Source organism: Saimiri boliviensis, chromosome 4 (genome assembly GCF_048565385.1).
Source record: "Saimiri boliviensis isolate mSaiBol1 chromosome 4, mSaiBol1.pri, whole genome shotgun sequence".
Lineage (NCBI taxonomy): Eukaryota > Metazoa > Chordata > Mammalia > Primates > Cebidae > Saimiri > Saimiri boliviensis.
This window is the reverse complement of record NC_133452.1, coordinates 131,766-203,142: the sequence shown is the minus strand read 5'-3', so window position 1 is coordinate 203,142 and position 71,377 is coordinate 131,766. Positions and strand designations below refer to the sequence as shown.

At 45.8% G+C, this 71,377-nt stretch overlaps 2 protein-coding genes and 1 pseudogene across 2 annotated transcripts; all 3 read left to right on the top strand.

Annotated features, from left to right (window-relative positions):
* Positions 1–14,277: 14,277 nt before the first annotated feature.
* LOC141584114 (tubulin beta chain-like) lies at positions 14,278–16,118 on the top strand. Its single transcript, XM_074397058.1, has 4 exons — positions 14,278–14,367; positions 14,447–14,557; positions 14,914–15,054; positions 15,300–16,118. Exons 1-4 carry the CDS (start codon positions 14,278–14,280, stop codon positions 16,116–16,118), a joined length of 1,161 nt encoding a protein of 386 aa, XP_074253159.1.
* A 15,363-nt stretch (positions 16,119–31,481) lies between these two features.
* On the top strand, positions 31,482–34,146 carry LOC141584113 (cobalamin trafficking protein CblD pseudogene; annotated as a pseudogene).
* A 13,380-nt stretch (positions 34,147–47,526) lies between these two features.
* On the top strand, positions 47,527–49,016 carry LOC141584111 (phospholipid phosphatase 2-like). The gene is made up of 2 exons (XM_074397057.1): positions 47,527–48,075; positions 48,628–49,016. Exons 1-2 carry the CDS (start codon positions 47,773–47,775, stop codon positions 48,907–48,909), a joined length of 585 nt encoding a protein of 194 aa, XP_074253158.1. The 5' UTR covers positions 47,527–47,772; the 3' UTR covers positions 48,910–49,016.
* Positions 49,017–71,377: the final 22,361 nt, after the last annotated feature.

Genomic DNA, 71,377 nt, shown 5'->3' with positions numbered 1-71,377 from the left:
GGTTTTTTAAATACAAGAGAACATATTTTTATTTTAACAGTTAGAAAACTCAGTATGTTTTGTGTAAGAGAGAGAGATTTAAAAAACTTAAAAATAAATATTAAAAAAACCAAAGCTCAGTAAGAAATTCTATTCTCAATTGTAATGGTAATCCTGGGACCCTAATGCAACTATACATTTTAAATCCATTTTTATTGGTTTCCATTTAAATGCCTATTTAAATTTTTTTAGTTAAAATATAAATCAAAAATATAATGGCTTATCAACAAAAGTTCTCATACTGATCCATATGGGTTATTTCTAGCGTAATGAAAGCCAATACATCACTTGCATTTTTAAGAAAGGTTGCTGAGGAGGAAGATATAATGTCAGCAATATTCATAAACTATCCAACTATAACCAGAAATAACCTAAAAAGGCTTCTAGGCATTCTTATGGGCAGATGATTATTTGTGGTATAAAGAAAGAGTTTTAAACTAAATTCTAAAGTTCAACACCATAATTAAGGGATGTGTATAATCTATAGACTATATATGATAAACAAGTACCCACTGACTTAAAAGCCTTGAAATCTTTATCAAAATCTACTACAACATAAGAGTTGTAAACTCAAATACTTACAAGGACAAAGAAAGGTTATCTGAAGTAAGGAAAGTCCTAATGTGGGCACACCAGCAAACTGGAGAATATATGCCTTCCATAAAGGAGCAACCTCTGCACAGCAGGCCAAACAGTGATAGAAACTCAGGGGACACCATACTTGATTTTTTAGGACAATCTGAAGTCCAGATTTCTGCATAAGTCTTCTAAATTTTCCACGCTGACTCAATTTATAGAGGCAAACAAATCTGTGCGGCACATTTAAAATATAGCCCTTCTGTTTTTATATTTGCTATGAATGTGTGGTTCATAGCAACTAAATGGTTGTATATAATCCAAGTATTTGCATGTAAAATATATTCTTTCTACAATATCATATGTTTTACCAAAAAAATCAGGCCCTAATATATAATAAAAATTGCTAAAAAGACTCATAATACTCACTTCAAGAGTTTTTCTGACAATTATTAATTTACAGTCTATTTGTATACAATTTTTCCAGATTGTAGCCAAATAGATAATTAGTTTATAAGATTGCCAAAACTAAATTAATTTTTAAAATTCCTATCTGTATTCTTATCAACTTCAAGGATTTCAGTGTTTAAAGCTGACATCCTGGTTATGCTAAAGCTCTATAAACTTAACAGGCATACTGAGATAGTTCATAATACAACTTCAACTAAAAAACAACATTTAAAATTGGCTACTATTTTAATTGAGAAAGCCCAGTTGTAATTAACGTTTGTTGACATATAATCACCTGTATGGTGTCAAAGGGACATGAAATCATTAAAGGGTTAGCCTCTACCCAGTGAAAGATTACTCATAAGCAAATTTGTAAAGATTCTCTGAATGACAGTGAATGATTAATGGTGGGAAGAAAAAGGTGACATTCTGTAAGCTGAGAGATATTGCCAAGAATATTCCCTTTCACTTCCGAGTCACAGATGTAGGGAAAGACAGGTAAGTCAGGCTAATCTTACTGAAAAGGAGAACTTTGAAGAAAGTAGCACCTAGCAAATGCCAACTCTTCTAGAGATTTCTTACATTTTTGAGATACAGAAATTTACATATTGCACTTATCTATACTGGGGTGCTTCATCAGGAGTGTATCCAAACCTTGAGGTGATTTTTTTTCTGTTATTGTTAGAGACAAGAGTCTCACTATGTTGCTCAAACTGGACGCAAACTCTTAGGCTCAAGCTGGTACTAAAGAAACATGCCACGGTGCCCAGCTTCAAGAAAACATTTTTAAACATACACTTTCAGGCCTTATTAGATCTATTATATCAAAAATTTCAGGGGAAAGCCTACAATTTTACATTTTTTTAAAACAAAATTAGCTCGGGTCATTATAATGCACAATTCTGAGAATTAGTGCAGCAGGCAGTCACTTCAGTCTCACCCTTCACCCACATGGCTAATTCCCTTTATCAGTTATAGATGTTGCCAAAAAGAGAAAAGAGTAAGAGATAGAGTTATTTATTAAATCTCCATTTAATTTTTATGGGTATGAGTAGAATAGAAACAATAAACTTAAAATCTCACTTGATTTTGCTATTAATAAGCTCCTTATCTCCCACCTTCCCATCAAGACATTCTAGATTTTAGAGGAGAGTTTAGACTCTTATCTAAGTGGCTGTTTCTGCCTGAATAAGTAGTAAGTCAGTTAATAATTTGTTTCACCTTCTGCTGAAGTGTTTCTCACTCTGTCATCACATATTCACTGCCAATATGGTTTCCTCAGAGTCCTCCTAAAATTAATCTCTAGGCAAGTTTAAACTCACTCTCTTTTTCAAACCAAAATTTATTAGCCCCAAAGCTAAAGAGCACCTTGTTTCAACACATAAACTAGTAGAACAACAAACTTTAAAAAAAACCTCTTCTTGGCATTTTCTCTTATTACCTAATTTCCAAGTGACCTGCATATTTCTGATGGCTTTTCTTTTCCCTTCCCGTTTTTCTCTCTTAAGCCTTGCCACTGAGAGATGATACATCAGTTTTTGTAGAAAATGCTCAGCAGCAGCAAATTTTCCATTCATTGTAAGTTGCTTTAGTTTTGTTGAGTTTTAAGATAAAGCCTATTTTCAGGGCACATTTTCTTTCCTGTGTTGTTTTACATTAATTAGGAAAAAAATAACCCTGCATTAAAAAAAATTGAAAAGGTTTTACCTTTAAGAAATTCACAATATTTTCCAAAGAGTATTTTTAAAAGTTGTGCCCCGTAATGCTTCTAAGTATCAATATTTAAAATACAATTTTAGACAATTTTTAAAGTGCATTTTAGGTTTTGGGGTACATGTGAAGAACATGCAAGATTGTTGCATAGGTACACACGTGGCAGTGTGATTTGCTGCCTTCCTCCCCATCACCTGTATCTGGCACTTCTCCCCACACTACCTCTCCCCAACTCCCCGCCCCCCACTGTCCCTCCCCTATTTCCCCTGACAGACCCCAGTGTGTGATGCTCCCCTCCCTGTGTCCATGTGTTCTCATTGTTCAACACCTGCCTATGAGTGAGAACATGTGGTGTTTGATTTTCTGCTCTTGTGTCAGTTTGCTGAGAATGATGGTTTCCAGGTTCATCCATGTCCCTACAAAGGACACAATCTCATCATTTTTGATGGTTAATTATTAATTTACTTGCATTCGGGGAATGTTTGAGCTTCTGAATATAAAAAATTGACCCTTATCTATGTTAAGGTTAAAACAAATATTTTGAAAAGAAAGTTGATTGATCTATACCTTGTCCAGTGCTTCAATATTTGCATCATAAGAAAGCAGTTTTTCTGCCAGTAATGTACTCTCATTATACACAGCATAATCAACAAAATGATGGCACAAATCTCTTCCTGGCAATGTGCAGCTTTTCCCTATTAGATCAAGAAATAGAGTGTAAATTCTAACAATTCAAAATACACATTCCACAGGTTTCACTAACTAGTTATATTTAAATGAAATAAATTTATTTTAATTCTGCATATATAAATCAAACCCATGTCATGCTGAAAGAGTTGGCTGGTATATACTTGTATCAAAGGCATGCTGATTTGTTTGTTACAAATATCAACCGGGCATTTTCTGTTCACCAGGAGGGTGACTGGTTCCACATAGCCACTGGCACAGGTCAAATGTAGAGCAGCAGTTCTACGAGAGTAATAGGACTTTTTAGGAAATTGTAGCGCAATATCTCAAAACATAGAGTCATTCACATGATTGCAAACATTGAATAGCATATTTTTCCTCTTTCTTCAAAACAAATACTTCATTTTTCTTGAAGAAAGTACAGTATTTACTAGTGCTTATTGCTCACTACTGTAATGAAAACAGCAGCCTATTTGAATAGAAAGAGCTTGGTCTTTGGATTCAGTTCAAGTAGGGCTTGAGTTGTACTTTAAACTCTGTCATTTACCAGCTATTGCCTTTTTGTGTCTCAACTTCCTCATTAATAAAGACAACAATAATAGCTACCTCATAAGACATCATGATGCTTAAATGAGAAACTATGTAGTATTTAGAATAGTTGCTACAGCAACAACTCAAAAATCATTAGATTTTTGTTTTTTTGAGAGAAGGTCCCACTCTTTTGCCCAGGCTGGAGTGCAATGGTGTAATCATACCACACTGTAGCCTGGAGCTCCCGGGCCCAAGCTATCCTCCATCCCCAGCCTCCTGAGTAGCTGAGACTACAGATGTGCACCAGCATGTCCAGCTACTAATTTAAAATTTTATGTAGAGTAAGAATCTCACTTTGTTGCTCAGGCTGGTCTCAAACTCCTGGCATTAAGCTATCCTCCAACCGCAGACTCCCAGAGTTCTGAGATTACAGGTGTGAGCCACTGCACTCAGCCAGATGTTATAATTCTTACTTTTACTACTACTTAACAATGACATTTTCATTAAGTAAAATATTACAATTATACCTACTTTATAGGATGACATAAATAGGTGACATTTTAACACCTCCAATATTGGAATGCCACCTGTAATTCTTGATTTACTACAATAATAATTGGTAGCATTTAAAAAATTATTTTATTGATATATAAAATAATGGGGCATCACACAATCCATGAGACCTTATGTTAAGTAGAATATGGTATACTCAGCAGGTCTAGGGCAGTTCTAGGCATATAAGTGGCACTTAAATACATTTTAGTTCTTAAAGGCACTATGGGGAAAGAGCATTGAAATAGCAATAACACATTTTTAAACAATTTAATTATTTGATTTTCAAACAATTTGAAGTCAAAGGAATCTCCTGATTCAAATGAATAGGTATGACTCACATTTACAGAATATATGCAAATCAGACTTTTCATTAATTAATATTAGTATTTTAAAATGATAAACGTTTGAAAGGGCAGTTAAAGGTTATCTTCTATTTTCTAACTTCAGAAATTCATTTGTTTGAAAGGTGGGAGATAAAGTTTAAATGAGAATACGTCCTAATATCCCCATTTCAAATCTCTCAGTTTGTGCAGGCAGCACAGATAAACATGAAGTTTTTAAGGATGGAAGGGTCCTGAGAGATAGTAGAATATGTCTGCTACGTAATAGGTACTCAGGTTACATTTGATGAATACATGGAGTGAAAAAATGGATAAATACAGATGGGGAGTTCAATATTTTTAAATAAAATACATTTAATATAAATGTATTTTCTATAAAGCAGCATTTTGCAATAATGATTACTTACATTTGTTATTGTTATTTTAAAAGAATACAAGTAAAATGAAATGATTAATCTATCATTGTTTACCATATATGGCATAAATCCATATATATAAAAACATATGTACATAATTATATACATAAAATGTGGAAACACAGATAAAACATTCCCTTTTTATTTCTGAAGAGGAAAAAAGTTCAAATATGATGATACATAATAATGATAAAAAATATAAAGTGAGAAATTATTTTTATCTGTACAAGATTCATATTCCTCTCTCCCCAAGGATTATTCCATTAATAATAAACTCTTACTGAAAGTGTTATACATGCTCACTGTAGTGATCACAGAAAAGAAAAAGGAAAAAAAAAACTTTACTTAAAATACAAAGGCCCAAATATTACAAATTTTATATTTTATACACTTTTTTGCTAACACAAGACCATGGTATGTTGTGTGTATGTATAATCAAACTGATTCTTTTCTCCTTGCTGGCTATAACAAAATACATCTTCGCACATTAACATACTTCTATATCTATTGTCACATTCAGTGGTGACATATTATTCCATCCTATGGATGCAACAGAAATTTATTTATGTATGTGGGTTCTTTTTAAAATAAGTGCTGCAAAAAACAAAGTGCATGTATCTCTACTTCCTAAGGGTGTTGTAGTATAATTCAATACTGAGTACTAGCTCGGCCATAGAGACCCCCATCCAGGTGGTGCTGAAGGAATTGAGAAGCAGACACCCAGGTAGAACAACAAAGTGAGCTATCCAAGGGACCACCAGCCTTCCGAGCTGACAGCCTCAGGGGGCTGACAGCATTCCAGGCTGTGGGCCTCAGGCAGACCCTGACCCATGCAATTATTCTCTCTGAACAGGTGATGATTATTAACAGATGTCCAGTATTTTCTCATAACACAAAAATATACCAAGTAGGCAGCTGGTGTCCACTTACCACTGATCATAGACAAACTGAAAGTATTCTCCACAAGGAAGCCATGGGGCAGGGTCAGATGTCCCACACTTAAAGAATTGTTTTAACCAGTGTATGATATTTATATATTGTCCTGCCACTTTTGAATGTCCCAAGTCATTTACTACTCGGAGTGGAGGAGGCAGCTAGGTTTTCCTTGCCATCTTTCTCCCTAGCAAAAAATATATTTTATCATACACTCAGCATTTCACAATATTCATACACTTAGGATTTCTCAACAACTTAAAATTTCTCAACAATGGAATTGATGGGTAAAGGGTATACACATTTTTCTAATGTAGTACTTGCCACCAATTATCTATTTGAAAAGTAATAGGTAACTTAAACTTTAAGCAGCAGTACAAAACATCCTCACACATATTGAACAGAAAACAGTCATTCCTCTTTTAATTTAAATTATTATACCAGGGACACAAAGGATTTTTTCTGTGTACATAAGTAACTTATAGATCTGAAAAAAAGTACTTTGTCCACTTTTAGAGTTTTGATTTGAAAAAATTCCCTGTAAAATGAAGATAAACTTTTTATCTAATGTGTATATATGTTTTATCTAATTTGTATATATAACTAATATATATAATATCTGTAATATATGTTATACATATCAGTACTATATACATATTACATGATATATAACGAATTCCTTGCAAAATGAAAACACACTTTTCATCTTAATATATATAATATGGTAAATACTTTTCAAGTATGTTCTATTTTTTTTTCCTGATACACAGGCAGTTTTAATTTTTAGTTTGCTAAATCAACCTTCAGAATGCCTGCCTGTGAGGTAATTCTTAGGAAGGCCTTTGTCAACATAAAATATACCTGTAAAATAAGCATTTGTGTTTCTTCTGGCACTTTTGCAATGCGCATATGTAAAAATTTCAATCTGCATTCCATCAGGAACTCGTGTTTGTGACATAAAATTTTATGGGTTTTCTTCAGAAAGCAGACATGTTTTCATCAATAATTAATCCTTTCCATTCATAACTGTTAACATGATCAATTCTTATATATAGCTTATATAATTTCAGTGTTTCTGAATTTCCCGTACTATTCCATGCATTTATCTGTCTTTCCAGCTGTTAGTAAACAATTAATTGAAGAAATTAATAGCACATTTTAATATCTAGAGAGGCAAGTGTTCTTTCACTCCATTATGAAAAATTTTTAAATGTCATCAGAATACTAAAAGACAGCAGGTGTCATGCAACAATGTTAAAACCTTGATATTTTCATTCTGTTTATGTAAAATTGACAAACACAGAAAGAGCTCACATTTTGAGAAAAATGTTCTTCCCATTGAGGAACACAGAACCCACTCCCACTTCCAAGTTTCCCTCTGAGAACCTTCAGTAAAGAACCGATCTACGCAGGCGGGTATCGATGTCAAACGGGCAGTTTTACCTGAGAACTCTTGGCTTACTGAAAATGACTCCCGGTATTTTTGATGGGGGAATGAGTTCTCTCATTAGGCACCTCCTATAATGTATAAAACACCGTGTTTTAAACGTGAAGGTTAAGAACAACAACAAAACACTGCATATGCGTAACTTAGCGAGTTAAATCGTTCGGGAATTAGGAGGGATAGAGAGCAGCTGAGGCCGGGCGCGGTGGCTCACGCCTGTAAACCAAGCACGTTGAAGGCCAAGGCGGGCGGATCACCTGAGGTCGGGAGTTCAAGACCAGCCTGACCAACATGGCGAAACCCCGTCTTTAAAAATAAAAATAAAAATAAAAATATTAAAATATGTATATATATAATAAAAATAAAAAAAAGAAAAAGCAGCTGAGGCTCCTTTTGACTCCGCTGCTTCGAGGGTGCTCGGTGCCCTCCAAGGGCGGGTCCCAAGGGCTGCAGAGAAGCCGGGCCTCGGGACCCCCCGACCCCGGGCTGAGCCCCGCTACCTGTGCGGCTTGGCCGGGCGTCCAGGTCTCAGCTCCTGCGCGCTGGGCGGCTCCACCTCTGCAGCCGCCCTGTGGATCTTCCGCGGTTCCGCGTCCCGAATTCGGAGCGCGGAAGCCGTGTAGACCAGTCTGTGGAGCCCAGGACCGCCTGGCCCCTGCGGCTACGAGGCGGAGGAACTTCTTCATGGTGGTGACTTCTCAGCTCTCCAACCACTCGCTCCTGAGCAGTGGCTGTTCTTCTCACCTTTTTTTCTTTCCTTTCTTTTTTTTTGAGACGGAGTTTCGCTCTCATTACCCAGGCTGCAGTGCAATGGCGCGATCTCGGCTCACCGCAACCTCCGCCTCCTGGGTTCCGGCAATTCTCCTGCCTCAGCCTCCTGAGTAGCTGGGATTACAGGCACGCGCCACCATGCCCAGCTAATTTTTAGTATTTTTAGTAGAGATGGGGTTTCACCTTGTTGACCAGGATGGTCTCGATCTCTTGACCTCGTGATCCACCCGCCTCGGCCTCCCAAAGTGCTGGCATTACAGGCGTGAGCCACCGCGCCCGGTCCCCTGTCACCTTTTCACCGCCCCCCACCCCAGTCCCAAATCCCCAATACAACCCCAATCCGCAAATCTGCTTTCTAGCCCAGAATCCGCGATCCAGCCGGGTCCACCACAGCCTTCAGCAGCGAGCTGGCAGACCTCTCAGACCTAGCGAGCCCGGCGAAGCCGTTAGGCGCGCGCCTGCCCCGCGGTGGGCCCCCGGCCTGAAGTCACTCCCATGCCCGCGCAGGAAGGTTGGGCCGCAGCTCTGGGCAGGCGCCCCTGGGCTCCGGGTCCTCCTGGGCTCGCCGGGCAGCCCCAGGACCATAGGCGCAGGATCGCAGGCGCGCAGCCCACCGGGCCCCTCTGTTACCCATGCCGGATGCGCAGTTTGCAAGTGCAGCTCTGGCACCAGCGCGGGATGTCGGAGCTTCCCTGGGATGGCATCAGGGTCGCGCAGTGCACAGCTCATCTGGCCTGAGGGTGCGCTCCTCTTGGAAACCTCTCTGGATCCTGGACCCCTGCGCTGGGGACTCTGCATCCACACCGACGAGATGCAGTGGCTGCTTGAGGGCGACTGTCTGACTTTGTCGCCTGGGCGACCGGCCCCAGGATCCCTGCTGCTGGGGGCGCGGGCCTGGTCTGGGGCGTCCAGCCACTTGCTGCCCGTGCCACGCCTACGCTGCAGAGGCGGTTCGGGCGCCGGCGCGGGCTGGCGGACCTGGCACCTGATGTCCTCAGGGTCAAGTGCATTACCCGCCACCTGAGGGGTCTGCTCTGCCTTGGCCTCCTCCAAGAGCTTAGGGTTCACTGGGTAGCAGTTTAGGAATGCCTAAATGGAAGGAAATATTCTTTCTCTGCCTTTGAGAAATAAGTGGTGTATATATATTCTTTTTATATATATAATGATATATATAATACAATTCATAATATATGATATATAATATAATTTATAATATATAATAAATATATATAATATATAACATATATATTATAAAGAATATAATAATTCTTTATAATATATATATATAATGCCTAAATAGAAGGAAATATTCTTTCTCTGTCTTTGAGAAATAAGTGGTGTATTCATAAAGCAGATAAAATGTTACTTTTGTTCCTGACCCGTGGGAGGGGGGAGAAGAAGTTAAGGATAGCTGTCACATTTACCACCTGATGTGTTGTCTCAAGTAAATCCTGAGGTTTGGGCCACACAGGCTCTGGGAAACACACTAAAGACAACCCCGATTCAAATCCAACTTCAGCCTCATGCTCCTCACCCTCACAAAAGACAATACACTTTAAGGCAGGGAGAATGAGAGGAAATTCAACCCCTTATTGCCAAATTCTTGCCATATGACTTATTAAGACCATGAGAATCTCCTTACAATGCTCCCATGTTACCAGATCAAAAGCCTACAGATTTGTCAGAAACCTTATAGCATTAATAAATGCAGTTCTTGTCTCCCTACACCCCATTGTCCCCAATTCTTACTCAAGTCTCGGTGAATGCAAGCTGGTTTACATTCTTAGATATGAAAGACACATTTTTCTGCATCTCAATGCATCCAGATTCACCATATGTTTGCTTTTTAATGGACTGATCCAGATACTCATTTAGCCTCCAAACTAACCTGGACAGTCCTCTCTGAAGAGTTATGGATTAGCCTCAATTATTTCAAAATGTTCTAGCTAAAGACTTAAGAAATTCACAATTGCAAAGGGGCACAATTATTTAGTATGTAAATGACTTACTCATTGCTAGTCTGACTAAAAAAGACTCAGATAATAATACTGTTAAATTGATACATTTCCTGGGAAATGGCAGCTATAGGGTGTCACCATACAAGGCTCAGATTATGACTCAAGGACTCAAATATTTGGAATCTGTCTTAACCTCTGGAACTGATCGACATCCCTTGAAGGAAAAAAAGTTTTTTTAGTCATCCAAGAGTCCTAGTCCAACAAATGGCTGTGGGCCTTTTTAGGGGACAGTTGAGTACTGCAGCTTATGGGTGCCCAGATTTGGACATGTAGCCAAGCCTTTATATAAAACACTAAAAGGAAAATATTAGAGCTCCTTCAGTGTAATTAGAACTGCAAGCTAACCTTCAATACTTTCAAAGAGAAATTAGGCTCTGCTGCAGCCTTGGGTATCTACAAGTTGGATGAACCATTTTTTCTTTTTTTTTTTTTTTTTGAGACGGAGTTTCGCTCTTGTTACCCAGGCTGGAGTGCAATGGCGCGATCTCGGCTCACCGCAACCTCCGCCTCCTGGGCTCAGGCAATTCTCCTGCCTCAGCCTCCTAAGTAGCTGGGATTACAGGCATGCACCACCACGCCCAGCTAGTTTTTTGTATTTTTAGTAGAGACGGGGTTTCACCATGTTGACCAGGATGGTCTCGATCTTTTGACCTCGTGATCCACCCGCCTCGGCCTCCCAAAGTGCTGGGATTACAGGCTTGAGCCACCGCGCCCGGCCAAATGTGGCCAAAAAGCAAGGAATAGGCCTTGGGTAATCTTGTCCCAAAACTGGGAAACATTCCAAGGCCAGTAGCTTACTTTTCTGAGCAGATAGACCAGGTGGGCTCAGGGTGTCCTAGATTTCTTAGTGCTGTTGCTGCTACAACTTTTCTAGTAGGCAAGGCTAATAAACATTAGGAAAGCGCCTAAAGGTTTTTTGACCCCACACCAAGGGAAGGTGGTCCTAGAAGCTAAAGGGCACCAGTGGATTATAGGAGAACATTTATTAAAGTATCAAACCTTATTGCCAGACACTCCAGAGATAACTCTTGAAGTCTGACAAACTATAAACCCAGCTCCTTATCTGCTAGAGCACACAGGTGCTGCCAGCCTTCCCAGCATACAGGTTGTTATTCATCTGTTCTCATGCTGCTAGTAAAGACATATATGAGGCTGGGTAATTTATAAATAAAAGAGGTTTAATTGACTCACAGTTCCACATGGCTGGTGGGGCCTCACAATCATGGCATAAGGCAAATGAGGAGCAAAGTTACATCTCTTACATGGTAGCAGGCAAAAGAGCTTGTGTAGGAAAACTACGCTTTATAAAGGGGAGTGATCCCAGCACTTTCGGAGGCCAAGGCAGCAGGTGGATCACCTGAAGTCAGGAGTTTGAGACCAGCCTGGCCAATATGGTGAAACCATGTCTGTACTAAAAATACAAAAATTAGCCATGCATGGTGGTGGGTACCTGTAATCCCAGCTACTCAAGAGGCGGAGACAGAAAAATCCCTTGAACCCAAGAGACAGATGCTGCAGTGAGCTGACATCATGCCACTGCACTCCAGCCTGGGCAACAGAGCAAGACTATGTCTCAAAAAAATAAAATGAAATAAAAATAAAATAAAATCATCAGATCTCATGAGGCTTATTCACTGTCACAAGAATAGCATGGGAAAGACCCGCCCCACTCCCCGATTCAATTACCTCCAGCTGGATCCTTCCCAAGACACATGGGAATTATGAGAGCTATAATTGATAAGATTTGACTGGAGACAGAGCCAAACCATGTCACAGGTTATGAAACAAATTTATTCTAGCGGGCCAGAATGAGCTCCTTGACCATCCCAAGGAAGAGTGGTTAACAGATGCAAGTTGTTTTATGCATCAGGATAACAGGAGGGCTAGATATGCTCTGATTAGTCAGCACAAGTTAATCAAGTCACATGCCTTGCCAACCTCTATCTCAGCTCAAAAAGCTGTTAATTGAACTTATCAGAGTCCTGCAGTTGGGGAAGGATTTAAAAGTTAACATTTACACTGATTCTAAGTATGACTTTTTAGTACTTCATGCTTACGCTGCAATTTGGAATGGGTAGGGACTCCTGACCACAAAGGGCTTTTCCATACAACATCACTCAGATTTTGAGCTTGTTAGAATGCTGCTTGGCTGCCAAAGAAAAGTGACTATAATTCACTGCAGAGGACATCAAAAGAGAGATTGACCATGTAAAAGAAAATGCCCTTGCAAATACAGTAGTCAAGGTCACTGCACTGAAGCTGATGGGCATGCCGGTCAGCATACCTAGAGCTGGGCCAGAAGGCTCTGAAGAATGGGCCAGGGATTGCAGTTTAGTCCAGAACCCTCTGGCTGGCTGACTCATGGTAATACATTACCAATTCCCAATACTAATCGTAGGAAAATAGTTAAGCACTTACACGATTGTTTTCACCCTAGAAGGGATTTTTTGTTTCAGTTAATGTCTCATTGGTTTGTGGTGATAAATCTTTTCAAGACACTAAAACAGGTGAACCTGCCCTGAGCTCTGTGCCTAAAAAAACCCAAACAGCCAGCAATTTTCTCCTCCTCTAGTTTAACCTGTCCAACATTGAGAAACCTCTCCAGGTGAGGACTGAAAACTGATTTACTTGGGTGCCTTTAAATATCTGCTAATGCTTACTGATACCTTCACTGGTTAGATCAAGACATTCCCCATGCTATCTGAAATGTGTTTACCAGAAGATATAATTCCTCAGTTTGGATCATCTAAAAGCGTGCAAAGTGACAATGGTCCATCTTTCACAGCAGACATATCCCAACACCTATTCTCAGCTTTAGGAATCAAATATCACCTTCACTCTGTGTGGAGACTGCAGTCCTCTTGAAACGTGAAAGAACTAATAAAACTCTAAAGAAGACTCTAGCGAAATCAAGAGGCCTATCTCTAACACCCGTAGCTTACTATGGGTTTCAGCTGCTCCAAAGGAAACTTATAATTAGGTCCTGTTGAGTTAGTGTACAGAAAGCCTTTTCTAACCACAGCTCTCCTAAGAGATGAAAGGACTCATCAATTACAAAAGTATGTCATCAATATAGGACACGTGCAAACAAACTCTGTGACTATGGAAGCATAAGACTTCCCCTCCCACATGGGAGGAAAATTCAGTTTCAGCTCAGCTAGGGATTTAGTCTCACTAAAGACATGGGAGGAAGTTCTTCAGCTGCCCAGCTCTCCCCAGCGTGGAAAGGACCACAGCAAGGCCACCTGATAACTCCAATAGCCATTAACCTCCAAGGGAGTCACAGGTGGGCACACCTGTGTAAAAGTAAAGCTGTTTCTTATTCTGGGAGCCCAATCCAAGGCTGGGGGAGGTGGGCACGGGGCTATTTAAGCATCGGCAGATGGCGGGCTGAGTCATTGTGTGGTTGGCCTTCCGTCTCGCGTTTCTGTTGCTGGCCTGGTCCTGCCTTGGCTATGCGGGAGATCGTGCTCACCCAAATCGGACAGTGTGGGAACCAGATCGGTGCAAAGGTTGGCGGCTGGGGCTCTGAGGGCCCAGCTTGTGCCTGCAGGGTGGCCGGTGATGTTGGCAGTGGAGGGTGTGGTACCTCTGCATGGCCAGCCCTGGGCTCCCTGCCTCGGACGCAGTAGAGCTGGGTGGCTGGTGAGGCTGCCAGGGTGAACACCAAGGGACCCAGCGGCCTGAGGGTGGGGGTGGAAGTGGGAGATGGACTGGGGCAACTCCAGCTCCCTGAGCTCCATGACTCAGCCCTGGCCTGTCTGGCCTCTTGCATCTCTTGCAGTTCTGGGAGGTGATCTCTGATGAACATGGCATCGACCCTGCTGGCACCTACCACGGGGACAGTGACCTGCAGCAAGAACGCATCAATGTGTACTACAACGAGGCCAGCGGTGAGAGCCCAGTCTTTCCCCGACCGCCCTCCTGGGAATGCCAGCCCTCTCCTCACCGATGCCCTCCCGTTCCCTTCAGGTGGCAGGTACGTGGCCCGCGCTGTGCTTGTGGATCTGGAGCCGGGCACCATGGACTCTGTGCGCTCAGGGCCCTTCGGGCAGATCTTCAGGCCAGACAACTTCATCTTTGGTGAGCTGTGGATGAGGACTGGGGTGCGGCTCCTTAGCCAGGGCGGCTCAAAGTCAGCGAGTGCCCCAAGGTCATCTCTGTGGGAACTGGAACCGGGGCCCTTTAACACCCTCCCATCCTCTGAATTACTCAATCTCTCTCTCCTAAATGGGCTATGGGGGAGGAAGGCCCAGCTGTCTCCTCAAGGTGAGGAGCTGCTGATGTGATCTCCCTGCAGGGAGCTGAGCTGGGGCGGTGACTACGGCCTTCGCTGGGAACGGGCAGGAGCCACCTGCAGCGAGTCTCTTGTTTGGCTCCTGATCTAGGTGCTAACAGGCAGCTGTCTCAGGTCTGGCTCCTGATCTAGGTTCTAACAGGCAAGGCTGCTGTCCTGTAACTTTAGGGGAGAGGGTTTAACTTGCTCCACCTGCAGGGTGAATGGTGCCTTTTGCATTGTGGTGGTGACCACCGATGACCATACACCTGGCCATCGAGTGACTGACTGTACTACCTTACAGGTCAGTGTGGGGCCGGGAACAACTGGGCCAAGGGCTACTACACAGAAGGCGCAGAGCTGATGGAGTCGGTGATGGATGTTGTGAGAAAAGAAGCTGAGAGCTGTGATTGCCTGCAGGGTTTCCAGCTGACCCACTCCCTGGGTGGGGGGACTGGGTCTGGGATGGGTACCCTTCTCATGGGCAAAATTCGGGAGGAGTACCCAGACAGGATCATAAACACGTTCAGCGTCCTGCCCTCGCCCAAGGTGTCAGACACTGTGGTGGAGCCCTACAATGCCACCCTCTCCGTCCACCAGCTCATAGAAAATGCAGACGAGACGTTCTGCATTGATAACGAAGCGCTCTATAACATCTGTTCCAGGACCTTAAAACTGACCACACCCACCTACGGTGACCTGAATCACCTGGTGTCTGCTACCATGAGTGGGGTCACCACGTGCCTGCGCTTCCCGGGCCAGCTGAATGCTGACCTGCGGAAGCTGGCGGTGAACATGGTTCCATTTCCCCGGCTGCACTTCTTCATGCCCGGCTTTGCCCCACTGACCAGCCGGGGCAGCCAGCAGTACCGGGCCCTGACCGTGGCTGAGCTCACTCAGCAGCTCTTTGATGCTAAGAATATGATGGCCGCCTGTGACCCCCATCACGGCCGCTACCTAACTGTGGCTGCCATTTTTAGAGGTCGCATGTCCATGAGGGAGGTGGATGAGCAAATGTTCAACATTCAAAATAAGAACAGCAGCTACTTTGCTGAATGGCTCCCTCACAATGTGAAAACAGCCGTCTGTGACATCCCACCCCGGGGGCTAAAAATGTCGGCCACCTTCATTGGTAACAACACAGCGATCCAAGAGCTCTTCAAACGCATCTCTGAGCAGTTTACAGCTATGTTCAGGCGCAAGGCCTTCCTGCACTGGTACACGGGCGAGGGCATGGATGAGATGGAGTTCACCGAGGCTGAGAGCAACCTGAATGACCTGGTGTCAGAATACCAGCAATACCAAGATGCCACAGCTGAGGAGGAGGAGTTTGAGGAGTGTGTGGAGGAGGAGGAGGAGGTAGCCTAGAAGCTTCCTTTTCTAGGTAAAGGGGGAAGCAGTGTGGATTTTTTTAGTGTTTTGATAGCCGTTGTCACTACACACTTGAGTCTTTACATCTCCTCCTGTGTTTTAAAGCATTTTTATAGCAAGTAGCTTGACCTAATAAAATGTCTTCATAGCATCTGGTTTCACCTCCAACTTCTTTCTATAGGCCCTCTGGGTACTGCTTCCAGATGGGCATACTAGTGGTCCTGCAAGGCTGCAGCTGTCTTGGGCTTCTCACATCCCAGGAACCAGCAGTCCAGTGGCTCCTGGAGGGGGTCAGCATGGGCTGTGGACATGGCAGGCAGGCTTCACGCAAACTTGGGGCCGGCCTGGACCTTGGACAGCTACTTAGTGGGAAACCCGTTTCTGAGGGCAAACCTTGGTTTATCCTATTTACTGAACTTCCAGGGGACCAGCTGGGCCTCTGTTTCTGGAATTTTGTAAGTGGTTAGTGACCCTGGTGGATGATGTTCCCCACATATCATCTCAGGGTAGGAATGTGGTCAGACAGTTGGCCCTGAACCAGCAATGAAGGGTGGGCAAGTAGGGCTCCAGCCACCCACTCACCATAGTGGCCTGGGTGTGTCTGTGGCCTCATTCTCTTAAGGAGGTGGGCCGGGGTATCTAGCAGGGGCTAGTGGGTGGGAATCAAGCCCACCATCTACTCACATGCAGTGAACCCCATATGGAAGGGGATTGGGTCCTGAAGGCCGTAGGGTACAGTTGCTGGCCTGCATACTTGGGGTAGTCTCTCTCCAAAGGCACAGACAGGGTTTCTGAACGGGGCCTGGGAAGACAGGCAGGTGCTCACAATTGCCGTTTTCCCCCCTGACAACCAGTGAGGAAACAAATGCCTGCACGGAGGTCTGACCTGCCCCAGTCTGCAGGGCTGATGTTCCCTGGAAAGGTGGCTAATGGGCGTTCTCCTGTCTGTCCCCCACTCCAAAACTTCAGGGCAATAGTAATCCAAGATTGTCAGGATGAGACTGGTGAGGGTGGCACCTTTGGGGATGGGTTCTTTAGCCTGGCAGAGTCTCTTCCCCAGGCTTCTCAGGAGCCTGGACTTCAAGACCTGCTTCGAGGAAGCTGTCAAATAAGATGTGTGCATGAGCTGGGTGCTGGGCAGCACGCCGGGACAGTGCTCTTCTACGTGGCTCTTGTAGAACTTGTCCATGGCCTGTGTGATGACATCTTGGTAGTTCTCCACCCACTCATATCAGACAGGACAAAGCCAGTATAGCCAGGGGGTGGGGAGAAGTACAGGATTCACCCCAGGTCCCCCGGGCACACCCACCTGCCTCAGACGTGTCAGGGAAAACAGGCGAGGCTCCTCTTTTTATTGTCTGAATGTTGGCAATGGGCTACTGGGGGCAAATGAGAGCAGGCAAAGAGGATCATACCTCATCTTGAAAGAAGTGGCTCCTGGAAGTAGCAGGGAGGTGGGAGAGGTCCCCCATGCTCCCCCAACCTGTTCTTGGAGCAGGAAAAAGGGCCTCTCTGACAGCCCTCCTCAGTGGCTTTCACTGTTTGAGGGGTATCCTTGCCCAGCCCAGGCACACACCCATTTGAGATGACCTTGCATGGATCCAGCTGGGAAGGTTCAGCTGCAGCAACCACCTAGTGTCTGCACTCGAGCATGGGGTCAGATGCGCCTTCCTCCTGTAGCAGTAGTGGTACAGCCGGAGTGGCAGGGGGGCAAGTCACTACTGCAATTCTCACCTGAGTCTAGGGGTTGGGATTGGTACCCACGTATTTCCCAATTACCTGGTTCCATCTGAGGATTTTATGGATAGGAGTGGTGCTCTTTCAGGCATCGTATCCATATTCTAGCTACAGGTTTGGGTTTCCAAAGTTTCTGGAGTCCCCCTTCCAGCCTGGCAAGCATGGCGAATAACAGGGGAAGGAAGTTAAGCCTGAAGGCAGCAGTACCTGTCTGGGTATGTTCCCTACCCCTGGTGTCCTCTGGCCCCTAGTTGTTTACTTCCTTGGGTGAGAGTCAGCTTAGGATCTCAATATTTTTGTAGGACTTCAGAACTGTACAGACAGAGGCCAAGGGGAGCAGCATCTGGAACCGGCAGCTAACCAGTGTAGTGGGGGTCATACGACTCAGCTTGGTTTCAGCAGGGAATTCAGGGAGGCTTGGATTTGCTGAAGCCCTAGATGAGCTTGGGCTTGGATATGGAAATGACGTGGAGCAGGGGCCCTTCTGCACGCTGGAGTCTTTGCGTAGTTGTACCCTGGTACATCCACAGGTGTTCCCCACCTGGAGTGCAGCTGTGGATAGAAGCTGGCATCGTTGTGGAGGGAAGAGGAGAGGAGGAGGCAGGATGAGTCTCCAGGGCAGCCCCAGCAGCCAGGAAGGGACTCTGCAAGTGAGATGCAGATCCGGCCTGTGGGCCACTTAGCAGCTGCTTGGGCGGCTGCAGATCACCTGACCTCTGCTCACCAGGAAATGGGAGTTGCAGCAGCACTTACCTTCTGGGACTCCTGCAACTTGAAGGGAGAGCATACATCATGTGCTGAGAACGCACCTGACTCAGGCAAGCTTCTCCAACAGCACCGCATCAGATTAGCATCCAACCTGTATAGAACAGCACCAGAACTCCCTATTCCTCATTGCAACTGTAATAAAAGGGAGTCTCTGTCCTAGGAGAGCAAGCACAGGCATATTTGTGCAGTGGGCACATGACCCAGGTTGGGGAAAGGTCCTTGGATATATGCTGGTTTCACCAGGAATCTGTGGTGTGGGTTTGGCCTCGACTCCTGTACCCCTGGAGGCCAGTAGCCCCCTGCATGGGACCAGGACTGGCAGGTGGGCAGGTGGGCCGAACTTTGAGGGAAGCCATTGTTTGGCCTCATGGGAAGGTGGTTGTTGATGGTTCGGTTTTGCAGGGCCTGTGTGATCGCCCAAGGAGTGCAAATTGCCTTAAAAAAAAAAAAAGCCAAAACTGACACAAGCTCACCAGTTGACAAGGTGAGGAATGCTGGTAATTGTCCTCACCTGCCTTTTCCCCAGAAGTAAGTGGTGTTCAGAGGTGGATTTGGTTCCTTCCCAGCCTTTCGCCTTTGCATGTAGCTGTGTGCCTATGCTTAGGTGTGTACTCACACATGTTTCCTGGCGGGGTTACTTTTTTGTTTTGGGGGGAATAACTGGTGACGCAGCCTGGCATTTGCTAACCTTGTCTTTTAGTGTGGAGTCCTCTATAGAGTGGGCATCGGGTACTTACTAGCTGGCCTTAGCTGTTTGGCTGCCCCAGCTTCTGCCCTTCACAGACATGCTGGCCACCCAGTGTGACATGCAGTGGGCTTGTTCGCAGCTAGTATGATGAGATTAGTGAATAAGCTTGCAATTCCTTGGCAAGGAAATGAATGGTAGGTTAAAAGGAGCTTCAAATAAAAATTAATGGCAGAATAGCAAGATAAGAAGTTGGATATATTCTTTAAAGAAGTTCCTTTGTTATGGATGCATAGTATTCCATGGTGTATATGTGCCACATTTTCTTTAGCCAGTTTCTTTTACAGACTTTGCCAGAGAGTGTGGAGATCAATACTCCCAGAGGCAAGACCAGGTTAGCAGTGAAAGGGTGGGGGAGTTCCAGTATTTAAAAAGTCCTTCTCTTACATCAGTAACACTTAAGTCCATTCTTAGCTCTACTTTTGCTTTGTCAATGGGGCCTTGGTTTCATGACCATAGGTAAATGTCCCCTCCAAGCATTTCTTTTTGTTTGTCCTCCAGCTGTTAGTGACAGACCTTGCTTTAATAAGAAGCAAGGGGTAGGGCAGGAATTTCTCATCACACTGTGGGTGCATGTCTTGTGTGCATGTGTGCAGAAGTATGTGCTTGATTTGCTCCTGAAATGTTTGAAGTGAGCCTATGATCAAAAGCCAGACATTACAGTGTTAAGCGAGTGGCCTGTGATTCTGAGTTATCTTTGCCAGCATTCCTTTTTGAAGGTACTGAAAGAAGACATGTTTCCTTGCTTTCTAAACAACCTCGGTTAGGCATGAAGGGGAGAACCAACTGATTATAGGGAACTGTTAGTTTTCAAAAGGCCTCATTGCCAGTGGAAAGGGGAGAAAGAAAAAAATGACGCTGCAGAAAGCAAATGCTCTGATGATTCATGCATTACTTGCCATTTTTTTGCATAAGAACTAAAAACTAAACACTGCTTGCGGCTCTGAATTTCTCAGGGGGAAAGGATAAAAGATTTTCCTCTAAGGACAACATCTAATATTTGCACCACAGGGTGAAGTCATTTTCACAAGTATTATTTTGTTTGCCCATGTTCATCCTCAGGCTGAATTAGACTTTATGTTTCATTTTTGACTGAATCTGTCTCTGCTTGAGCAGTGGTTGGTAGAGATCCTTCACGTCCCTTGTTAGTTGTATTTCTAGGTATTTTATTCTCTGAGTAGCAATTGTGAATGGGAGTTCACATGATTTCACTCTCTTATGGCTACTACGGGTGTATAGGAATGCTTGTGATTTTTACACATTGATTTTGTGTCCTGAGACTTCGCTGAAGTTGCTTATCAGCTTAAGGAGATTTTGGGCTGAGACAATGAGGTCTTCTAAATGTGCAATTATGTCATCTGCAAGTAGAGAAAACTTGACTTCCTCTTTTCCTAATCGAATGCCCTTTATTTCTTTTTCTTGCCTGATTGCCCGGGCCAGAACTTCAATACTATGTTGAATAGGAGTGATGAGAGAGGGCTGACAGAAGTTTTCTGAGTGACCCAGAAAGTCCTCAGTATGAGATAGTGTGATGGGGGATGCAGTGAATCCATTGCATCTCTGCTGGAATTGCTTTCTGGAGACTTGGAGATGTCAGGGTTGAAATGTCACACAGGAAGTCACTGGGCTGGTAGATAACTAGAAGAGGGGGAGAGTTAGTCCTGATTTTGTACCTTGGTTCTGCCACTTACCAGTTCTGCTGCTCTTGCTACGGAGATTATGTTAACATACTGGCACCAATAATAATCACTGAAGGTTATGAGTTCTATATAGTAAGTAGCATTTGCCTCATTTTACAGAAGAGGATACAGCGTCAGAAAAGTTAGTTGCTTTCCCTAAGTTCCCTGGACACATTTGTTACCCGGATGCAAACTCAGGCTTTGTGATGCCACGCCCTGTGAGAATTCCATCACATCATCACTGTCTTCCCCAAATGGGTTTGGCCATAATTAGACACAGGAGAGACCCGTTGTTAGGAAACCATAGCCACATCAAGGAGTGGTTTGGACTCTCAGCATGCTGCCCACTGGTAAAGCTCGCATGTGTTCTGTTGAGTGGTTTATATAACTTAAAAAGACCCAGTGATAGTGCTTTGATGTTGACCAATAACAACAAGACTCTTCTGTTCTCTTTTGTCTTGTATTCTCTCTCACATTCTGTGCTCTGATTAGTAGCGGAATCTCTCATTCCTACCAAATGATTCAATTCAGGTAAACAAGTATATTTGTTTGTAGCATTACCACTACTCCAATTCTTGGTAAGAAAGGGAGAACTGAGCCGTCTTCCATAAGACTATTGGAGAGAGTACTGTGACAATGCACTTACAGTGCTTAACACAGTGCCTGGGACAGAACAGCACCTTTTATCAGTCATAACGCTTATTAGTGCCGTTTTAAACTAGCTGTGCTTGCAAGTATGTCACTTGGCCTCAAACCTTCACAACTAGCTGCCGATGTATCTGCAACAACACCCAGCTCCAGTGCACACAATTTCTAAAGTGTCTGATGTCAGGGTTTTGGATGTAAAGATCGCTCACTTTTTTCTCTTTCTCAGAATTGGTCCCTGCTTTCTTTTCCCACGACTACTTGCATTTTTAAGATAAATTAATTTAAAAATGCAAAGTGGTCTTGCCTCAAAAGTATCATAAGTATAAAATAATAATGGCAGACTCATCTTGGAAACCTTATTATACCCTCTCTAAAGGCAAATATCTGTTTATTCAGGTCCAACCCTTCACTGAGAGGCAATGAGATTTAAGCCCCTTGCCCATGTCTCAGGGCCTGTTCAATCTTAGAAGAGAAGCTCCTCCCTGTGATTCCCAAGGCAGACAGTGGTGAATTAATTCTAATGAACATGGAACAGTCAGCCCATTTGTGTCCCTGGGATGTGACCCAGGGGGTTGATCTCCCATCTCCTGGTTGATCGCTTTCATGCTCAGGCTGAATTAAATCTCAGTTTTCACTTTTTTTTTTTTTTTTTTTTTTTTGAGACGGAGTTTCGCTCTTGTTACCCAGGCTGGAGTGCAATGGCGCGATCTCGGCTCACCGCAACCTCCGCCTCCCGGGTTCAGGCAATTCTCCTGCCTCAGCCTCCTGAGTAGCTGGGATTACAGGCACGTGCCACCATGCCCAGCTAATTTTTTGTATTTTTAGTAGAGACGGGGTTTCACCATGTTGACCAGGATGGTCTCGATCTCTCGACCTCGTGATCCACCCGCCTCGGCCTCCCAAAGTGCTGGGATTACAAGCTTGAGCCACCGCGCCCGGCCCAGTTTTCACTTTTGATCGAATCTGTCTTTGCTGACAGAAGTTTTTTTGGCAACTCAGAAAGTCCTCAGTGTAAGAGTATATGATGGAGGATGCAGTGAATCCATAACATCTCTGCTATACTTTCTGCAGATTTTGAGGTGTCAGGATTGAAATGTCACATGAAGTCACTGGACAGGTAGATAACTGAAGAAATGGCCCCATGAAGGCATTGTTTATCTCGTTCCAAACATATCTGGCTCCTTTTGAGAGGCAAATAAGGGAGGAAGAGAGATATTCCTGAATTTGTACCCTGGTTGTGCCACTTACCAGCTCTGCTGCTCTTTCTAGGAAGATCATGTTAAAATATTAACACCAATAATATCACTGAATGTTATGGGTCATTTTATCCTCACTACCCAAAATGTGGTTCTTGGGCCAGCAGCATTGTTATTTCCTGGATGCTTGCAAGAAATGTAGCCTCTCAGGCTATACCCCAAATTACTTAGAAATTCTGATTAAATGAAGAAGAATATGCATCTGATCAAATCCTCTGAGTAATTCATATGCTTTGGGCAGTTTGATAATTGCACTTGCAATTATCTCATTTCTTCCTCAAAGATACTCATTTTGTAAACTCTATCTCCTGGTAATACTAACCACTACCCTGCTTTACGTGGAAGGAAACTGAGGCTCAGAGAGGTCAAATGGCTTGCTCAACATCATACAACCAGAAAGAGGGTATGAAGCTAGGTTCTCACCAAAGCAGATACTCTTAACCACTATGCAGTTGGGAGACTTAAATAAGATGCTAAGTATCCATCATTCAGCAGAGTACCTGGCACACTATACATGGATGATACATGCTGGTAACCTTCTCTGTTACTTCTCTTTCTCTGTTCTGGTTATTTTCAGACTTCCAGATGCTCCCTTGCCATGGCATTGATGTTGGTCCACCCTAGATAAGAGAGGCCCTAACTAAGTTCCTGGCTCCCCCTTGACTAGGGCAGTGATTCTTGACTGTGCCTTGGAGGGAGTGATGTCTGTTTTCTCTCTGGATCCTAGAGGGTATCCTAAAGGGTGTTGCCAGGCCCTCTTCTTCTCTTCATCCCCAGTGAAAAGAACTTGATGATGTTTGCTCCTGACCATGAAGCTGGGAATGAAAGCAATGCCCTGATAGGCTGGCTGGCATCTTGTTCTCTTCCTCTTGACAGGTATCATGGATTTTCCTAGAGCAGACATGGGATGAGTTCAGGATTTTCATCTTTTATTTATTTTGGTCCTGGGAGTTGCATAAATGGACTGGTCTTTGTCGAGGGGACTTGTGGTTTCACACTTTATTTTTATTTGGAAAAATAAAGGGTTCTGATTTATAGAGAGCTTATTTCTAAAAAGGATGAGCATGTTCATAGTTAACGAGTTGTCATGGTTTTGGTTTCTCAGTAATAAGTATGTTAAATCATACAGGACAGGAGAATGGTTGAAGGATTGAAAGACAAACATGAAATCTTTTGATAGGTAAATAAGGATGGAGGAAGGGGAGGAGAGTTAGTTTTGTTAAATAAACAGGAGTATAATTGAGTTCCACATTCCTATCATTTCTAGACCAAATTTTTCAACCAGATGTAGCTCAGATCTTATTAGGTGTTCTGTAGAAGACAGAGCAGATCCAGAGCCTGTGATATTCACACCGCCTAGTCAACCTTATCTCAGGCTTTAGACATGAGTACATGGTGAGGAAATGCTTTGGGACAAGGTGGAAAACTCCTGGGGCAGCTGGGTGAAGATTATAGTGAATCAGATTATTGAAGTAGCTTCTCTCATTTGATTAATATCCTTGACAAGGAGTTTAGGGAACTGATGGTAAGTGTATTTGTGACTACATTTTAGGGAAAGAAGTCTGAAATCAGGAGAAGACAGGAGAATGTGCATACATTCTCTTTGGAGAGCCTATTGTCTGTAACAGAAAATATGTTAGTTATTTATTGTTACATAATGAATCTCCTCAAAAACTAAGTGACTTAAACAGCAACAAATGCTTATTATAACACAGTTTGTGTGTCAGAAATTCAGGAGTGATTTAGCTGCATGGTTCTGGCTTAGGGTCTGTCCTGGAGTTATAGTCCAGATGTTGGCGAGGACTGCAATCTCTGAAAATTTAAATGAAATTTCTAATGGGACCAGAAGAACCATTGCTAACTCACATAACTGGAGATACTGTCTCTTGGCAAGATGCCTCTGCTCCTTGGACATTCAAGAACCCTTTGGAGTGTCCTGAGTGTCCTCACCACCTTGTGTCTGCCTTCCCTCAGAGCACACGTTTCAAAAGAACAAGAAAACGGCTGCAATTTCTTTTGTGTCCTAGCCTCAGAAGTCACATGTTGCCATTACCACAATATCCTATTGGTTATACAAGTCAGCCCTCTTTCATGTGAGACAAAATTATACAAGAATATGAATACTGGCAGGTGGGAATCACGGGGGGCCATCTTTGACGCTGGATCTCACAAAAGATAATATATAATTATTTAGGGACTGGGGCAAGTGGGGCATTCTGGGTTCGTAATACTCTCCTTAATTGTGTGATCTTAGGTCATTTGGAATCTCTTGGTCTCTGCTTCTTAATCTCTAAAAACATTAGAATGATCTCAAATACTCTAATGCTATGTGATTTTGGTCTGATGGAAAGGTGGAAAACTTGCCACCTGATGACCTCTGACGGAAAGGTAGAAAACTTGCCACCTGATGACCTCAGTTTGAAGTCCAACTCTCTCTCACTTGCTGGAAGGTCTAATGTAAGTCACTCCCAGTTCTGAAAAATGGATTTTTGATCTGCCAAGTGGGGATGGTCCTGAGGATTAAAAGAGATAACGGATGTGGAAGTGTTTTAAAAATTTAAGTTCTATGCACTTGTAAGATGTTTTATTTCCTCATAAAAAAGCTGAAGTAAAGGAAGCCAGAAGGAAGTATCATTTTATTTTCATTGTATTAAATGAAAATAAAATTGCCTTCTACTCTTCAATGAATTATGAGCCCTGGAAACAGGCTCTTCTATCTGCAAGCTAGACTGTGATCTTTTGAGTTATGCCAGGTGGTTATGAGGGAATGTGTTCTCTTTCTGGGTCCGTGAGGGGGCATAGCTTTAAGGGCAAGAATTTCCCAGTGCCATGCCCTGCTCCCATCTCTCTCCATCCAGGAGATTCAAATGTTTATGTTTGAATTTCACAGGAAGGGGAAGAAACTAAAAGTCAATCACTCCAGAGGAAGTTCTAAGAAACTCCTTTCATTGGCTCAGCGTCTTGGAGAAGGTGGGGGTTTCTCCCAGGATAAAAGTCCATGCTCCCTCACCTGCACTGGATTTCCAACTTTCTGGAATCCCCTCCCACATGGTAGGAGGTCCCTCTGGGATTTCCCCTCTGGAATTCCCTTCCACACTCTTTGTGGAAGCCTTTCTCTTCTTCTCCTTTCCTTCTCTTTTCTATACCTAAATAAAATCACCTTTCTGCAACACCATCTTTGGTCCAGAATTTAACTTTGCAAGCATACAGTGCAGCTGAAGCAGTACCACTGCTTATTCTTTAAGAGGTTGGAGGTCAAGAACCCACAACATCCAAGAAGAAACCTGGTTATAGTTATTATAATAGAAACTAAAAGCCATATTATTTCACATGTATACTTTACAACTTAAAAAGAGCTTTACTGACATGTTATTTAGGCCTCATTTTTTTTGCCAGTATAAAATACCTTGTTTATGAAGGTACTTTTTAAACAAGTAGTTTTTAGAAATGTGAATGTATGATTTTGGAAACTTCATGCTGATTGTTATTTTTAGGATTGCTTATCACCCTCGCCCATGAAGTGGGTAAAGTTGGTCAAGTAGATCTCCTCCTTATCTTTCACATGAATAATTTGGATCTCAGAAAAGCTAAGTGGCTTATCAAAGACTCAGAGCCACTCAGGATGAATCTGTAAAGGCACATCTTATGTCTGTGGCTATTTTGTTTTACTTTAAAAACTGCTTTAAACCACTGAGATGAAAATGACAACCAAACTAATCAAAATCATTATTAAATTCTATAAACCCATCTTACGTTCTTTCCTGATGCCAAGTACTAGAGTCATAAAGATGAATGAAATGTGGTTTCTCACCTTGTGTAGCTCACTCACTGGTGGAGATGCTGGATAAGGCTAGACATGCAGGTAAATAATTTCAAGATAGTATGATACATCTCACTGTAGAAGTTTATTAAAAAGTATGTGCCCTGGGGGAAAAACCAAAGACCAAAACATGATCTTCCGATTGAGGTTGTAAGAAAGGGAGCGGGGAGCCTTAAGCTGTATGGTAGAGGCAGGAAGGGAGTTGTTGAATAGATTATGATGGGCATCACACAATGTGCAGAACTAGGGCTAGGGTTAGGGTTAAGGTTTAGGGTTAGGGTTAAAGGTTAGGGGTTAGGGGTTAGGGGTTAGGGTAGGGTTAGATAGATTTTATTCATAAAACTGCAGGGAAAGAGAGACTCCAGTGTAGAGCTGGGCTCAATTCCAAATACAACCAGAACAAGTGGACATTTTTAGCCAAAAAACAAAATAGAGGCTTGGGGAACATGGATGGATGGAAAATTGACAAGAGGAGACATCAAGTCTGGGAGGATTCTGGCTGAACTGACCTGATGTTATCCTTACCAGAGGCAGGCAGGTAGGCAGTTAGGCATCACCTGGGGAATGATGGAGGTGAGGAGTTTAATCAGATGCCAGGTATCAGGGGTAAGGAATTCTCTCCTAAACCTTCTTAACAGTACTCCTATTAAAACTCCATTATGCAGGGAAGTACATGACAGGCCTTGTTGGGTAGAAGGCCCAAGAGAGCATGGTTAAAGTTTGGTCAAGCAAAGAATCTTGATTGGTGTCTTGGCTTGGCTTCTTGGAGATTTCTGGATCTCTGTTTCAATGTCTTTTGTAATTTTTAGAAAACTTTGAGCCATCATATCTTCAAGTTTTCATTCTGACCTATTTGTTTCCTACTTCTGGGCCTCAATCACATGTGCATTAGTGTGCTTGATAGCACTCAGGCTCCTGGATACTGTTTTTTTGTTTATGTGTTTGTGTTTCATTGTGGGTCATTTTACTGGCCTATCAAATTTCATGGTTTCCTTCTTCAGTCATAGAGCTGACTAATAATCCCACTGAAGAACATCTTCACATTTTGCTATGTTTTCTCGTATCTATGATTTCCTTTTTATCTTTTTCACACAACTTCTTTCTCTCTACTGAAATTCCCCCTGTATTCAGGCATGTTGCCAGCTTTTCCACTTGAGGATATGTTAGTGATACATCCATTTATTTAATTATTAGTTTATTTACTTATTTTTATTTTTTATTTTTAAGACGGGGGTTTCACCATGATGGCCAGGCTGGTCTTGAACTCCTGACCTCAGGTGATCCATCCACCTTGGCCTCTCAAAGTGTTAGGATTACAGGCGTGAGCCACAGCGCCCGGCCTACTTATTTATTTATTTTTTTAACTATTTACTTGTAAATCTTTATTTATCTGTATCTTTATCATAAAGAATCTGTCTCCCATTTTTGGTGTTTGACTGTTGACAGCTTCTGAGCTCCAGCCCTCCCTCTTTCCCTCTGCCTAGCATTGGGCCTGGGGATAAGAGAGCCCGGGTTTTCCCTCCTCTGGTGCTTGCAGGAGATTCAAGCCATGTAAGCCCTTCCTGTGCACAGGCATCTTCCCCGGGGGCCATCCCCTGCCACCGTGAATCCTCAGGACTGTTCCGGCTCTCTCAAGCCAATTTTGGGCCTGCATGGGAGATCTGTCCTGATCTCCCCAGAATGCCTCATTATGTGGGTAAAATCAACCTTTTAACACTCTCCTGTGGCATGTGTTTGCCTCATTAGTTTCCACATGTGAACCAAACTTAGAGACTGGCCAGGACAAACTGACAGCAAGGTTCAATATTTGAGTCATCTCTGAGTCTGGTCCTGCTGATGACTGTGTCTGCTGACAGTGGTGTGTGTGTCGGTGTGTGTGTGTGCGCGTGCGTGTGTGTCGGTGTGTGTGTGTGTGTGTCGGGGTGTGTGTGTGTCAGCCTCATCATCTCTGAGTCTGGTCCTGTTGATTACTGTCTGCTGACAGTGGTGTGTGTGTGTGTGTGTGTGTCGGTGTGTGTGTGTGTCGGGGTGTGTGTGTGCGCGTGCGTGTATGTCGGTGTGTGTGTGTGTCGGGGTGTGTGTGTGTCAGCCTCATTTCTGAGTCTGTTCCTGTTGATTACTGTGCTGACAGTGGTGTGTGTGTGTGTGTGTGTCGGTGTGTGTGTGTCGGTGTGTGTTGGTGTGTGTGTGTGTCGGGGTGTGTGTGTGTCGGGGTGTGTGTGTCGGGGTGTGTGTGTCGGGGTGTGTGTGTGTCAGTGTGTGTGTCGGTGTGTGTGTGTGTCGGTGTGTGTCGGGGTGTGTGTGTGTGTGTCGGGGTGTGTGTGTGTCGGTGTGTGTGTGTCAGTGTGTGTGTCGGTGTGTGTGTGTCGGTGTGTGTGTGTCGGTGTGTGTGTCGGTGTGTGTGTGTCGGGGTGTGTGTCGGGGTGTGTGTGTGTGTCGGTGTGTGTGTCAGTGTGTGTGTGTGTCAGTGTGTGTGTCGGTGTGTGTGTCAGTGTGTGTGTCGGTGTGTGTGTCGGTGTGTGTCGGGGTGTGTGTCGGTGTGTGTGTCGGGGTGTGTGTGTGTCGGGGTGTGTATGTGTCGGTGTGTGTGTGTGTCTGTGTGTGTGTGTGTCGGTGTGTGTGTGTGTCGGTGTGTGTGTCGGTGTGTGTGTCGGTGTGTGTCAGTGTGTCGGTGTGTGTGTGTGTCGGGGTGTGTGTGTGTCGGTGTGTGTGTGTCGGGGTGTGTGTGTCAGTGTGTGTGTCGGTGTGTGTGTGTCGGTGTGTGTGTGTGTCGGTGTGTGTGTGTCGGGGTGTGTGTCAGAGTGTGTGTGTGTCGGTGTGTGTGTGTGTCGGTGTGTGTGTGTCGGTGTGTGTGTGTCGGGGTGTGTGTGTGTCGGTGTGTGTGTGTCGGTGTGTGTGTGTCAGTGTGTGTGTGTGTCGGTGTGTGTGTGTGTCAGTGTGTGTGTGTCGGGGTGTGTGTGTGTCAGTGTGTGTGTGTCGGGGTGTGTATGTGTGTCGGTGTGTGTGTGTGTGTGTCGGTGTGTGTGTGTCGGTGTGTGTGTGTGTCGGTGTGTGTGTGTGTCGGTGTGTGTGTGTGTCAGTGTGTGTCTGTGTGTGTGCGCGCGCTCGTCAGCCTCATCCTCTCTGAACGCCACACACCCTGCCCAGAGCAGCAGCGCTGGGGCTCCCGTGCCGGTGCCCGGCCTTCGGCCCCCTCCTCTCAGGCCTCGCGTGGTGCTGAGCCGTCCCGCTCAGAGGCGAGCCGGGCCTGAGCCGCGTCGTCCATGGCGCCCTTCCCGGCAGCACCGGCTCCGGCGCCTCCGGCGTGACCTCAGGTGACCTCGCGCGGCGCCGTCTTCCCCTTCCCGGTGCGCCCGCGCCCCCCGGCGGCCCCGGGGCTCCTTCTCCTCGGCCGCCTGTGCCCGGCGGTCTCCGGGGGCTGCGCGCCGAGGGCGGGCGGACTCGGTTCCCCGCGCAGCCCCGTCGGAGAGGCCGCGTGGCGGGGCCGCGGTCCAGGCGTTCTCGGCGACCGGCGCCGCCTCCCACCGCAGCCGCCCGAGTGCGCGGCGGGTCCCGCGGGGCCGGGGGGGACCCTCGGGGTCGGGGTGCGGCCGTTTCCCGCGTCTCCGCCCGCCGGGCCCCGGGGCAGGGGACGCGCTCCCGGCGCACTGGGCGGCGGCCTCCCCGCCGGGCCGCGCGGGGTCGGGCTGTGCGGAGCGCGGGGTCCGAGTCCTCCCGGCCTGCGGCGCCCCGTCCGCGCGCGGCACACGCGGGGTCCGAGCGCTCCCCGCCCGCGGCGCCGCCTCCTCCGCGCCGGCTCCGCCCCAGCCCGGGCTCCCGCCGGGCCCCGGCCGTTCCGCGCCGTCCGGGCTGCTCGGCCGCGCGGACTCGGCCCCTCGGCGGCTTCGGAGCTTCACCTGGCGGCCGCGCGGGCCGTGTCGCCGCCGGGCTGGAGGGACGCCGCGGGGCTCCGCCGTCCCCGGCCGGCCTCGGGTGTCCGCGCCCGCCCCGCGGAGGCCGTTTCCGGGACGGGGAGGCTGACGGTCGCCGTCCCGAGTGCGGAGGCTCCGCGGACCGGCGGGGGGACTCGGCCTTGTCCCGGGCCCTTCTCACCCTGAGCTGTCCCGTGTGCGACATAGAAGCGCCATCTTTCCCCTTTTCGTGACTTGGACGCTTTGGAGGATCAAGTGAGTCTAAGGTATGAAAAGTTCCCTGTTAAACTCTCAAGTTGAGCTGTGAGTTAATCACTCTGCACATGTCAGTGGTTCCTGTGATTTTCTTCCACATGGAAAGTAAAAGTCTGGAGAGAATGACTTTTACAGGAATCCAGATCTTACCCGTCCCTTCAGAACGCGGGTCGGTGTTTTAAGCACCTTCCTTTACATTTGTTTTTGCATTCATTCCACACACGCACTGAAACCTTTCTTGATAAAACACCAATTTGAGGAGTTCACGGATCCCTGACTGAAGCTACAAGCTTCTTCTCTGAGACCTAAGTGTTTTTTTGAGGAAGGACGTGAATAAATAATTAAATCAGTCACAGGCAGGGGTGCTGTGACTGCTCAGAGGCGAGGCAGTGTCTGGGGGTCTCCCGCTGAAGGTGGACGGATGGTGGAGGTTGCTCTGCAGAGGGAGAAGGAAGGGACGCAGGATGGGACCCTTGGAGGCCCAGGGAGGTCTCTGAGATCCGGGGGAGGAGGGGAGAACACTGGCAGGCTGTCTGCTGTCTTCAGTGGGGATCAGCTTCCTCAGGACTGGACGAGGTCCCGGTGGACTGAGCCATCTGGTGGGCACAGGGAACCAGTCATTCAGAGTAGGAAATTATCCCACTGCTCTAATCTGAGGCTATCACAGAAAATAAAGAGTGAACCATTATAGTTTTGGCAAATAGTGGATAGCATGCAAGAGAGATTCAGCTGCAAAGGTGAGAGTTACCACTGGATCCATGTCCACGTGACCAGGGCTAAGACCCGTGATTGCCACATGTCCCACCCCATACTGGCGAGCCTGTGTCCAGGGTGACATGTATTCAGCAGCCAGTGTGGCACAGGCAACCACTGTATGACATCCCGCCACTGGCCAGGATGTCCTGGCACCCCCCACATGCCTGTCTGTCTCATTCTTTTGCACCCCAAAGAAGAGAGAGGACCAAAGGTTCCCCACTTAATTACACCATGTCAGAGCTTTCTGGAGGCAGGAGCATCTTCACTGGAGATACATCTTCTAGTGACAAAAACACTGAAATGCCTTCCTGAAAATTCTCCGTAAAAAGTAAGGATTCAGGCCACTATTTAACAGCAAAAGAGTCAGGTTCTGGGACAGCTGGAGGCAGTGGTGGTAACTGGAATAACTTTCCAAAGGGAAGCTGTTTTGCGAACGGTCCTTTCCAGTAGAGATGGCCAATATGCTTTCGAACAGTGCCAGACTGGCTTCCTATTGCCCAGGATTTTGCTCTTTAGTTAAAAGGGTTGTCAACTGCAAAGACTTTTCAACTGCAGGATCATCGGGTTCTGAAGAGTCTCGTGGCCTCTGTGTCTCCAGATACATGCTTTCAAACACTGTGGCCTGATGAAACTATGGGACCATTTGGACCTCAACATAGAGGTTCCAGCTTCCTTGGTTTTGATTGTCACCTCAATGAGACTGGTTCACTGAAGAAAGCCTGGTTCATAAAACTTTGCCTGATATTCTAGCAGAACCTTTATCAGGTGAAAGACAAGTTTGTGATGGCACAACGTGTGAATGAATTTTATGGTAATGAGGCACCTGTTGAACACAAAATGAACAGCAGAGAAACTTTGAAAGTGCCAGAGTAGAGTGTGCAATACAGATATGCCCAGAATTGCTGCAAGAGATTTTGAAGCACTGCTTCCAGAAGTTGCTAATAGCAAACTAATGATTCTGACTGTAACACAAAAAACTAAGAATGATATGATTGGTTAGAGCGAAGAAGTAGCAATTGAAAGAGAAGTTCTTTTAGACAGTGGTGCCAAGGAACTTTGCTATGCTCTTCAAGCTGAGGGATACTGGGCTGACTTTATTGATCCATCATCTGGTTTGACTTTTTTTGGGCCATATACAAACAACAGTCTTTTTGAGACAGATGAAGGCTACTGACATTTAGGATTCTCTGTCAATGACCTTGAATGCTGTAAAGTGATTTGTCATAGTCTCTGGGGGTCCATGTAGTTGTGGGAAGTGTCTTCACTAATGCAACACCAGACAGCAGTATTATGAAGAAATCAAGTGGAAATTATCACCAATGTTCATTTATTTGCTGCATTATTTGTATGTAATATTTGGGTTGAACTATAAAGACTGTGAGACTAAAGTTTTTAAAAGAGAAAGAGATGTCTTAAATCCAGAAACCATAACATCAAAGAACCAGCAATGCTCAAAAGAAGCTATAAAATTATAATCAATTTTCATCAGTGTATTCAGTGCCATGTACTCAATTCCAGTCTTGCTGAATCTTGGGTTAGCCGTGTCATGAACCCATCAGTTTCTCAACTAGACTTCTGGAAGCTTCACTGAGTTAAGTGTATGGTCTTAAAGTTATTTGAGCAATATCATCAGAAGCTTGTAACCAGAGTACCTGTCATAGTCTTTTCTCTGGGTCTCAGAGGGAGTCCTGTGTTGGAGACCAACATTCTGATCCATAGCTGATTGCAGGAGGTTTTAGGAAAGCATCAGGCATAAATAATATCTAAATGACAAAGAGCTTGAAATGACTATGACAAAAGATCTGATGAGAGTTCATTATACCACAACTGACAAGGACATTCAATTTTGTCTGTGGCAGATGACATTTAAAATAATTGAAAATATGACTCCTAACACTATACCAGCACATAGCATGGATAAGGAGGACATTGACAAATTTCCAGGAATTTTATATAATTTCTGAAAACATAACAGTTTACCAATTCAAATATAACAGAGGGAAGGTTAGATATCTCTTTTTACTTGTGTATTTTGTACAGTTTTTCTTATAAAAAAAATACAACGTACTTTATTTGCATAACTTTTCCTGCATACTTTGCATAGAGTTTCTAGTTATTCTATTATTTCTAGTAATTTTATTGATGTATACATTATATTTTTAACACTTAGTAATCTTTTTCCAGAGTAAACTAGGAAGTAGACAATTTTAAATTGTCATATGTTAACATTCTATAGTAGATGAGAAAATGTATGAGTATACGATCTCCCAACATCTAGAGTGATGTTCCCTCATAGTATAATTTCTCAGTGTTGTGGACAAAAAAAAAAAGTTTATTAACAGGCCAAAATATCTTTATTCTCTCCATAAAAAAATAGAGGACAAAAGTATATATAAAATTGAATTAGTTACGTTCAGTAATTAATGTTTTAGTATTGTATCTTATTTATAAATGATCTAGATATTTAATGCAAATCTTTTAATTAGCTTAACTTTAAGGTTAAAAATTACCAAAAGTACTTTGGAAACTATTATTAGGCAGATTTGCTGTAAAAAATTATTATTGAAATAATGTTTTTTAAAATAAGAATAACAATTAGAATCAATTTATAAGCTTTAAGATTTTAAGTATCTAATAAGTATAATATTAGCTTATTTGAGTAGAACTCAAGAAGAATAGAAATTTATGTTTGTTTTATATTTAATAGTGATAGCTCTGAAGGCATAGTTGTTTTATTACACCAAAAATATTAAATTGGTCTTATTTAACTATGTTTTATGTAAATTGTGTTAACTTGAAAAACTTTTATATCAGTTTCTACATTTCTAGGAGTTTGGGGAATATTTATGTATAAATGCTTATTTTTTTTCCAAGTAAGTTAGAATAGAGCATTTTTAGAGGATTGTATAAATGAATTTTGCATTGCTATCTGGAGTTAAGAAAATATCACATATACCTAACATAAGTTAATAGGCAAAAAACACAAATAGAGATCTCATAGGTTTCATCCTAAAATTTTGGCCATGAATCAGGCATACGTATTCTCATGGTTAATTTTAGAGATCTGCTTGATTGGGTTAAGAGACACGTAACTGGTAAACCACAGTTTCAATATTTCTACTCATTTGATTACAAGTTCTCATGCATCAAAACTAATTAACAAAATGACAATTTCTAGGACTTCTATGGGAGAGTATGGAAGGTCTTTTGAACTTTGTAATACTGTCAACTGAAGAACGATGAGGTTCAGAAATTTGGAAAGGAGTGATTTCATTTTTTACATTTTTATTTATTTTTATTTTTTTGAGAAGGTGTTTCACTCTTGTTGCCGAGGCTTGAGTACAATGGTGTGATCTTGGCTCACTGCAACCTCCACCTCCTGGGTTCAAGCAGTTCTCTTTCCTCAGCCTCTCAATTATTTGGGATTACAGATGTCCATCACCAAGCCTGGCTAATTTTTTGTATTTTTAGTAGAGACAGGGTTTCACCATGTTGGCTAGGCTGGTCTCAAATTCCTGAACTCAGATGATCCACCCACTTTGGCTTCCCAAAATGCTGCAATTACAGGCATGAGCACCTGCACCCAGTGAGAGATTTACTTCCTGTAAAGAGTTGCAGCCTGCAGGGTAGTCCTTTTAATAGGCTGCGAAGCATAGACTCCATCCAGAAGCCAGAAGCAAACACTTTAAGGGAGAGATAAAGGAAACAGAAATTTATGCTAAGTGGCATGGTCAAATACAAATATTTAATAAGCTCTAGGAGGAGTCATGAATATTTATGAAAGGAGAAATGAGTGCAATCGCAGTTGAGTTTCTTACTTCCTCATGGGTCCCTTGTACAAAAAATGGCAATGTTACCATGATGACAGGGCAAAGGGTGAAGTTTTCAGCCTTCTGACATCAAAAGGTGAAGCAGAGGACATGAAAACTTGCTCTGTGGCTCTGTGCATCCACTGTATACTGTCCAGACCCTCTCTGTCATGGGTGGTCTCTTAGCAGGCAAGAAAGGAAAGGCAGCTTCAGGCAGATGGTTGGTATCAGTGGCGGAGTCTTTTGAAGGGGCTGGTTTCTCTTAAATCCTTTGGTTAGGTGTCTGTTCAGATTTGTGTGCATCTTTAATTGGGCTGCTTTACTTGGTTTTAAGATATTTTTGTGTATTGAATACAAATTCTCAGATCTGTATTTTGCAAATAGTTTCCTTCAATATGTGGCTTGTGTTTTTATTCCCTTAACAAGATCTTTTCCAGAGTATACACTTTTAATATTAAAAAAATCCACCTAATTCTTTCTTTGGTGTGTATTGACAGTTTGTGTTGTTTGTTAAAATTCATTACTGAACCCAAGAGCAGATAGCTTTTATTCTATGTTTTCTTCTGGAAATTGTATAGTTTTGCATTTTTAGTGTAAGGATGATTTTGAGTGACTATTTGTATAAGTTGCAAAGTTTTCATCTACATTCATTTTATTTCCTATGGTTTCCAATGAATCGTTCCTTCACTTAATTTGGGAAAGACACAGGATAGTGGGCTCTGTTAGAGTTGGTAGATAGCTAGACATGAACATGATGGGAAGGCTCACCTGGAGGGATCATCAAAAATTTATAAATTAGTAGCATCTCTAATGCTGGAGTGGATGGGCGCTTGTCAGTTGTGCGTAGGAGGAAGAAGAGGTACCTATGCAGAAAGAAACACCCTAGAACTCCTCTTAGGATGCCCCAATCATCATTCACTCTACAGCTAAAATGTCAGAAAATTGCTAGCTACGTGCTGATAAGAAGGACAATGGGGACTTTTTTTTTTTTTTGGGACGGAGTTTTGCTCTTGTTACCCAGGCTGGAGTGCAATGGCGCGATCTCGGCTCACCGCAACCTCCGCCTCCTGGGTTCAGGCAATTCTCCTGCCTCAGCCTCCTGAGTAGCTGGGGATTACAGGCACGCACCACCATGCCCAGCTAATTTTTTGTATTCTTAGTAGAGACGGGGTTTCACCATGTTGACTGGGATGGTCTCGATCTCTTGACCCCATGATCCACCTGCCTCGGTCTCCCAAAGTACTGGGATTACAGGCCTGAGCCACCGCGCCCAGCCCGGACAATGGGGACATTTTAAGAGAAACCTGGGAAAGATTTCTCTTAAATCTTCCCCTCCGGGGTTCAAGTGATTCTCCTACCTCAGCCTATTGAGTAGCTGGGATTATAGGCACATGCCACCACGGCCTGCTGATTTTTTAATTTTTAGTAGTGACGGGGTTTCTCCATGTTGGTCAGGTGGGTCCCAAACTCTTGACCTTGTGATCCACCTGCCTCAGCCTCCCAAAGTGCTGGGGTTACAGGCTCACACATGCCTGACCTGTGTGACACTTTAATGAAGTAAGGTGTGTAGGTGATGGCTGCCTGATCATCTTCCCACCACAGGGCAGGGCTAGGGGCTATGTTGTCTGGAAATTCCTCAGCTCTTTAAGCTGGTAAGGGAAGAAGAAAGAGGGAGCTCTCGGGGGACATGCGGCGAGGTTTGGTGGGGACATGGCTCACCAGATTGTATCTGGTGTTCCCATGTAACTTGTAACGGCTCTCATGGAAGGTGGCCTAGAACCTCAGGGAGCGGGGGTTGCTCACTATCACCTAGGGGTTGGGGGAAGAGAAGCTGAGGCTGTACAGAGCCAGCAGGCAGGGCGGAGAAACTAGGGCTAGGTGCGGCAGCTCATACCTGTAATTCCAGCAGTTTGGGAGGCGGAGGCAGGTGGACCATTTGAGGTCAGGAGTTTGAGACCAGCTGGCCAACGTGGTGAAACCATCTTTACTAAAAATACAAAATTAGCCAGGCTTGCTAATGCATGCCTGTAATCCTGGTTACTCAGGAGGGTGATGCAGGAGAATCGCTTGAATATGGGACGCTGAGGTTGCAGCGAGCCGAGGTCATGCCACTGCACTTCAGCCTGGGCAACAAGAGCGAAACTCCGTCTCAAAAAAAAACAAAAAAAAAAAACAAAAAAAACAAACCTGCTCTGCCATTGTGGATGCAGGTGCAACCCCTGATGTGTCCCTTCTGCCCTACTGCTCCAACATCATCCACAACCCCCAGCTGTGGATTTGAAGTCCTGCAGTGCAGACAGCGTGGATTTGCAGAACTGCGAGCCTGGGGTCTGTCCTGCAGCAGGAGACACAAGAGGAGGGAGCCCTGAGTTTGAGCCAGAGGCAGGCTGTGGTGTCCCCCTGCAGGCCCTGATCTCCTTGTGTTTTGTGACACTCCCCCATATCCTCACACAAGCCCCCATATCCTCACACAAGCCATCCCCATTTTCAGCATGATTACAGATGCTCCTTGACTCATGACGGGGTCAAGTCCCCATAAATCTATTATAAATTAGTAATAGCAGCCAAATGCAGTAGCTCACGTCTGTAATCCCAGTAGCTCACGTCTGACTTTGGGAGGTCAATGTGGAAAGATTGCTTGATCCCAGGAGTTCAAGATGAGCCTGGGCAACACAAAGAGATCCTGTCTCTGAAAAAAAAAAAAAAAAAAGTGAAAATATACTAAGTTGAAAATGCATTAATTTATTTTTTGTTTTTTTGGTTTTTTTGAGACGGAGTTTCACTCTTGTTACCCAGGCTGGAGTGCAATGGCGTGATCTTGGCTCACCGCAACCTCTGCCTCCTGGGTTCAGGCAATTCTCCTGCCTCAGCCTCCTGAATAGATGAAATTACAGGCACGTGCCACCATACCCAGCTAATTTTTTGTATTTTTAGTAGAGATGGGTTTTCACCATGTTGACCAGGATGGTCTCGATCTCTCGACCTCGTGATCCACCCACCTTGGCTGTCCAAAGTGCTGGGATTACAGGCTTGAGCCACCGTGCCTGGCCTTCATTTATTTTTGAGACAGAGTCTCACACTGTCATCCAGGCTGGGGTGTAGTGGTGCAGTCTTGGCTCACTGCAACCTCTGCCTATCAGGTTCCAGTGATTCTCCTGCCTCAGCCTCCAGAGTGGCTGGCATTACAGGCATGAGCACTGGGTAAATTTTGTATTTTTAGTAGAGATTGGGTTTCACCATGTTGGGTAGGCTGGTCGTGACCTTTTGACCTCAGGTAGTCTGCCTATATCAGTCTCCTAAAGTGCTGGGATTACAGGCATGAGCCACTGTACCTGTCCTATTTATTTTTATTTTTATTTTTGGAGGTGGAGTCTGGCTCTGTTGCCCGGGCTGCAGTGCAGTGATTCAATCTTGGCTCACTGCCTGCAACCTCTGCCTCCCGGGTTCAAGTGATTCTCCTGCCTCAGCTTACCGGGTAGCTGGGACTACAAGCACCCTACCACGCCAAGCTAATTTTTGTATTTTTAGTAGAGACGGGGTTTCACCATGTTGCCCAGGCTGGTCTTGAGCTCCTGAGCTTAGGCAGTCTGCCCACCTCAGCCTCTCAAAGTGTAGGGATTACATGTGTGAGCCACCCTACCCGGCCCGCAAATGCATGTAATACACCTACCCTACCAAGCATTGGATGTTAGCCCAGCTGACTTCAGGTTGAGAACAAACCGAGCAGTACTAAAAGGAGAACAAAACCCACTCACCCTTCCCCACCTTGGATCATGACTTTGACATTTCAGGGGTCCAGCCTTCGTGAATGTTTGTAGAAATAGATAATAAACTTGGATAAATGTACCACCTTTAAGTGTACAATTCAGTGGCGTTTGGTAGCTTTACAATATTGTGCAACAATCACTACCATCTGTTTCTATACTTTCTCATCATCCCAAACAGAAATGCTGTCCTCGTGAAGCAATAGTTTACCTACTTTTAAATTTTTATTTACTTATTTATTTATTATGAGACCGAGTCTTTCTCTGTCTCCTAGGCTAGAGTACAATGGTGCAATCTCGGCTCACTGCTACTTCCACCTCCCAGGTTCTAAGCAATTCTCCTGCCTCAGCCTCTGGAGTTGAGATTACAGGTGCATGCCACCACACCCAGCTAATTTTTGTATTTTTTGTAGAGATGGGGTTTTACTGTGTTGGTCATGCTGGTCTTGAACTCCTAACCTCGTCGTGATCCAGCAACGTCAGCCTCCCAAAGTGCTGGGATTACAGGCATAAGCCAAAATTTTTTATTTTTAAGAGATGAGGTCCTGCTCTGTTACCCAGGTTGGAGTGCAGTGGCATGGTTATAGCTCACTGCAGCCTCAATCTCCTGGGCTCAAATGATTCCTCCTGCCTCGGCCTCCCAAGTAGATGGGACTACAGGTGCACACAATTTCATGTGGCTAATTTTTATCTTTTCTATAGAGACGGGGTGTCACTATGTTCCCAGGCTGGTCTCAAACTCCTGGGTTCCAGCGATCCTCCCACCTCAGGCTTCTGAAGTACTGGGATTAAGGGCATGAGCCACTGTGCCTGGCCCTCATGCAATTTATTGAATACTATACTAACAGTGAAAAACAGACATATTGTATCGGTACTGGAAGCAGAGTTTCTACTGAATGTGATCATTTTTGTGCCATTGTAAAGTCAAAAAGTTGTGTGACCATCTGCACTCGGAACTACTGGTAGGCTTAGACACTTGGATTTTAGATCCAGAAACATCCAAACACCTCCTGCTGGGTGGGAGAAGGCCGTAGGGGTCAGAGCTCTCAGCTGCTAGCGAGAGAAGCTCACTCAGGCTGAGTTTAAAAACTGAGGCCGGGCACTGTGGCTTATGCCTGTAATCCCAGCACTTTGGGAGGTCGAGGTGGGTGGATCACCTGAGGTCAGGAGTTTGAGACCAGCCTGACCAACATGATGAAACCCTATCTTACTAAAAATACAAAACAGCCCGGCATGGTGGCACGTGTCTGTAGTCCCAGCTACTTGGGAGGCTGAGGCAGGAAAATTGCTCCAACATGGGAGGCAGAGGTTGCAATGAGCTGAGATCATGCCATTGCACTTCAGCCTGGGTGACAGAGCAAAACTCCATCTCAAGAAAAAAACAAAAGAAAGAAAAGAAAATGAATTTGTGGGCAGCTGAGAAGAATCGAGGAGACACAGAGATTAAAGATGACAGGCAGCCAGCTGGACAGCCACAGCCTCATCAAGCCCAAACATGCAGAAGCTGGCCTAAGGGGGTGACAAAGAAATGGCCGGGCATGGTGGCTCATGCCTTTAATTCCAACGTTTTAGGAGGCCTAGGATAGCAGATCACTTGAGACCAGGAGTTCAAGACCAGCCTGACCAATATGGTGAAACCGTTTCCACTAAAAATACAAAATTAGCCAGGCATGGTTGCAGGTGCCTGTAACTCCAGCTACTTGGGGGCTGAGGCAGGAGAGCTGCTTGAGCCTGGGAGTTGGAGGTTGCAGTGAGCTGAGATCACACCATTGGACTACAGTCTGATCAACAGAGTGACTCTTTCTCAAAAAAAAAAAAAAAAAAATAAGAAGAAAAGAAAAAAAATACACATAGAGACAATTTGTATGCAGAATTGTGAGTGAGTGTCTCTCCTTTTGGGGGCAATGTCAGGGGATTTCCAGGATCTGGGAGTGGGCACCGAGCATGTGGCTGAGAATCCTGGACAGCTGCAACATCCAGATGTACTTAGCAGAGGAATCCGGGATGTGCCTGACTGGGGTATCAAAAAAGCCGTCAATTCCAGCTGGCTGTGGATGTTGTTGCTATACATCCTGTATATGAATTCTCCCATCAGAAGCTCTATCTAGTTAGAAATGCAAATAAGAAAGAAAATCATGCTCCCGTTCCCCAAAGGAAAGGGCAGGGAGGCGGGAAGGTGGAAGGGAACTTCCTGGTGTTGTGGCCTGAATCTCCACTTGTGCTGCTGTCTTCCCCACTAGACTCTGTACTTCGAGAAGGGGCTGGAGATGGGCACAATGTGAGCCCCTCCCTTCTCTTCAGAAGTGTTCCGCAACCCTGACATTCACAGTAATTGCTTCTTTCTGTTCGTCTTTTTTTTGAGGCAGGTTCTTGCTCAGTCACCCAGGCTGGAGTGCAGTGGTGTGATCATGGCTCACTGCAGCCTTGACCTCTTGGGCTCAAGTGATCGTCTCCCCTCAGCCTCCTGAGTAGCTGGGACTATAGGCATGCACCACCATTCCTGGTTAATTTTAAAAAAGCTTTTTTTTTTTTTTTTTTTTTCCCTGTAGACACAGGGTCTTACTATGTTGCCAGGCTGGTCCCAAACTCCTGGGCACAAGCGATCCTCCCTTCTCGGCCTCCCAAAGTGTTTGGTGTTACAGGTGTGAGCCACCACACGTGGTGTCTTTGTGTTTCTTTAGAGTAGATGTCCTAGTATGCATCTCTAGCCCATAACTGTTCCCCAGCATTGTTATGTCTTTTAAGCCTCTTTCAATCTCCCAAGTTTGTTGGCTGGGTGAGTCCTCACACCTGTAATCCTGAAGTGATAGGATCATTTACGTTCAGAGGTTTGAAACCAACCTGGACAACACAGGGAGACTTCTGTCTCTACAAAACCTAATTTTCTTCTTTTTTTTTTTTTTTTTTTTTTTTTTTTTTGAGATGGAGTTTCGCTCGTTACCCAGGCTAGAGTGCAATGGCGCGATTTCGGCTCACCGCAACCTCCGCCTCCTGGGTTCAAGCAATTCTCCTGCCTCAGCCTCCTGAGTAGCTGGAATTACAGGCATGTGCCACCATGCCCAGCTAATTTTTTTGTGTTTTTAGTAGAGACAGGGTTTCACCATGTTGACCAGGATGGTCTCGATCTCTCGACCTCGTGATCCACCCGCCTCAGCCTCCCAAAGTGCTGGGATTACAGGCTTGAGCCACCGCACCCGGCTTCTTTTTTTTTTTAACTCTACCCAGGCTGCAGTACAGTGGTGTGATCTCACCTCACTGCAACCTTCGCCTCCTGGGTTCAAGTCATTCTTCTGTTTCATCCTCCCAAGTAGCTGAGATTACAGGCACATGGGACCATGCCCAGCTAATTTTTGTACTTTTAATAGAGCCGGGGTTTCACCATGTTGGCCTGGCTGTCCTCAAACTCCTGACCTCAGGTGATCTGCCCACCTCAGTCTCTCAAAGTGCAAAGATTGGGATCACAGGTGTGAACAACCGTGCTTGGCCAAAAACTAAAATTTTAAAAAAGACAAAATCTACAAGTTTCTCCTCTATTCCTTTTCCATTATTTATTTTTTTTTTTTGAGACAGTCTTGCTCTGTCACCCAGGCCAGAGTGCAATGGCACAATCTCAGTTCACTGCAACCTCCAACTCCCAGGTTCAAGTGATTCTCTTGCTTCAGCCTCCTGAATAGCTGGTATTACAGGCATGTGCTACCACACCTGGCTAATTTTGGTATTTTTGGTAGAGATGGGGTTTCTCCATGTTGTCTGGCTGGTCTCAAACTCCTGACCTTGTGATCTGCCCACCTTGGCCTCCCAAAGTGCTGGGATTACAGGCGTGAGCCTCCTTGCCTGGCCTATCCCTTTTCTTTTCTATGGATTTTGGAAGACTCCACACTGTTGAGCCTGTAACATTTCTCAAAGTCTGGATTTCCCTGGTGCAGGTGAACCCATTTTCTGTCTTTTGTATTTGTGGCATATTTGCAGCTGGATTTATGCTCACCCCATTAGATTAGAGTTTGATCATGTTAGCAATATTCAGTGGGTGATGTGATTGATCTCTTATTGGTGATGAATACTATCCTATTGTCTCTCTTATTTTGTTAATTTTTTAAATTAGTTTTTTAGAAATAGGGGCCTCATTTTGTCACCCAGTCTGGAGTGCAGTGACTCCACCATAGCTCCCTGAAGCCTCAAATTTCTGGGCTCAAGTGATCTGCACACTGCAGCCTCCTAAGTAGCTGAGACCACACACCACCACACCCAACTTTTTTTCTTTTTTGAGATGAAGTCTTGCTCTGTCGCCCAGGCTGGAGTACAGTGGCATGATCTCAGCTCATTGCAAACTCTGCCTCCCAGGTTAATGCAATTCTCCTGCCTCAGCACTCTGAGTAGGTGGAATTATAGGCATCTGCCACCACACCCAGCTAATTTTCATATTTTTAGTAGAGATGGGCTTTCACCATGTAGGTCAGGCTGGTCTGGAACTCCTGACCTCAAGTGATCTGCCTGCCACAGCAGGCAGATGTGTGCCATCACACTGCACCTGGCCAATGCCCAGCATTTTCGTTTTTTAGACTGAGTGTTGTTTTGTCACCCAGGCTGGAGTGCAGTGGCGCAATCTCGGCTCACTGCAATCTCCACCTCCTGGGTTCGAATGATTCTGCTGCCTCAGCCTCCTGAGTAGCTGGAATTAGAAGCACCCACCACCAGGCCCAGCTAATTTTTGTAGTTTTAGTAGAGATGGGGTTTCACCATATTGGCCAGGCTGGTCTTGAACTGACCTAGTGATCCACCCACCTCAGCCTCCCAAAGTGCTGGGATTCCAGGCGTGAGCCACCACGCCTGGTACCTAATTCCTATCCACTGGTCATGGATGGGAGCTATGGAACCTTTCCCCAGAATACATGCTGGCCCCATCAGAACTTCAGGGTTCAGTCTCCTAAGAGATGTTCCTCTGTTTGTGCTACACACCCAAATAATCCATCTCAGTCCACTGTCAGACAACTTCCAGGAATGACAGTGGCTGTAGTCTAGCTGAAGAAACACTGAAGTAGGAGTCAGCAGACCCCAGGACTCTTTTGACTCAGCCGCTGACAACTTAATGTGGCCTTGGGAAAAAAAAAAAAGTTGGAGCGACCATGCCTGTAATCCCAGCACCTTGGGAGGTCGATGTGGGAGGATTGCTTGAGCCCAGGAGTTTGAGAGCAGCCTGGGCAACATAACAAGACCCCGTCTCTAAAAAAAATTTCAAAAATTTTTCCAGGTGTGGCAGCGTCCCCCTGTAGTCCCAGCTACTCAGGAGGCTAAAGTGGGAGGATCACTTGAGTCCTGGAGGTCAAGACTGCAGTGAGCCAAGGTCATGCCACTCAAGCTTGGGCTTCAAAGTGAGACACCGTCTCAGAAAAAAAAAAAAGCTGGAGGTTTTGTTTCACATTTGTAAAAGGTAAATGATATTATCTCCTTTATGGAGTTACTGTGAGGATGGAAATGCAATTATTTCTTTTCCCTCTCCTTTTAGAAATACAATGAGATAGGCATAGTGGACAGGTGAGGTGGCTCATGCCTGTAATCCCAGCACTTTGGGAGGCTGAGGCGGGTGGATCACTTGAGGTCAGGAGTTCAAGACCAGCCTGACCAACATGCAGAAACCACACCTCTACTAAAAATACAAAATTAGACAAACATGGTGGCATGTGCCTACAATCTCAGCTACTTGGGAGGCCGAGGCAGAAGAATTGCTTCAACCTGGGAAGCAGAGGTTGCAGTGAGCTGAGATTGCACTCCAGCATGGACAACGAGAAGGAAACTCCGTCTCAAAAGTAATATAATAAATAGATAGGCATAGGCCCAGTGCGTCGGTGGGATTCGAACCCCTGCACCTTGGGCGGGGGAGTCACTTGGAGAGAAAAGCTGAGTCCCGGGCTTCGGGACCTCGGGAGTCCGAAACCTGTCCTGTGGGTTATTGGGCCAGATGGGGGAAGCAGCGCCCCAAGGCCTCCCGCCAGGGTCCCGGAAACAAAGGCCAAGTGTTTGCTCTGTGGCTGAAGGGACAATGGCCTCGCGGATCTGTCACCGTGGGGGGGGGCGGGGGGGCGCTCCTCCTCAGCGCGTTTCCTGGTTCTCTGGCCAAGCCCTCTGAACTCCGAAGTAGACCCCTGTTGGGGGGGCTAAGGGACAGCACGAGGTCTCCGTGGGGTGTCTGTCAGCCCTGGGTGCCATGTCCTGAGCAGCTGTGCTGTCAGGTACTTAAACATGTGTGTGGCACTTTCTGGCAGCCAGGCCCTCAGCAGCATGCAGATAACCGAAACGGTTCCGTAAACGGCCTGTGAGGGAGGTGCAGCCTCACAGAGTCGCCTGCTGGAGGCCGCACAGCCAGGAGGTGCCGCCGGGGCGGGGTTGGGTGTGGCTGCTGCGTGCCAGGGGTGGTGGCCAGGCCGAGGGCATCTCCATCTGGAAGCTGCGGCCCGTCACAGTGCAGACCACAGGTTCCAGATGGGGCTGTGCGGGCAGTGTGAGGGCGGGAAGGCTCCCGGGGGTCAAAGGAAGAGAAGGTGCCTGTTCCGGGGACCCCAGGGTGAGCTTTCCAGGCAGAGGCAAGCCCGGGGCCGGTTGTCATGGGGGTGTCTGAGTATCTAGCTGGAGTTACTGGGGCAGGGAGGTCGGAAACGGAGGCCAACCGGTGTGAGCCTCCGCCTGCTGAGAGCTGCGGGGAGGGGCTGGTGTTCGCTGTCAGCGGCCTGTGACCCCAGCCGTCCACTGCGGTGCAATTGCAGGAGCCTCCTCCCTGGTCTCTGCCGTCACTCACAGCGGCGCCAGCCACGCCTGCGCCCCAGCAAAAGCCGGGCTCTTACAGCGCAGCCCCCTCTGCCCCAGCGCTCGCTTCTCCAGGCACCGTCCCGGCTCTGGGCACCTGCGCTGCCCGTTCTGTTCTGCATTCCCTCCGCCTTTTCTGCCCTGTGAGGCAGACCTCTGCTGTCTTCACTGCTTTATTTTTCCAGACTCAGCCAGCATCGAATGTGTGCTGTGTCCTAGGACCCTTGCAGCTGGCATGCAGAGAGGAGTGTGAGGCTCCCTGTCCCTCCTCAGACTCTCAGAATTCAGAAGAGCCACCCTTTTTTGTCCTTGCCCTGCTGGGCCAAAGACGCCCTGCCTTCGTTATTCTCTGGGGTAGACACCCTGTGCTTTTGCTGTGCAGCTGCTGCGTGGAACAGGGAGCTGCCCCGACCCCTGCCCTCTGTAGCTGACTCCGGCTTCCCTGGCCACCCTCAGCTCAGCAGGGCCCCGGGAGCCCCAGTGCTATGTGACACCTTCCGCAAGTGTGGAATTGACAAGAATGTGCCTTTTGTCCCTGAGTCACCGTGTGGCTGGCATGTGCCCTGGCACGAGGGTCAGTGGCGGGCAGGGGTGAGCATGAAGGCACCTCTGCTGTGCCCCTGCTTTTGCCTTTTCCTGACTTCTCTGGCCAGCTCTTAGGTTGAAATTAGTCCTGCCTGTTTTAACAGATGTTTATTAAACATCTGCCCTGGCCAGGCTCTGAGCAGCCTCCAGGGTCTCTGTCCTGAACACGATAGACTTCTGGTGCTGGCAGGTGGAGGCAGGGAGATTAAGTCCAGTGTCCCACAGGTGACTGCGTAATTCCACATGGGGCAATAGGGAGAAAGAGCAGACCTTCCCTTTTATTTTTATTTATTTATTTATTTATTTTCGTTTAATAAATTGAGACAGAGTCTCGCTCTGTTGCCAGGCTGGAGTGTAGTGGCACGATCCTGGCTCACTGCAACTTCCATTTTCCGGTTTCAAGCAATTTTTCTGCCTCAGCCTCCCAAGTAGCTGGATTACAGGCACGTGCCACCATGCACGGCTAAACAGACCTTTCCTTTTGTGAGAGGGACGCTGGTGGGGACAGCCGGGAGGGGAGATGAAACTGAGTGGAAGTGGGAGTCACTTTGGTGCCTGGCACGTTGTCTCACACCTGTAATCTCGGCACTTTGGGAGGCTGAGGCTGGGGGTCGCTCTAGCCTGGGAGTTTGTGACTGGCATCAGACCCCTGTCTCTACTTTTAAAAATAAAAATAAGATATTTTGGGCAGAGAGAAGTCCCTGTGCAAAGGCCCAGAGGTGAGTGTTTGCCTGTTTTTTTCTTTTCTTTTTTTTTTTTTGAGATGGAGTTTTGCTCTTGTTCCCCAGGCTGGAGTGCAATGGCAGGGTCTCTGCTCACTGTAACCTCCGCCTCCTGGGTTCAGGCAATTCTTCTGCCTCAGCCTCCTGAGTAGCTGGGATTACAGGCACGCGCCACCATGCCCAGCTGATTTTTTTGTGTTTTTAGTCGAGATGAGGTTTCACCATGTTGACCAGGATGGTCTTGATCTCTTGACCTTGTGATCCACCCGCCTCGGCCTCCCAAAGTGCTGGGATTACAGGCTTGAGCCACCGCGCCCGGCCTTGCCCAGTTTTTTCAAGGAGCAGAGGGAGGGTGTGACGGGGAGAGGGCCTGGGGAGTTCGTGCTCATCTGAGGGTGATGGGAAAGGAGTGTCACTTGGGCCTCCCACGTGCTGTGAGAAAAGCTCTTCCTTGTTGGTGGGAGGCCTCGAGGCCAAGGCGGGTGTGGGGGCCCCATGGCCCAGCTGGTTTGAGAACCTCACAGCTCCCAGGCCCTTCTCCCCCTCCAGCCTTTCTGTCCTTCGCTGTCCTGTCGCTGGTGAACACCCTGTATAACCGAGGATTTGACTGTGGGGATGACTCCATCCGGTACCCCTGTCATCCAGACACCATCACCCTTGGGCTCATGGCTGGGGTCACCATCATGGCCACCATCATCCTTGTAAGGCAGGAGGGGTTCAGAGGGACAGGGAGGGAGGCGGGATGGGGCAGCCTAACCCTGGGTTCCTGATGGGGGTGGCCTGGAGGTCTGTGGGGGGCTGGGGGACACAGCCTTGCCCTGAGTGGTACTTGTGGGTAATAGGAACCCCCTTTTGTGTTTTGAGACGGAGTTTTGCTCTTGTTGCCCAGGCTGGAGTGCAATGGCAGGATCTCCGTTCACTGTAACCTCCGCCTCCTGGGTTCAAGTGATTCTCTTGCCTCACTCTCCCCAGTAGCTGGGACTACAAGCTGCTAATTTTCGTATTTTTAGTAGACACAGGTTTCACCATGTTGGTCAGGCTGGTCTTTAATGCCTGGCCTCAGGTGATCCTCCCGCCTCAGCCTCCCACAGTGCTGGGCTGGCAGGTGTGAGCCACCGAGCCCAGCTAGGGCACCTTTAGAGTCTCCAGCTCTGCAGCAGCCTTGGGGAGGCCCGTGGGGAGGACTGAGGCCCACTAAGGGCCCATGGGCTGACCAGGACCCCCTCTGGTCACTGTGGCTGCCCCACACGCAGGTCTCGGCAGGAGAAGCCTACCTGGTGCCCACAGACTGGCTCTATTCCTGCTCTGACTTCAATAATTACGTGGCTGCCGTGTACAAGGTGCTGGGAACCTTCCTCTTCGGGGCGGCTGTGAGCCAGTCTCTGACGGACCTGGCCAAGTACACGATCGGCCACCTGCACCCCAACTTCCTGGCCATCTGTGACCCCGAGTGGAGCTGGGTCAAGTGCTCGGTCTACGTGCAGCTGGAGAGCGTGTGCAGGGGAAACGCTGCTGGCATCACCGAGGCCAGGTGAGTGTGGACAAGCAGCCTTCACTCTGGGGGCAGTGGGAGCTGAAGAAGCCGGAGAAGCCAGATGGTTAGCAGCCAGCAGGCAGGTGGTCAGGCAGGAGCGAGGCCTCAGGGCTCCAGGCGCCCCGCAGATGGCAGGAGGCCGTGGGGAGCGTGCTGTCTCCCTTGAGTCTCAGCCCTGCCCTCTTCTGCACTGTCTTCTTCTTTTTTTTTTTTTTTTAAAGATGGGTTTTCACCATGGTGGCCAGGCTGGTCTTGAATTCCTGACCACAGGTGATCCACCCACCTTGGCCTCCCAAAGGGCTAGGATTACAGGCGTGAGCCTCCGCGCCCAGCCATGCGCTGTCTTCTTACCATTTCTACTGATAGGTCCTTAAACGTTTCAACTCATCGTTGTCCTTTTAAAAAAAATCAAAATATTGACTGACAAGCCTAGGGTAATGTCAGACCAGAATAAATAAATAAATAAATCAAAATATAATTTGTATAAGTCACCATTTCTTCCATTTTAATGTGTACAGTTCATTTTTAGTACATTCACAATGCTGTACAGCCATCTCCTCTACCTAATTCCAGAATATTTTCATCTCATCAGAAGGAAACCCCGCAGCATTGGCAATATGGCAAAACCCCATGTCTACGACAAATCAAAAAATTAGGCCGAGCTAGGTGGCTCATGCCCATAATCCCCGCACTTTGGGAGGCTGGGGCGGGCAGATTACCTGAGGTTGGGAGTTCGAGACCAGCCTGGCCAACATGGAGAAATCCTGTCTCTACTAAAAATACAAAATTAGCCAGGCATGGTGGCACACGCTTGTAATCCCAGCGAATACCACACCATGAGCAAGAGAACCCTGCAGTGCTCTAGTTGCCATCACGGGAGTGTTGCCAGGACACTATGGGCAAGAGGGTCTTGCAGTGCCCCAGCGGCCAGCCGGGGGCGTGACCCCACTACACCGAGAGTAAGAGTGCCCAGCAGCACAGGCACCACACTGTGAGCAAGAGGATGTAGCACTGCCCTGTTTGCCAGCAGCGGGCATATTGCCACTATACTGAGCAAGAGGGCCCTGCAGGGCTCCAGCTGCCAGCAGGTGATGCCGGTCACCACACTGTCAGAGGGCCCTGCAGTGGACCTAGCCAGAAGGGGGCGTGGGCACAGCATCGTGAGCAAGAGGGCCCTGCAGTGCAGGCCCCCAGTAGGGGCCCCCACACCCACCTTTCAGATTCTTGAGGCTCCTCCACCGGTGTGCATCGTGTCACACCACCAGCGTGCATTGAGTCACAGCGGTCTGCAGAGGTGCATTCTCCTCCTTATAGAACTGGGGGGCATTGTGAGGGTGGAACTGCGTCCTCCTCAGCACACACCTTGGGGTGGGGTTCTTACAGCAAGAGGGGCTTGTGGTGGCCCCAGCTGCCATCAGGGGGGTGCAGACACAGGACCATGAGCAAGAGGGCTCCCACCGCCTGGCCACCAGCCGGGGGCGCCCGAGCGTGCCTTTTCAGTGGGCGTCAGGTCGCCGGCGTGCATCGCGTCACGGCAATCTGCAGAGCTGCGTTCTCCATGGCACAGATGCAGTGGGCACAGCCTCGGTTTGGGACAACTCTGGGCCATGTCCAGGGTGAGTAAAATCCTTCCTGTTTGCATTCCTGACTGCTGAGGGTCAGAGACTAGTACGAAGAGCTCTGTGTGGGAAACTGGACACGAAAAGCCCCTCTGAACCCTGCGCACCTGGGTTCTCCCACCCAAGGCCAGGCGGCTGCGGTGTGAGGTGCACCCAGCAGCCTCAGAAGACAAATGGAGCGTTCCTGAGGCAGATATGGCCTCTGAAATACGGATACAATAAGCCCAGTGCTCAGGTAGGAAACACCTAATGCTAATGCAAGGCCTCAGTCCAAACATGTTACTATAAAATCCGCACTAGTCATGCGGCCCTGCCAGTACCGCAGTTTCAATACTCAACATGGACATATCAGTGCAAACGTAGAAACCAACGTATGGTTAGGGTTTAGGGTGAGGATTAGGGCTAGCGGATAGGGTTAGAGTTTGGGGTTACCAGTTAGGGGTTAGGATACAGGGGTTAGAAAAATTTTAGGCAAACTTGAAGGAAGGAATGATGCATGAATCACACCTGAAGCACCAGAACGGAAAACAGGGCTTGGGGCTTCGAGCTCTTAGCGGAGACAGCTGAGTGAGGTTTCTCATGGGCTCCAGCTGGGCGACCGCCGGTTGTGGGGATGGTTCCCTCAGTGTAAATAGTCATACAGCCAGCTGGCCGCTGGGCTTTTGGTTATTGACTAATTGGTTTATTCATGTTTTTAAGTCAGTTTGCATGCCTCGAAGTTTGGTTTCTGTTTGCTTAGGCAAGACCTCAGGCTAACGGCTTCCTCCTTTTTTGCTTTAACATATCAAAACCATAATTCATTTTCATTTTATTTTCCTGGCATTAATAAAAGTAAGTTCACATTTTTGTTGTCATTCAGAAAGTCAGTTTAATTGGCAGCCTATTTGTGATGTTGCATAAAATAATGTCTGTTAATTATTAGCATCTTAGATTAGATGAAATATGTTAACTCTATTAAGCTTTGTTATGAAACCATCACAGGAGTTCAGTTGCTTTTTTTTCCTCCTAGGCTTTAACCAATTAAAGTACACTCAAGCATCTCCTAACAATGTGGATACTGTCTGAGAAATGTGTCCTTAGTGATTTCATCTTTGTGCAAACACCATCGAGTGTCCTTATAAAACCTGGATGGTGTAGCCCCCTTCACACATAAGTGATATGGTATAGCTTCTTGCTTTCAGGCTACATACCATACCTGTATAGCTCATCTCTGTACTGAATGCTGTAGTCAAATGTCACACCATGGTGATTGTGGATTGTGATCCCAAAATATCTGAGTCAGGTCTCAGTCAAGTAGAAAGCTTATTTCGCCAAGGTTAAGGACATGCCCATGACACAGCCTCAGGAGGTCCTGACAACATGGGCCCAAGGTGGTCAGGGTAGAGCTTGCTTTTATATATTTTAGAGAGACAAGAGACACCAATCAATATGTGCAAGATGTAAAGTCATTTGGTTCAGTGAGGTGGAACAACTGGAAGTAGGAAGGCGGGGTAGGGGGTGGTTCTAGGTCAGAAGTAGATAAAACAAAAGTTGCATTCTTCTGAATTTTTTGATCAGCCTTCCACTGAATACAATTTAGTCTGGTTCAGTGAAGTTGCATTTTTACATAGACAGTAGGGCAGAGGAATGGTGTGATCTTGGCCCAGCACACCCGCCTCCTCCCTGGTTTAAGCGATTGTCTTGCCGCATCCTCCCCAGTAGCTGGGATTACCGGCAGGCACCACCAAGCCTGGGTAATTTTTGTATTTTTAGTAGAGATGGGGTTTCTCCGTGTTTGTCAGGCGGGTCTGGAGCTCCCGACCTCTGGTGATCCACCTGCTTTGGCCTCTCAAAGTCTTGGGATTACAGGCGTGAGCCACCATGCCTGGTCAGGAAACTTATTTTGATTCTGATATTGTCAACTGTATTTCAGGTATAACTTGTTTTCCTTGGAGCGTTAAATACTGCATTGGTATTGTATTACACAAATAAAACAGAGATCCCTTTTTATCACATTCATTGCTAGTGATATTGACAACTAAATTTAGATACATTCCAGAGTCTGGGCTTCCAGTAATTCTTAGCGATCCTCTAAAGGTAAATTACTTTTTCTCACAAGACACGGTGACATCTAAAGTCGCATTGATTGTCCTGCCACTTTTGTTTCTCTAGTTTCATCGATTTCTTCAAAGCATCTTTGGGGGAATAACTTTGACTATCCCTTTAAATTTTTCAGTATTAGAAAGCATTGTCATGAAACATTGAATAATTGTGGTCACAAATTCCCTTTACAGTCTTCCTTTGAATATTTTTTTCCAATGGCAAATATTTGCTTTTGTTGTATTGTAGCTAAAAGAAATGCTGGGAAACAAAACAAAGAGAAGCATTCATTATAATAAGTGATTCAGTCACAATCAATTGCTATTTTAATTTTTTTTATTTAATATATATAAATTAAATTAATAAACCGGTCGCCCCTCATTGGGCCACCCATGGAGGTGCTCAGGGACACCTGGGAAAGGGAGGGGTGGTCTTTGGCAAGAGGAGGAAAACCAGACGCGCCCCTTACCCTGCGCGGGAGGGGCACACCTTGCTTGACCACCTCGACGACACCCCCCTGACGAGCTGAGCTCCTCCTCAGGACCCACACGCAGATCCCATGGCAGCAACCGGAGGAGGGGGCCCCAGGGGCTGGAACAGCACCACCGCTCGGCCTCGGGCACCTGAGGGACAGCCCGGAGCGCTCCAGGGGCACCGCAAAGGCCCAAGCGGAGCCAACGCTCACACCACCCCGGCAAGGGCAGCACTGGGGGCTGGCGGGACAGCCCCCCACCGCCGCGGAGAGGGGCCCGCCCCCGCAAGGCAACAACCACAGGAGGCAAGAGCGAGGGATGCCTGCCGCGTCAGATGACCCCGCTGCCCCCGCCCCCGCCAGGCAGAGGATCGGGGAAGCACAGCGAGGTCAAGCCGGATTCTGTACCCCTACGCCTCTCCCAAGGCAAACCCTACAGGCAGGGAGAAGAGAGGCAAGGGGCCCGCGCGGGCAGGGCGAGAAGAGCGGTCCCATTCACCATGAATGGCCTTCCCTCGCCCGCCACGGATCGGTCACGGCCCGGGAGAGCATGACGTCACCACATCGATTGGAAGAAATTTTTTTTTTTAAAGTTGTATTTTTGAAAACGTCCTGCTGTAATTGAAATAGTCTCCAAAATCTGAATTCTTTCCTTGGTTCTAAGGTGACCAGATTTCCTAGAGAGTGAACCATACCACAAGAAAAAAGATACGATAGGGCCGGGCGCGGTGGCTCAAGCCTGTAATCCCAGCACTTTGGGAGGCCGAGGTGGGTGGATCATGAGGTCGAGAGATCGAGACCATCCTGGTCAACATGGTGAAACCCCGTCTCTACTAAAAAAAATACAAAAAATTAGCTGGGCATGGTGGTGCGTGCCTGTAATCCCAGCTACTCAGGAGGCTGAGGCAGGAGAATTGCCTGAACCCAGGAGGCGGAGGTTGCGGTGAGCCGAGATCGTGCCATTGCACTCCAGCCTGGGTAACAAGAGCGAAACTCCGCCTCAAAAAAAAAAAAAAAAAAAGAAAAAAGATACGATAAATATGTTTACATGGATGTGTTATTTTAACATAAATCTTGTAAAATAGGTATTTCATTGAAATTATATATGTTTGCATAAATTACTTTGCAGCATCATGAATGCCCTTGTTTTGAAAAGTAGTAGTTAGTGTCAATTACTACTTATTATTAGTACAAATAAGTAAGCAGATATTTAAAAAAATTTATAATTTTTAAATAATGGTTTTATTTTAAATTGGTTTTAGATTCACACTGAAATTGGGAGGAAAATGCAGATTTCCTGTGTAGACCCAAACTAGTTTCCCCTCGTATTAACATATCAACATGTGTCAGATATGTTATTAACATTTTTTTTTTTTGAGATGGAGTCTTTCTTGCTCTGTAACCTAGGTTGGAGTGCAATGGCACGACACTGGCTCATTGCACCCTCTAGCTCCCATGTTTAAGTGATTCTCCTGCTTCAGCCTCCCAAGTAGCTGGGATTACAGGTGCCCACCAGCACGCTTGGCTAATTTTTTGTATTTTTAGTAAAGATGGGGTTTCGCCATGTTGGCCAGGCTGGTCTGGAACTCCTGACCTCAGATTATTTACCCATCTAAGCCTTCGAAAGTTGCGGGATGACAGGCATGAGCCACCATGCCCAGCCTACTATCGGTATATTTGCTTTGGTTAGGTATCTGTTCAGATATTTACCCAGTTTTAAAATCACGTATGTATTTTGTAATTATCTTCTCACATCTCTCTTGTCTTTTTGTTCTCTGAATAGTTTTGCACGGTAGAATACTTAGTTTTATAAAGTCTGTGTTATCAATATTTTCATGAATTGGCATTTGATGTTTTATGTTACAAGTCAACACCAAACTCAATGTCATATAGATTTTCTTTTAGATTTTTTATAGTTTTGCATTTAAAATTACAGTCTCTGGGCCGGGCGCGGTGGCTCAAGCCTGTAATCCCAGCACTTTGGGAGGCCGAGGCGGGTGGATCACGAGGTGGAGAGATCGAGACCAACCTGGTCAACATGGTGAAACCCCGTCTCTACTAAAAATACAAAAAATTAGCTGGGCATGGTGGTGCGTGCCTATAATCCCAGCTACTCAGGAGGCTGAGGCAGGAGAATTGCCTGAACCCAGGAGGCGGAGGTTGCGGTGAGCCGAGATAGCACCATTGTACTCCAGCCTGGGTAACAAGAGTGAAACTCCGTCTCAAAAAAAAAAAAAATTACAGTCTCTGGACTATTTTGAGTAGGTTTTTGTTTTTCTTAATTTGTGTGTTTATTCATTTTATTCTACATGGCTTCCAAAGTCTTCCATCACCGTCTTTGGGAAGGAATGGCTATAGCGGGCTTCATTTTGGTTTGAATTTCTAAAATTATTACATTGTGTAAACTCAATATTGAATTTTATAGGTATTTCAGGACAGCCAGGTGGGGTTGCACGTCCACCTAGAAACTGAGCAAGAGTGTCTGTGCTGAGCTCTGGCATCACCAGAGGGTGCACAAACCCACCCCTGACCAACTTCCCTCTGAGGTGCTAGAAGTGGCAAGGAGCTTTATCTTCCTCAGGGCAGCATGAAGGTCGTGTCAACTTGGTGTTATTCATTGGTGAGTAACAAACTTCCTGTCCAAAGCCCTGACTGCAGAGGAGAGAGTCTTTAGAGAGTACTCAGCAGAGGAAGGAATTCAGCTAGACAAAGGAAACCATCAAATCCACTGTTTTGACTACACTCTGATCTTGTCAGTGTCCAAGACACAGTGGCTGCTAATAAGTATTCTCACAGTGGTCTGTAATATAGTAATCACACCGTGCCCTAACACCAGTATAATATTCACACGATGTCCTAACACTAATATCCATATCATGCCATAACACTAATATATCCACACAGTAGCTTCTAATACTAGTAAATACAGTAGTATCTACTAAGTGGACTCTGTTGACATGGAGACTTTTATAAGGATTTCACAGCTTTGGTTGAACTATAGCCTCTATAATGGATTTTGATGAGGTCTTTGCTTTCCTGGCATGGTATTGATATGGTTGTTCTAAAAAGTAGTTTGCTTTCCAATAATGTCATACTTCTAAGAATCTTCCAATAGCAGTACAAAGTATAACCTGTTTCTTCTCTTAGATTTTGCAGCAGTTGTTGCTGTACCAGATTTACAATGTCCCAGAAAATACTTCAGTATATTTTGCCCAAAGTACACTCTCCCAGGTAACCACCACATAACCCCTAGATCAGGAAATCAGCACGGTTTCTACATGATAATTCAGTCTACAAACTCATTTCACTTTTACCTTCTGCACCACCTGGGAGTATGATGTGTTTTTCATTGTTCTGATCCAGTTTTCTTTTCCTGGCACTGTGACCCAGACTTTCCTGCATATTTGTCACCTTGACACACTTAAAGAGCATACAAGTTTTTGTTTGAACACCTGTCTTCAGTTCTTTACAGTATATGCCGAGGAATGGAATCATTGAGTCATATGGCAAATCTATTTGCAAGTGTTTGAAGAAACACCAAATGATTTTACACATAGGCTGGACTGTTTAATACTGTCAGAAGCAGTGTTTATGGGTTCAAGTTTCTGCACATCTTTGTCAACTCTTTGTTTTGTTTTTTAGTATAACTATTCTAGTGTGAAATTATTTGAATTTTTTTTTTTTTTTTTTTTTTTTTTTTTTTTTTTTTTTGAGACGGAGACTTTCTCTGTCACCCAGGCTGGAGTGCAGTAGCACCACCTCAGCTCACTGCAAACTTCACCTCCCAGGTTGAAGTGATCTTCCTTCCTCATCCAGCTGAGGAGCTGGGATTATAGGCACATGCCACTATGCCCAGCTAATTTTTTTATTTTCCATAGAGACAGGTGTTCTTCATGTTGGTCAGGCTGGTCTTGAACTGCTAATGTCAGGTGCTCTGCTCGCCTCAGCCTCCCAAATTGCTGGGATTACAGAAGTGAGCCACTGCATCCTGCCACTCCCAGACATTTTGGTTTTCTTTCTTTTTTTCTTTTCCAGATGGAATCTTGCCGTTTCAGCCAGGCTGGTGTGCAGTGGCTCGATATCAGCTTACTGCAGCCTCCACCTTTTGGGTTCAAGCAGTTCTTCTGCCTCAGCCTCCCAAGTAGCTAGGATTCCAAGTGCATGCTAGCAGGCCCGGGTAATTTTTGTATTTTTAGTAGAGACAGGGTTTTGCCACATTGGCCAAGCTGGTCTAGAACTCCTAACCTCAGGTGATCTGTCTGCCTCGGCTTCCGAGGTGGGTGGATTACGAGGTCGAGAGATCGAGACCATCCTGGTCAACATGGTGAAACCCTGTCTCTACTAAAAACACAAAAAATTAGCTGGGCATGGTGGCACGTGCCTGTAATCCCAGCTACTCAGGAGGCTGAGGCAGGAGAATTGCCTGAACCCAGGAGGCGGAGGCTGCGGTGAGCCGAGATCGCGCCATTGCACTTCAGCCTGGGTAACAAGAGTGAAACTCCACCTCAAAAAAAAAAAAAATTCAAGTATAACTTAATCCGTTATTACTAAAAGAATGCTCAACTCAAGGGGACACAGGTCACTCATGTTGACTTTATCAGCTGTGGCACTTACAGACAACTTTTTGAAAATACACAGCTTAAACTGTCCGTGCTTTAAGTGCTAGATAAGTTTTTAAGAATACACAGCTAAAATGGTCCCCGCTTTAAGTGCTTTAGGAAAATGGATTTCAGGCAAGGCCAGGCACGTCGATTTCAGAAAAGTCGATTTCAGACAAGGCACGTCGATTCCAGAGAAATTGATTTCAGGCAAGGCCAAGCAAGTCGATTCCCAAAAAAATCTATTTCAGGCAAGGAAAGTCAATTCCAGAAAAATCGATTTCAGACAAGGGGAGGCAAGCAGATTTCAGAAAAATCGATTACAGGCAAGGCTAGGCAAGTCCATTTCAGAAAAATCGATTTCCGACCAGACAAGTGGATTCCAGAAAAGTCGATTTCAAAAAAAAGGCAAGGCAAGTCAAATCCAGGAAAATGGATTCCAGGCAAGGCCAAACAAGTCGATTCCAGAAAAATCAATTTCAGGCAAGACAGGTCGATTTCAGAAAAGTCGATTTCAGACAAAGCACGTCGATTCCAGAGACATCGATTTCAGGCAAGGCAGGTCGATTCCAGAAAAGTCGATTTCAAAAAAGGCAAGGCAAGTCGAATCCAGGAAAATGGATTTCAGGCAAGGCCAAACAAGTTGATTTCAGAACAATCGATTTCAGGCAAGGCCTGGCAAGTCGATTTCAGACCAGAGAAGTAAATTTCAGAAAAATCGATTGCAGGCAAGGCCAGGCAAGTCGATTTCGGAAAAGTCGATTTCAGATCAAGTAAGTAGATTCCAGAAAAATCGATTTCAGACAAGACATGTCGATTCCAGAGAAATGGATTTCAGGCAAGATCAAACAAGTCCTTCCAAAAAAAAATCGATTTCAGGCAAGGCAAGGAAAGTCAATTCCAGAAAAATCGATTTAAGACAAGGGGAGGCAAGCTGATTTCAGAAAAGTCGATTTCAGGCAAGGCCAAACAAGTCGATTCCAAAAAAAAAAAAAAAAAATTGATTTCAGGCAAGGCCAGGCAAGTCAATTTCAGAAAAGGTCGATTTCAGACCGAACAAGTAGATTTCAGAAAAATCGATTTCAGACAAGGCAAGTCAATTCCAGAAAAGTCGATTTGAGACAAGGCCAGGCAAGTCGATTCCAGAGAAGTCGATTTCAGACAAGGCCAAACAAGTTGATTCCAGAAAAGTCAATTTGAGAAAAGGCCAGGCAAGTTGATTCCAGAAAAGTCGATTTCAAAAAATGGTTAGGGTTAGGGTTAGGGTTCGGGTTCGGGTTCGGGATTAGGGTTAGGTTTAGGGCTAGGGCTAGGGCTAGGGCTAGGACTATAGCACTTAAAGCAGGAACAGTTTTAGCTGTGTATTTTGAAAAAGTTGTGTGCTCTACAAAGAAAAAACAACTTTTGTTGTTCCTTTTGGTCCCCAGGAGAAATGGGAGTCTTTTTCAGAGAGCACAGGTGACACGTGAGTCCTTTGCAGTCCTCTTGTCTGCCTCTAAGGGTGAAATGAGAGTGTGAAGCACTTTGGGAGGTGGCCAGGCACACAGCTTGGATGGCTGCAGAGCAGAGCTTCTCCCTGGAGGCGTGGTCCCAGTCATCATGAGCCATGTCTGAAAGAATTAATCACATTTTATATGCAAGCATGCTCTCCATTTGACTGTGCTGTTATTTTTAATGAGAGCATCATTGACAATGCTTTAACCTGATAGCCCTGCCTAATTTTGTTCTACGTAGTAATGAGTGGGCTTGAGGGGGAGGCAGCATTGGGGGAGAAGGAGGGAGAATGGACATGTGAATTAGGGAAAGGTGTCTTTTCCTTTGCAGCATGGATGACTTCAAAGCCCTCCTCATACTGCTAAGTATCTGGCAAGTATCTGGCTGGACACTACCAGTTGTGTGTTTAGACTGTGTGTGTGTGTGTGTGTGTGTGTGTGTGTGTGTGTGTGTCTGTGTGTCTGTCTTCAGGAGTGAACAGCATCTCCTTCCTGTGGTAGCATGTTACTCAGAATCTTGGATAACCCCCAGCCCTCCGAAAAACACAATACATGTATGTTTTAAGAAATTTTATCTTGATGATTAGTGAGAGGGTGGTAATTGAAACGAGCTCATTTCCTATTGACCACTGAGGTCAGCTCACCTTTGCTGAAAATGGTTCTTGACTCTTACTTTGTAGCAGTAACTCCTAAGTTAATCAATTCTTTTCAAGAGTTTCAGGCTGAAAGTCCAGATCTCTCAGGTTAGACCCAGTGTTAAAATATTACCTGGGCAAATTCTCGTTAGAGACAAGGGGCCAAAGACTGTTCCGATGTCTTTTAATGTTGACTTCAATCCAGTAAAGCCCTTGTTAAGCTATTTACCTGTGAAACTGGGCCTTGGGGAGGCAGTGCACCCTTTGAAATTAGAGGTCAGGAGATTTGGATTTGATTTCCAGCCCTCTGCTAGTCAGTCAGCCACTCACTTTCAAGTGACAAGCCTTAGGTGAGTCCCTTTCTGTCTCTGTTTCTCGATTTCTGTGCAGGGATTTATGTGGGCCGGAAAAGATCCCTCTTCCAGCTCAGTGCCTGGTTTGTTGAGTATACTTGTCAATCTGGACTTTAATACACCTATGGTTTTGGATTAACTCTATTACCTCTGCTAGAAATTAACACAGAAAATTCACAGTTGACTGACAAGAATGAGAGTCAGTTCTAAAGAATTCAAATAGAACTTAATCCTTTATTACTAAAAGAAAGCTCAACTCAAGTAGACACAGATCACTCATTCTAATTTCATCAGCTATAGCACTTAGAGACAACTTTTTCAAAATACACAGCTAAAACCGTAGCAGCCCCCCAGGCCACCCTGGCTGCTAGGGATTCCTTGGCTAGGAGGCTGTGCCCACACACAGCCCCTGGCCTACCCTGGCTACTAGGGACCCCCTGACTAGGAGGCTGTGCCCGCACCCCTCGCCAGAGGGCCCATAGCAGCCCCTGGCCCACCCTGGCTATTAGGGACCTCCTGGCTAGGGGGCTGTGCCCACAGCCCCATCCAGAGTGCCCGTAGCAGCCCCCCGGCCCACCCTGGCTCCTAGGGACCATCTGTTTTGAAAATGTTGTGTAATATGATACTCAGAACCATATCATAGGGAAATCATAATGTTATTCTGTTTTTTTTTTTTAATATTAAGCACAATAACACTAGTTCTAGTTACATCTCTTTGATATTGACAAAAATGTCATCCTTACCTTCCCCTTGACATTAGGATTGACAGCACAGGGGGTTTTCACCCCTTGCAATGTTTAATTCAATATAATTTTTTTTTTGTGGACATTAGTGACCGTATCAGAGCTTGATGTACACCTCTTGCCATACAGAGAGTATTTCTCTATGGGCAGTAACATCATCCTCTCCTTCCCTGGATATTAGGAACAACATCACAGGACGGGTGTACAGCCCCAGTCACATTGTGAGTATTATTATCTGTAATCCCTTAGTTATTAGGAACAATATCACTGGGGGTTTGTGCGCTTCCTGAGATACTTGGAGTAATATCCTCTCCGTTTTTGGATGTGTTAGAAACAATATTACAGTGGTGGTGTACACTTCCTGTGATATTCAGGGTACTCTCCCCAGGATATTAGTAACTACATCACAGAAGCATTGTACACCGCCTGTGATAATGGAACAGTCACAGAGTGTACACTTGCTTTCACAATGAGAGTAATACCTACTTAGGATATGATGGATAATATCACAAGATATACACACATGGGTGTATACCCACCCTGATACTAGGAATAATTTTTTATCTAATATACTAAAAATAATATCCCAGAATATACTCATAATGTGTACGTTTATTGGGATATTACAATAAATGTATATAATATGTACCATATGTACCTTTACTGTGATGTACATATGTGTACACAAGACATATGTACAATAAATGTACATAATCTGTACAATATGTACATTTATATGCACATGTGTATGATATATATATTATTGTAATATCACAATGATATATGTAATTACAATTATATATACAATATGTAATATCATGGTAAATATACAGATTGTACACATTATGTACTTTTTATTTTGGTATTACAATATGTAACCGTGTACATAATGTACATATGTACTATATGTACATGTGTACATATGTGTGCACATTATGTACATTATGTACAGCTGTACAATATATACACGTTTACATAATGTGCACATTATGTACGGATGTGCAATATGTACACATATGCGTAATGTACACATTTTCACGTATACATAATGTACACATTATGTGCATATGTACTATATATACACTGTACCTAATGTGCACATTAGGTAGAGATGTACAGTATGTGCACATTTACATAATGTTTACATTATGTACAGATGTACAGTATGTATGCATGTACATATAGGCGCACATTGTGTACATATGCACAGCCCCCTAGCTCAGTGAGCCAGAGGATGCTGCATTGCCCTAGTTGCCAGCAGGGAGCATGTTGCCACTGCAGTGTGAGCAAGAGGGCCCTGCATCGGTCTGCCGCCAGGAGAGGGTGCCCAAGCCCACCTTTTCAGTCCTGAGGCTCCGCCCCCCGAGGTGCATCATCGCCGCCCACGTGGTCTCAGAGTTGTGTTCTCCTCAGTGTTGACCTGGGGGCACTTGGAGGTGGAGCTCCGACCTCCTCAGCACAGACCCCGGGGCTCGGGTCTCACTGTGGGAGGGCCCGCAGTGGCCCTCGTCGCCGGAAGAGGGCGCAGGCACATCACCGGGAGCGAGAGGGCCCCGCACTGCCCGGCGGCCGCCAGCAGGGGGCGCCCGAGCCGCCTTTTCGGATGGCGTCACGGTCCCGATGTGCCTTGCGTCATGGCGGCCTGCGGAGTTCCGTCGTCCTCAGTGCAGACCTGCGGGGCCCCGTGAGGGCGGAGCTGCGTTCTCCACAGCACAGACCTAGCGGGCACAGCCTCACCTGGGGACCACTCTGGGCCGCGTCCACAGTGAGTAAAATCCTTCCTGTTTGCAGCCTGACTGCTTAGGGTCGGAGACTAGTAGGAAGATCTCGGTGTGGAAACCTGGACACCAAAAGCCCCTCGGAGTCCTGCGCGCCGAGGTTCTCCCGAGCCAAGGCCACGTGGCGGCAGTGCGAGGTGCACACCGCAGCCTCGGAACGCAGTGGCGCGTTCCTAAGGCAGCTGTGACATCCGGAATGTGAATACGACACCTGCAGTGCTCGTGTAGAAAACAGCTGTGATGCTGATGCAAGGCCTCCGTCCGCACGTTACTGTAAAGTCCGCGCTGCTCCTGCGGCCGCCATACAGCGGTTTGAATCATCAACAGTGACGTATCAGTGCAAACGCAGAAACCAATGTATGCTCAGGGCTTTGGGTGAGGATCAGGGTTAGGGTTAGAGTTTGGGGTTACCGGTTAGTTGTTAGGATTTAGGGGTTAGAGAATTTTAGGCAAAATAAATTTAGTTTATTTAAGCAAAGAATGATTCATGCATCACACCTGAAGCACCAGAACGGAAAACAGGGCTTGGAACTTCGAGCTGTTAGTGGTGGCAGCTAAGTGAGGTTTCTCCTTGGCTCCAGCTAGGCGACTGCCTGTTGTGGGGATGGTTCCCTCAGCATCAATAGTCATAAAGCCAACTAGCAGCTGGGTTTATTGTCATTGACTGGTTGGTTTGCTCATGTTTTAAAGTCAGTTTTAATGCCTCCAATTCGGTTTCCATTTGCTTTGCAAGACCTCAGGCTAACGGCCTCCTCCTGTTTTGCTTTAACATGTCAAAACTGTAATTCATTTTCATTTTACTTTACTGGCATGAATAGCAGTAAATTCACATTTTTGTTGTTATTCAGAAAGTCAGTTTAATTGGCAACCTATTTGTGATGGTGCATAAAATAATGTTTGTTAATCATTAGCATCTTAGATTAGATGAAATATGTTAACTCTATTATGCTTTGTTATTAAACCAAAACAGGAGTTGACTTTCTATTTTTTTCTTCTAGGCCTTAACCATTTAAAATACACTCAAGCATCTTCTATTGATGTGAATTCTTTCTGAGAAATTTGTCCTTGGTGATTTCATCCTTGTCTGAACACCATAGAGTGTCTTTTTAAATCCTAGATGGTATAGCCCACTCCACACATAAGTTATATGGTATAGCCTATTGCTCCCATGCTACAAACCTGTATAGCACGTCTCTGTACTGAATGCTGTAGTCAACTGTCACACCATGGTGACTGTGGATTGTGATCCCAAAATATCTGAGTCAGGTCTCAGTCAAGTAGAAATCTTATTTCACCAAGCTTAAGGACACGCCCATGACACAGCCTCAGGAGGTCCTGACAACATGGGCCCAAGGTGGTCAGGGTAGAGCTTGCTCTTATACATTTTAGAGAGACAGGAGACACCAATCAATATGCGTAAGATGTACAGTCATTTGGTTCAGTGAGGAGGAACAACTGGAAGTAGGAAGTGGGGGTGCTTCTAGGTCAGAAGTAGATAAAACACAAGGTTTCATTCTTTTGAATCCTTGATCAGCCTTCCAGTGAATGCAATTTAGTCTGGTTCAGTGAATCTGCATTTTTACATATACAGTAGGGCAGAGGAATAGTGTGATCTTGGCCCACCACAACCTCCGCCTCCAAGGTTCAAGCGATTGTCTTGCCTCAGCCTCCCGAGCAGCTAGGATTACAGGCATGCACCACCATGCCTGGGTAGTTTTTGCATTTTTAGTAGAGATGGGCATCCACCATGCCCAGCCTACTATCGGTATATTTGCTGTGGTTGAGTATCTGTTCAGATATTTAACCAGTTTTAAAATCACCTATGTATTGTGTAAATATCTTCTCACATCTGTCTTGTCTTTTTATTCTCTGAATACAATTTTCCACAGTAGAATATTTAGCTTTATAAAGTCTGTTATCAATATTTTCATGAATTGGCATTTGATGTTGTGTGTTAAAACTCAACACCAAACCCCATGTCATCTAGATTTTCTTTTAGATTTTTTATAGTTTTGCATTTCATATTACCACCTCTGGACTATTTTGAGTAGGTTTTTTGTTTTTTTTTTTAAATTTTGTGTATATATTCATTTCATTCTACATGGCTTCCAAAGTCTTCCATCACTATTTTTGGGAAGGATATGGCTACAGTGGGCTTCATTTTGGCTTGAGTTTCCAAAATTATTACATTGAATAAACTGAATATTGAATTTTATAGGTATTTCAGGACAGCCAGGCGGGGGTGAACATCTGCTGAGAAACTGAGTAAGAGTGTCTGTGCTGAGTTCTGGCGCCACCAGAGGGTGCGTGAACCCCCCCCGACCAACTTCCCTCTGAGGTGCCAGGGCAGCACGAGGGTTGTGTCAACTTAGTCTTGTTCATTGATGAGTAAAAAGCTTCCTTTCCATGGCCCTGAGTGCAGAGAAGAGAGTCTTTAGAGTACTCAGCAAAGGAAGAAATTCATCTAGAAAAATGAAATCCCCAAATCTCATCATTATGACTACACCCTGATATCATTGTCAATATCCAGACACAGTGGCTGCTAAGATATGTTCTCACAGTGGCCTCTAATATAATAATCACACCGTGCCCTAACATTACTATGATATCCATACCGTGCCCTAACACCAATATATTCACACCATACCCTAACGCTAATCTGATATCCACACCATTGCTTCTAATACTAATGTAATACTATCCACATGGTTCCCTGATGTTAATGTAATATCTGCACTGTTCGCCAACACCAATATAGTATGTACACCATGTCCTAACACTAATATCCACACTGTGCCGTAACACTAATGTATCCACACGGTAGCCTCTAATACTAATAAGTATAATAATATCTACTAAGTGGAGTCTGTTGATGTTGAGGCTTTTATAAGGGTTCACAGCTTTGGATGAAGCATAGCCTCTATAGTGGATTTTGGTGATGTCTCTGCTTTTCTGGCGTAGTATTGATATGGTTGTTTTAAAAAGTAATTTACTTTTTTTTTTGTTTTTTTTTTTTTTTTTTGAGATGGAGTTTCGCTCTTGTTACCCAGGCTGGAGTGCAATGGCGCGATCTCGGCTCACCGCAACCTCCGCCTCCTGGGTTCAGGCAATTCTCCTGCCTCAGCCTTCTGAGTAGCTGGGATTACAGGCACATGCCACCATGCCCAGCTAATTTTTTGTATTTTTAGTAGAGATAGGGTTTCACCATGTTGACCAGGGTGGTCTCGATCTCTTGACTTCGTGATCCACCCGCTTTGGCCTCCCAAAGTGCTGGGATTACAGGCTTGAGCTACCATGCCTGGCAGTAATTTACTTTTTAATAATGTGATACTTCTAGGAAACTTCCAGTAGCAGTGCAAAATATGTTTCTTTTCTTAGAGTCCCCAGCAGTTATCACTGTACTAGATTTGCAGCGTCCCACAAAATAGTCCGATATACTTTATCCAGAGCATGGAAACTCTCCTAGGTTACCACCACATAACCCCTAGATCAGGAAATCAGCATGGTTCCTACGTGATAATTCAGTTCACAAACTCATTTCACTTTTACCTCCTGCCCCGCTTGGGAGTATAATGTGTTTTTTCATTTTGATCCAGTTTTCCTGTCAGTGTTCCCAAGACTTTCCTGCATGTTTATGATCTTGACACATTTAAAGAGCATACGAGTTTTTGTTTGAACACCTGTTTTCAGGTCTTTGGGGTATATAGCTAGGAATGGAATCACTGAGTCATATGGTAAATCTACTTGCAACTGTTTGAAGAAACTCCAAATTATTTGACACATATGCTGCACCATTTCATATTGTCACAAGCAGTGTTAAATAGTTCACGTTTCCGCACATATTTGTCAACACTTGTTTTTTTTTTTAGTATGATTATTTTAGTATGAGTTAAGGGGTATCTGTTTCTGGTTTGAATTAGGACTAATGTTAAGCATCTCTCAAGTGCTTGCTGGTGAAGTGTGTATTAAAGTGCTTCATTAGTTTTTAGATTGGATTGTCTTTGTTGTTGAATTGTAAAAGTTATTTATACATTCTGGATAACAGACGCTTATGAAGAATCTACTGTGCAGATTTTTTCTTCCATTCTGTGGGTTACTGGAACATAATAAGAGTTTGTGTGTGGTCTCTGCCCCAGTGTCCTGAGTGTAATGTATGAAATGATGTGTCTTTTGTATGCTAATGAGACGACTGATGGCTGGGGGCACCTGGACAGCCTCAGTGGGGCTGGTTGCCAAAGAAACCAACCTTGCCATTAGAAGATTTGAAATTTCAGCCTCCCTCCCATCTCTGTGAAAGTTAGAGGTGCTGATGGTTGAGTAGAATACCTGAGGCACTGTTGGGAACATGCTAACACAGTGGTCTGCAAGCTTTTTGGCACCAGGGACTGGTTTTCTGGAAGACAGTTTTTCTATGGCCCAGGGTGGGGTGCATGGATTTGGGATGATTCAAACACATTACGTTTATTGTACATTTATTACACTGTAACATGTAATGAAATAATGATTTCAGATTGTCTTCTTGCAACTGGACGGTCCCATCTGGGGGTGATGGAAGACAGTGACAGATCATCAGACATGAGATTCTCATAAGGAGCATGCAGCCCAGATATCCCACATGTGCAGTTCACAATAGGGTTCATGATTCTATGAGAATCTAATGCCACTGCTGATCTGTCAGGAGGCGGAGATCAAGTGGGGACGCATGTGATATGGAATGGATATGAACACAGGTGACACAATGCTCGCCTTTCCTCCTCTCACCTCCTGCTGTATGGTCCAGTTCCTGAGGCTGCAGACTGGTACCAGTCTGTGAGCTGGGGGTTGGGGGGACTCCTCTTCGAACAGACCAGGTCTTGTCCTCATGCAGAAAGTCCAAGATTATAAGCATGGCAACATTTTGGTCAAGCTAGAAAAAAGTATCACTGCAAGCTCAGCACGGTGACTCATGCTTGTCATCCCAGCACTTTGGGAGGCCGAGGTGGCTAGATCATGAGGTCAGGAGTTTGAGACCAGCCTGGCCAAACTAAAATACAAGCATTAGCCAGGTGTGATAGCGTGCACTATAATCCCAGCTACTCAGGAGGCTGAGGCAGAATAATCACTTGAAGCTGGGAGGCGCAGGTTGCAGTAATCCAAGACCATGCCACTGCACTCCAGCCTGTGCTACAGAGTGAGATTCCATCTCAGAAAAAAAAAAAAGAAAGAAAGAAAGGAGAAAAGAAAATAGCATCATTGCAAGCATTATTGCATGATGAGACTCTCCAAACTCAAGTTACTCGGGCTTGCCCCTCCAGCCCATCCTTTCGTCACCCCACAGACCAAACCACCCTCCCCCTTGTTGTACTGAAGCAACTGGGCAAACCGTGTACCTGAAAAACACTCACCTAGTGGTAAAAACCTAGCCGATGGCATTGGACTGCCCAGGTCCAAATCCCAGCCCCAGCACTGACTAGCTGGTTGATCCTGACAAGTAGATCATCTCTCTCAGCCTCTGTGTTTCCATCTGCAAAATGGGCATATTGATCATCACAGCAGCTGGTTGTGAGAATGGATTTAATGGGTCTGGGCTGAGCCATGAGAGCTTTGATTTTTAGAAAATCTTTCAGGAGATTCTATTTGTTAAGGATCAAGAACCACTAATCTAATTACACTTGTCACAGTGAAATATTTATTACCGATTATAATGGTTATGATAATTATTGTAGTTATGTAATTAAAAATAAATATATAATATATATTCTAATAAGTATTTGCTATTATTTGAGATGGAGTCTCGCTCTGTCTTCCAGGCTGGAGTGCGGTGAATGGTGCAATCTTGGCTCACTGCAACCTCCCGGGTTCGAGCAATTCTCCTGCCTTAGCTTCTTGAGTAGCTGTGATTACAGGCACCCACCACCACACCTGGCTACTTTTCATACTTTTTGGTAGAGATGGGGTTTTGCCAAGTTACCAGGCTGGTCTGCAACTCCTGGTCTCAAGTGATCCACCCACCTCAGCTTCCCAAAGTGCTGAGATTACAGGTGTGAGACACGTGCCCTACCCCTGCAGGGTCACACAGGAGCCAGCGAACAGCAGGATGGTTTGTTCAGTAGGAGAGATTTCCTGTTGCTGCTTCTGCCTCTGGCCTCCCCGATGCAGAGGCTGGCCAGGTCAGGGGGCTTCTGTAACTGGCCTCTTGTGCCCTGCAGCTGCCAAAAAGGATTGCATCATGATACACGGTGCTACCTCTGCCTGGTTCCAGGAAAGCCCTCCCTGCCTCCACAGCTACAGAATGACACCCATGGAAACCAGCCTCATGTTTTTAGGGAGAAGCTGTGTAGGGCTCCAGCTGACTTCCACCTGAGGGGTGGTGCAGGTTTCCAGCCTGGGATGGGAGGGTAGGTTAGGTTGGGCTGGTTCTCTGCCAGGAAGATTCCCAGGATGCTCCTGTACCTCCTGCAGGTGGGGACCTGGACAGCATAGACCTGCACTTCCTGCAGATGGGGACAATGGCATTTGCTTAATCGGCTTTGCTCAATTCTGTGCCACATATATCAGTCCCAGATCATTATCATCTACAGCCCCCAATTCCATGGCTTGGTCTTTGTGGCCAAAAAATCTCAGCCAGGCCTGAAACTCCATAAGAAGGGAGAGAATATGTCCTGGGCAGTATTTGCATTGGCTGTCACTCACTCACTTCATTGATGGAGCACTAGCTCTGGGCCATGCTCTGTTCTAGGTACTGGGGATTGGGTGAAAGAAACAGACAAGGGCCCTGCTCTCTTGGGGTGATGTGCTGGTAGAGGTGAGGCCCAAACAGGAATCCAGGGCAAGGGGACAGAGCACGATGGCATGCCTAGTGAGGGAAGGCTTGGCATTCAAGCTGAGACCATAAGGAAAGACAGTGAGCCGTGCAGGTGTCTGGGAGAACAGTTTTGGATTTTTTTTGGAAACAGTCTTGCTCTGTCACCCAGGCTGGGGTGCAATGGCATGATCTTGGCTCACTGCAACTTCCACCTTTGGGGTTTAAGCAATTCTCTTGCTTCAGCCTCCCAAGTAGCTGGGATTACAGGTGTGCCCCACCACACCCAGCTCATTTTTGTATTTTTAGTAGAGATGGGGTTTCACTATGTTGGCTGTGCTGGTCTCCAACTCCCAACTTCAAGTGATCCACCTGCCTCATCTCCCATAGTGCTGGGATTACAGGCATAAGCCACCATGGCTGGCATGGGAGAAGAGCCTTCTAGGCAGTGGGAATGGCATATGCAAAGGCCCTGGGTCAGGACTATGCCTGGACTTGGGTTTTCCAACCTCAGCATGGTTGATATTTTGGGCTGAAACTTCATTGTTGGGTTCTGTCCTGTGCATTATGGGATGTTTAGCAGACTCCCAGTCTCTACCCACTAGATGCCAGCAGCACCCCCTACCAGTTGTGACATCCAAAAATATCTAGAACTTGCCAAATGACTCTTGGGGGATGCAGTAATCCGCAGTTGAGAACCACTGACCTATTTTGTTCAAGAAACAGCAAGGAGGTCAGCATGGCCAAGAAAGAGCAGCTGAGGCACAGAGTGGACGGAGACAGGATGTCGTTCATGATCATCAGGACTTTAGCTTTGACCCTGAGTGAAATGGGAGTGCTGACGGGTTTACCTGGGAAGTGTTAAGAGCTGACTTGCGTTTTTTGTTTGTTTTTTGAGATGGAGTCTCTGTTGCCAGGCTGGAATGAAGTGGTGTGATCTGAGCTCACTGCAACCTCCACCTCCTGGTTCAAGCAATTCTCCTGCCTCAGCCTCCCAAGTAGCTGGGACTACAGGCATCCACCACCACACCCAGCTAATTTTTGTATTTTTTAGTAGAGATGAAATTCCTCCATATTGGTCAGGTTGCTCTCAGACTCCCAACCTCAGGTGATCCACTCACCGCAGCCTCCCAAAGTCCTGGGATTACAGGCATGAGCCACTGCCGACTTGGGTTTTAACAGATCCCTCTGGTCACAGGGTGGAGGATGGGCTGTGGGACATGGACAGGAGTGGGGCAGGACCAAGAGCAGGGGCAGGAAGGGGAGGAAAGAGCCTATTTATTGCAGGAGCCAAGGCAGGAGGCCAGGCTGGTGAAACCCTCAGGCGACTGCCAACTCTGTGCACGTGGGTGGACATGCATGCATGTGTGTGCATGGTGTGAGTGTGTGCACAGATGTATGCATGTGAGCATGGATTGCTTGAGTATGCTCATGTGCTTGTGTGTGTAGATGTGTGCCTACATTGTGTGTATTGCTGTGCATGCTAACATGCTTGTATGAGTGTGCAAATGAGTGTACATGCATGTGTACACACTTTGTATGTGTGTATGCGTGTGCACATGCACAGATGTGCACAGGATGGTTGCTCAAATAGCCAGACAAGGACTGGGAAAGGAACAGCCCCACAGGTGCTCTTAGAGTCCTGGAGCAGGAAAGCTCATCTCCATCTGAGGCTCACCCTTCCTCAAAGATGAGGGCTGGGCCCTAACCAATGTCATGTCTCCTTTCTTGCACTCAAAGAATAAACCTAACCATGCCCCAGGGCTGTTTCCTGGCTTTAGTCAGTTCAGTGGGGACAGGGAAGTCCTCCCTGCTGTCCATCCTCTTTGGGGCGCTGTCAAAGGTGGAGGGGTTTGTGAGCATCACAGTAAGGCCACCCCCTTCCTGTGCGCTAGGATGTCCCCATCATCCTGAAAGT

Excerpts from the sequence above, each read along its gene's own strand:
- LOC141584114 (XM_074397058.1), top strand. The coding sequence starts at position 14,278 with ATGAACATGGCATCGACCCTGCTGGCACCTACCACGGGGACAGTGACC. Across the intron at positions 14,368-14,446 it reads GTACTACAACGAGGCCAGCG|GTGGCAGGTACGTGGCCCGC; the intron begins GTGAGAGCCCAG and ends CGTTCCCTTCAG. Across the intron at positions 15,055-15,299 it reads CTGACTGTACTACCTTACAG|GTGTCAGACACTGTGGTGGA; the intron begins GTCAGTGTGGGG and ends CCCTCGCCCAAG.
- LOC141584111 (XM_074397057.1), top strand. The coding sequence starts at position 47,773 with ATGGGAAAGGAGTGTCACTTGGGCCTCCCACGTGCTGTGAGAAAAGCT. Across the intron at positions 48,076-48,627 it reads TCATGGCCACCATCATCCTT|GTCTCGGCAGGAGAAGCCTA; the intron begins GTAAGGCAGGAG and ends CCCCACACGCAG.